The sequence below is a fragment of the Schistocerca nitens genome, chromosome 2, assembly GCF_023898315.1.
Source record: "Schistocerca nitens isolate TAMUIC-IGC-003100 chromosome 2, iqSchNite1.1, whole genome shotgun sequence".
NCBI lineage: Eukaryota > Metazoa > Arthropoda > Insecta > Orthoptera > Acrididae > Schistocerca > Schistocerca nitens.
The window spans coordinates 234,111,225-234,183,313 of record NC_064615.1 but is presented as its reverse complement, the minus strand read 5'-3'; the positions used below and the strand labels follow the sequence as shown (position 1 = coordinate 234,183,313).

At 43.3% G+C, this 72,089-nt stretch overlaps 1 protein-coding gene across 1 annotated transcript; it reads right to left on the bottom strand.

Annotated features, from left to right (window-relative positions):
- Positions 1–30,163: 30,163 nt before the first annotated feature.
- On the bottom strand, positions 30,164–57,808 carry LOC126234945 (RNA-binding protein MEX3D; the record flags this gene model as incomplete). The annotated part of the gene is made up of 2 exons (XM_049943683.1): positions 30,164–31,099; positions 57,592–57,808. Coding segments are annotated over 2 exons (669 nt in total), but the record flags the coding sequence as incomplete, so codon positions are not given.
- Positions 57,809–72,089: the final 14,281 nt, after the last annotated feature.

The following is a 72,089-nucleotide window of genomic DNA, read 5'->3' as shown; positions in this document are numbered from 1 at the left end:
CTTTTAATCTTTTCAGCCAAAAAGTTGCTAATTCCCTATAAGAACTGAAGGCAAATACACAAAATGAGATTTCTACTAAGGCAACATAAAAACCTGTGGTAAAAACTACTAGTTTCCAAAAACGTTTTGAGGTTAATTCTGATAGTTGTTATCAAACCCAAAAACAGGGCTAAATTACAATAAATGCAGATAATATATAGGGCTACTCCTCTTTAAGGGAAAACTAGATGGAATAGGAGATGCTACTTAGAAAATCTGATACAGTAACTAAATCACAAACACTGATATGCTACAAACTGCTCACATAATACCCAAAGGACAGTGGCAGCTTCAGAAAGTTCTCAAAAATGCAGTTTATTTGCATAGATATGCAATGAAGCTCATGGCTGATGTATTCTTTGGCAGTACAGTGAACCACAAATGCTGATTTGCTATGAAATAAATTAGATATCCAAACACTCATACCACTGCCTCTTACAGATTACAGAAATAGAAATTCTTCTTCAGAAAAGAAGGACCTTTCAAGGAGAAACTGTTTCAGTTTCTTTCCAAATTTAGCTTTTCTGTCTGTCAGAGATTTTATATCACTTGGTAAGTCATCAAAATTTTGATTGCAGCATTTTGCACCTCTTTATCTTCTAAAAACAATCTTAATGTGGAGAGATGAATGTCATTTTTCCTTCTAGTATTATAATTATGTCCACCCTTGTTCATTTAGAACTGCAATGGATTATTTACAACACACTTCATGAGGGAATAAATATTCTGTAAAGCAGTAATCAAATTGCCAAGCTACTTAAACAAATGTCTACAAGATCATTGAGAGTGAGCACCACTTATTATCCTCACAGCATGTTTTTGAACAATGAAGACTTTTTTCCTTAAGGATGAGTTAGTCAAGAACATTATTAACTGAAAATAAGCAAAATGTGTCAATGTACAGATTTGCAATGATTCAGAGTGCAAATGTGGCTGAAATAAGTTATTTTAGGAGTTCCAAAATGAGTTTTTTCTAGTTGAAATTGTCATCAACATGGATAATTAAGTTTTTTTGGCTTTCCACTCTAGTTCTTTCCACAGCATATGTTACACTTACCATTGGTATGATAGATGTGTAAAACTGAATATGTTGTGTGTTTTGTAAATTGAGACAGAGACAGTCACAGAAAACCACTCATTAATACAGTGGAGACTAATTGGACTAACTGTTGTTGTAAGTCATTCAGATAATCAAAAATCCAGGTAAATGAATTTGTGAAGAAAAGCAATTTTTGTATTATTGTCACTAGAAAGGAAACCTATGTCACCTGTGTATGTTATCTTTCTAGGCTAAATACATAATGTTAGGTGTTTCTTCAAAACATGAAAAACAAATGAAACTTATTAAAACCAACAAAAAAGAGTGTTTCTTAAGTTATTAGAGATGCTCTCTCAAAGACATACATATTTTCTTAAAATTATTAAAATATTGCAAACTTAATCATGAAACACCTAAGTATAGTTACAGCCGACAACAACTGTAGTTTCATTTTGTTTAAAATATTTCAGAATTGTCATTTGACATAAACAATTTTTTTCTTCATTGCTGCTACACCACAAATTTGTTTTAACTATAGTAAACAAATGGTACCACACTGTTTGTTTTTCGAGTCATCTGAAAGCTGTTTCCAGGGTTTGAAATGTTTCTGTGTGAAATGGTCCTGCATCATTTTCTGCATTTATGTTTTCTTCTCTTTCACCTTCTTGCGTTTCCTGCTGTTTGTTTGCCATGTGGGGCACAGTTGGGTAGGGCACAGACTAGACAGTACAGAGATATTTGCTCAAGGTTGACAATCCAGATAATTAAAAATCCATATAACTGAGGTGTGGATAATCGAGTCTCCACTGCACTTAAAAGGACAGTATTTGCCACGTCTTTTGTTGCTGCATGTAAGTTTGGATTGATTACAATTCTAATGTCATCTGCAAAAAGAACTAATATGGCTTGTATATGTGGGAAATTCTGCTCAGCTGGCTGAATGAAATTATACCGCTTTAACAATAATGTGAAAAGGATAGTTGCTACTACAGTGGAAATCCTGATTCACAGATAGGCACAATAAAAAGCCTGTCAGAAAGTGAACTTTCAGCCAACAAGGCCTTCATCAGAAATACTTTTCACAAAAGCCTTGTTGGCTCAAACCTCTCTATGTGACAGTCTTTTTGCTGTGCACATTTCCAACTCAGCATCTCCACCACATGGTGAGTAGCAATATTGTTACTTTCCATCCTGGATTCTCCATTATTTGATTACACCACTTTATTAACATAAATATGAGACGGAAAGATAAACATGTTTATTGTGGTCACATACAAATAAGAAGCTAATGTAACAAATAGATTGACAACAAAGATAAAAAAGCACACTATCATCTAAAATGCACAATTGTTCTTTTGTAGGTTGCTCTCTACAGAGAACGCACCCCCCACCCCCCTCCTTGTCACCACCAGGTACATGTAGGTCAGTTGGTATACCATAATCCTATGTGCAGATGTAATCCTATGTGCAGATGCAGGCAGCCAATCACTGCACAACTGGACTTCTTCTGCATTGCCCTTTGGTGGTGGTAGTCTTATTTGTGTAGGTACTCAGTCAGGTATGGTGGTGCAGGACATGGCCATAGCCACAGCAGGGGGTACGGCCCACACTGTTCCAAAGTGATGAAGGCTGCTTTGTCCAATCTCTATGCAAGAAGAACTGCATTGAAACCCACTGGGTAGAGTGTCTGTTGAGAGGAAACCATTTTGTGGAATTGCAAGTCCTTCATCTAGGTCTGGATCCTGAAGCACCCCAGCCAGTTTCAATGCGAATGGACACCGTGGAGGGCTTGACATCCAGTAATATTTTGAATACTTGTTTAATGTGCTGTAAAAATCTGTGTGGTGCAGAGTAAGGTGGTTGTAGGTCTGCACAGATAGTCTTTCAATAAAGCATGACATGCCCACAATCCTTCAATGCCTTGTGTATGAACACTTGTGCACACCATGAGTGTGAGGAGAAAGTGTATAAATACAAGCTATATCTTGTTTTTACCATCTTACCAATGCTAGTATCCCACTGTTGGCTCAAGGTGTAGATGGATTCATGAAATCTGCATGGGGAACAAGGCATTAACCATACAAATGTATGCCAAGCAACACCCATAGCATCACTTCCAGCCACTTCATGAAATGGGACACGAGAGTAGCTTTAAGAGTTTGGTGCCAACATTTGATAAGGCACTTACTTTGGGAGTGGAATTCCATATTTTGAATCCATTGAATGTCACACAACTTGCATAGCTTGGCAAACAGGTGTGACTCAAACAGTCAATCTTGACCTGTGGTTATTAAAGTAAAACAGTCAATATAGGTGATCCACACCCTTAAGAAAGCTAGACCAGTAATTTAGGCTTCTAGAGCAGTAGTTTTGGCTGTCATATCCATGGAACTGCTTCTACCTAGCAGGTTACTCTAACTGTGACAGATAATATGTAATCGAAACCATTTGATTTTGGCAGTGTTCCCCCTAGATCCGGGAGTATGTTCCGTAGTCTTCCTTTACATATTGCATATTTGCCAAGTTGCAGGAAGGTGTGGTGGTTTTGCTGTGCTGGCAGATTATGAATGTACATGTCCACTTCCTGCAAGCTTTAATGCTGTGACACTCAAATCACTCAATGACCAGCTTGATGATCAGTCAGATGACAGAGTGCAACAAGTTATGCATTTTATCAAAAACGATTCTGGGGAAGTTTTGTAGGGCCAGTAGACATAGCTTGTGTTGTGAAATACTGAACTAGAAGTACATGTCCTTGATAGGAATCAATAGTCACTTCACAGTCAACCAGTGGTGCTGTCCTTTGAGAGTGTTGCTTCAGCAGTGCTATTATCTGTTGCTCAGTCATTAGTGCTCTGCCACTGCAGCAAAGTCAATGAAAGAAAGTGAGCAACTACATTGTCAGCACTGTTAACAAGGCAAACATTCATGGCAATTATTCAAATAGTCTAGATACAGAAACTGCAAGGAGTGCAGTCCTTACAGGACTTGCATATTGCATGTACCAGTGTCTGCTGGCCAGGGAAGATTGTTAGTGGGCAAATGTATGAAACACAATTTCAGTGAAAAATCTTTTATGCAGTGCACAAAAAATGAGCTGGGTCTGTGCCTTGGTTGCTAAAATTGCATGTAGGTGTACTGAAAAGTAATTCCTCCAAATTTTTTACATGAAATATCTTACTGGCTTTTAAATAAAATAGACTTTATTAACATTCTACATATTTACTTCTTAACACAGTAACCCTGTCAATGAACACAATTTTCCCAATGGGAGACCAGTTTGTTGATACCATCACTATAGAATGTCTGTCATTGTTGACAGAGCCACAGCTTCACCTCTGATTGCACCACTTCAGCACTATTAAAGTGAAGTCCATGAAGATGTTCTTCAGGTTCTGGAAACAGATCAAAGTTGGAGGGGATCAAGTCAGGACTGTATGAAGGATGACTGATGATGGTGAACCCAAGGTGTCAGATTGTTGCAGATGTTGCAGCGCTTGTGTGTGGTCTGGCTTGTCATGATGAAGGAGAGAATGTGTGGATGACATCTTCGAATTTATGCTTTCAGTTTTCTCACACACTAATATGGATATGTTATACACCATCACATTACATACTACAATTCAGAGCCCTCTAGCAGCAGAGGGGTGCTATTTGCATCAGCAAAGCAAGATAGCTGAGTAATATGCATGATATGTGATGTCTCAACTAGTATTGAGAACAGAATAAAAAAATTGGAGGCATTACTTTTCAGCAAGCCCTCATAATCAGTCATAAAACATAAAATGTCCAGTTATAGCACCTAATTCATTGACAACTCTGTAATGGTGGCCATTTTTTTATTTTACAACTGACTACTATTTTATCAATCAAGGTGCAGAGCCATTCTCAATTTTTGTGCTATTACAAAAAAGGTTTCTTATTTTTTGCCTTCAATACATTTGCACGTTCATGACATATGTTTTTACTGATACAACAAATCTGTTCAATCTGCATCTCATACCAGTGTATTGTATGGCATCACTCAGTTTTGTTGATACCGATAGCACTGAATTTCTTATTCATGTTGCTTCCTACACAGATGCACGTCAGTGCATGATGACTGTTACTGATACATCCAGTTTGTATTCAACCTGCATTTAATATGTGAATGATCTGAATATTGTCATTACTTTAAAACATGACCATAATTAGCGCACTTAACTTTGTGAGTCGGATTCATCTCATGTGAGAGTGGATGTAATTCAGTCTCCTTGCTGCAGATAATAATGATGTCCATAGATTCTCCATGCCTCTGCAAGGTCTCTATGCATTTTTAAAATCAGGCTTGACACTGTAATTTTATTTGTAAGTGTTCTTGTATTTTCTGAAACTGTTTTACAACTACATACAAGAGAGAGCATGATTCTGCTTCAACAGACATCAAACTCTCATTGTCTACACTGCACTCTTCCCACCAGCACAGCCGGCATGGTATAACTATCCACTAACAATTAACATGTTTCATAACACTGTTAGATACTGGTTTTTTGACTTATTACAATTATACTTTTATTAATTTAAAATTTTAGAAAGCATTTTTTCAATGGAGAGCTAATAGTGTTCAGTATAAATTACTTAAAAAATTTTAGTAAAACAGTATTGATCATAACAGACATTTTTCTTTATTTATGTATTTTTATTTATATACATATTTTTTTTTAATTGGCAACCAAAACCGGTTGCCAACCAAAATAAACATATGCTGTGATCAAGACTAAAATAATTTTAAAAATTTGTTAATTTAATTAATTTAGTAGTGGAATAAACAATGACGTGACTCAAGATAATAATTTTATGAATCCATTAACTTTATGATTCTGCTGCTTGAAAGTCTCTTTGGCATGCAGTCAGACTGATTGATCATTGCAGAAGGAATTTTCGATGGCATAATTGCCATTGCCATGAGATTACTCCTGCTGACTGACAACCTGGACCAATGGGTGCAATATATATACCGGTCATCTCCCCCCTCCACTGACCCCATATATGGACTACACAGTGTGCTGGCTGCAGTGGTAGGGGTAGCACACACTCAGGAATCGAGTGGTGATTAGATTAGATTTACTTTCATTCCAATTGATCCATAGTGAGGAGGGCCTCCAGGATGTAGAGCATGTCAGAAAAACAACAATACATGACAAATATTTACAACTCAAACAAATAAGCTAATGTACCATTCCACAGGTCCCAAGTGGAATGATCGTCATTTTTTAATGAACACTATATGAAAGAATCATTTTACAAATACTAATGCACTGCTTCTCCCTCCACTGTGGTTAGTGTTCTGTTTCTGCTGCATTTAGAGACTTTTCAGTGCTGGAGTCCACACTTGACTAAGTTGAAATCCATAGACATTGTTGATGTCATTCTCATGTAGCCAGATTCTGATAGAGTCCTTGTATACACAGTCGAATTAGCGGGATGTGTTTCGCAGAAATTTTGTGTTTGTATTTCATTTTGTCATTGTTTCACAGCAGTGTTCGGTAACTCTTGATTCTGTAGGTTGCTGGGGCTTGGTCCTAGATAACATGGCTTAGAAGAAACATAATTTGATTGAACTTCTCCAAAACACTTTAACAGAAGAGACAATGAAGAAACTTTGACCACATGCTGCAGCACCACCTAGGCTCTACAGGTTTCCAAAGGTACACAAAGTGTTACACCTATGGACCAATAACGAGTACAAGAGGAGTGCCAAAGTACCAGATTGTGGAACACTTGGCATTAATTTTGTGTCCACTGATTGACAAATGTGAACACCACATTGAGAACTTGGCTCAGTTTGTGAATAATCTATGGAAACTAAGGTTGGTCAGCTCAGACCTCATGGTCAGTTTTGATACTGTGTCACTTTTCACCAGAGTTTCATTCAAGGAGCTGCTGGAACTTATTGAAAAGAAATTGGTGCCCTCAGTCACTAAATTTTTAAATTTTGTGCTCATATCCACATATTTTCTTTTCAATTGACATTACTATGAACTGACTGATGATATGCCTATGGGTAGTCCAGAGGTGGCCAATATATGCATGGAAGACTTTGAAGACAAGATACTAGACTCAGCACTGTTAAAACTGACAGTCGTTTACATATATGTTGATGATACATTCATCATTTGGCCTCAGGGGAAAGATGAGATTCAAATTTTCTTGCAACACCTTAACTCTATCTGCAACCAAATTCAGTTCACCATGGAGGTGGAATAAAATTGTCAGCTGCCATTCTTGGATGTTCTGGTATGGAAAAAACCACATAGAAACTGGGACTTGGCATCTATCAGAAAACCCACATGGACCAATACGTTCTCACCTCTAGCTGTCACCAACTGTCGCAAAGGGAAGGAGTGATAAACAAGCTGATCCACAGAGCTCATGTGATCTCTAACATATAAAGCCTAAAACTGAAACTGGATCACCTCAGGAACAGGTTCCTGAACAGTGGCTATAGCAGCTGTCAAATTCAATATGCCTTCAAGTCAAAGACCATACCACATGAAACACCTGATGAAGATCTCCCAAAAAAGATAGCCTACATTCCATGTGCAGGCAACGAATCTGGAAAAATCAGTAGAATTTTATGACAACAACATATCAAATTTGTGTACTGCTTGCTGGTAAAGACCAAATACCTTTTATCGACAGTAAAAGACAGCCTGGGGTTCTAGATATCTGGAGTGTATTACATACCATGTGAGTGCAGGAATGCATAAGTTGGACAAAGAATTAGTACAACTGAAGAAAGGTGCATGGAACACAAACAGCACACATGACATCCAGCAGTCCACAAAATCAGCAATTCATGAACACTACCTTGAGACCAGCAACGAAACAAAATACAAAAATTCAACAAAACTCATCATAGTATTGGGACCATATATATATAATGAGAGTATTGAAATCCAGCTACATCAGAACCTAATCAGCAAGGACAACAACTCAATTATGGCCTCTGCTACTGAAAATTCTCCAAATACAGTGGAAATGGAACACCGAGCATGGCAAAGGCAGTATGTGGATTGCGGACTGCCACTCGATTCACGAGAGTGAGTTATCCCCACCTTGCGGCCAGCACATCACATGGTCTTTAGATGTGGGGGAAGATGAATGGTATATATATCACACTCACTGGTCCAGGAGATCAGTCAGCAGGAATAACTTGATGATGAAGACATGGTATGTCATTGAAAATCCATTCTACAATTACCAGTCAGTCCGGCTGCATGCCTGAGAGACTTTCAAGTGGCATATTCAGTTTTATATGCATGTGCAATTATATAAATTTAATTATAACAATGACACCCATAAAAATATGAAATACAGTGACATCTCCCATAAATTAAGGATTGCTAACATGTTTTCAGCAATTTTATATCAAGTACTATTTACTGAGCTAATAGTTTTTACTTAGAAAGGTGACTGAAATCTATGTTGTGGAGATTGTTTATGTTCTGACAATGATGAAATATTTTGGAATTGGTTTCTTTGTGAATATTTTAGTAGTTTAACCACAAAATAGTTAAACTACAACTTCTCAAGGGTACAAGTGTTTTACTGTATCGCATACATTTGAATACAATGCCAAATGTTGCTCACTGTGAATGAATGCAATAGGTGATGTGGGTACTGTAAACCATGATTGAAAGAGGTATTGATAGATTTGTTTTGTCCATCCCTATTCTTATGCATTTCAGCTTACAACTGAAACCAGCTATTCATCTTATTTTAATTGTCTTATGTAAAATCAGGCATTATAAGATTTTTATAAAAAGATGCTTTAAACTTTAATGAATTTCATAAAGCTCACCTTCTCCATTCCTGATAAGTCAGGCATTACTGAAAATCATGATGTCATACAAATATGGATGGATAAAGGTTGTTTACTGAGGACTCTATCAATAAAATGCTACACAGTTTGGGTTGCTTTGTTTAACCCAAATAGCATGTGCAGAAATTCACATAGTCCAAAAGGTGGCAGTTTTGTGTATGGTGCCCTCAGAATCTGTAAGGAAGTCTTTACAGAATCAAAAACACTCAATACTGAAGTGCCAGATAATGACTGGTCAAAGTCTGGAATACACGGAATCAAATATCTTTAAGGTATCATTCGAGAGTTCAGTGCACAGTAATCCTGGAATATTCTGAATATGCCTTTTTAGTTACCAGTTGGCTGGGGGAATCTCAAATACTGTTTGATGCTTACACAATACCTGAACTTAACAAATCCTTAATTGGTGCTTAAATGATGTGTTACATGGAAGGTACCGCATGTCAAGCTCTATGAAAGACAGGAGATCCTGGGGCAGTACTGATTCCATGGACAGTATTGTACCTAATGCCACATGTTACAGGAGAGCACAAGACAGGGCACTGATGGTACTTGGTACTGGAAGGGGGGGGGGGTGATTCACTAACATTGCCATGATTGCCCTGTATTTGGTCCATAGTTACCTCTCAAAGCCCTTGAGACCTTGGTTGGGATGAGAAGGGAGACCACAAGGATTACTTTTCTCAGGGACTGCTGCTGAAGATTCCAACTGGTCACTACGTTTGTGAATGTTTCAAACTGCACCCCTGCGGATCTGTTTCACATCCTCAATGTCCCCAATGCTCATAGCACCCAAGCCCAGCACTGTATCAGTTAATCTCTCAGTCAGGTAAATAAATTCTTTATCCTCCACGGAAGAGTTACAAAAATCGCTCATTGTATTCTGTAGATTGTTCCATATCCTGCAAAAGTGCCACAACTGTGACAGCTTCCAAATCACTGCACTTGTCTATAAAGTTTTGTGTAGTACAGGTTTTCATCCGCTAAATTTCAATGTTCCATCTTCACATCAGCATACATTTGTTCCATCATAACCAGCTATGTCTTTAGAGAATAGCAAGTGTGCAACAGCTCTTTGGTTGATGGAGTGTAGGGATCCGTTTGTGATGAAGCAAGCTGCGATATTTTTACTTCCCTTTTGTTTTGCTATCTGCCTCCTTAAAATTCATTCTTTTTTTCATTTTTGACTAATTACTGTTAACATACATGAGTATAACCTGCATTTTCATAAAAGAGAAAGGTTGACCCAGTTTTAAAGAATATAACACCAGATCTAATTTTGTGCTTAGGTTTATGTATATAATTGATTTTCTATTTTATTTTGACTAGTCCTAGTTATTATCTCTTGTTTTAGGGTGAAATCAGCAATTTCTTTGTAACTTGAATTCTATTGTTGACTTATAAACAAATATAAATTCTGTACTAATTATAAATATTTGGAAGACAAAACACTGGCATTCTTTCAGTATTTATTTGGCTCTATTCGAAAACATGTTGGCAAAGCCAGCCATTAATTAATTCCAGAGTAATTAGCAGTTTTGTCAAAAGTATCGTTTGCATACCTGTATCTGTTAATTTCATGATTTAAACAAATAATTCAGCCTAACCCATGCAGTAGAAGAAACTGTTAAACGGAAGGCAGTTTTCAATGTATTCAGTTAATTTAATGAGTTAGGTTTTAATTGTAGTTTATGTAAATCAAACATTGAATAATGTTTAGTTTCAGTGCCTATTATTGTGATGATATATAAGGGCCCGATATTTGGTCCCGAGACAGTCAGTCCACGGCCGAGTTTCAGACCAGAAAGCCGTGCTGGTTAGGTCAGCAACAATGCATCAACTTAAATGTGAAATAAGAGTAAGACAAATAGGCCATGTGTTATAACAATGGCAGTGTCTGTTCAACTCCTCATAGAAAGTTTGAAGTGGGACACACTTGCAGATTTTTTTAAGAACATACAATCTACTACTGTTCTCAGAAAATCCAGTCAAACCAGTTTGGCATAAATACTTAAAATGTGGTTTTTTTGCATCTTGCTACAACTCTTGACACCTACTGGAGGTCGTGACCAGCATTAGGGTACAAGAAAGATGTAGAACATTTGTAAGCATTTTATCTAAAATGAGAATGGCACCAACACCAGTATACCTTCTGTCGACTGTAGTTGGAAACATGAGTCCAAGGGGGTCAGCATACAGTACCCCAATGATCATACCTGGTACAGGAGAAAAACAAGGATGATACTCAAATAATCCTGCCAGCTGGTTCCATATAGGGGAAAGAAACAAGCTTGTCTGCTTAGAGCCCAGTGCGATGGTGAGGGTACCTCATGCTCATGATTCTAGTGGTGATCCTCAATCTGAACATCACCTGTGCCATGCTTGGTGATCCATTTCTGCTGCATCTGGAGAATTTCAGTGCCAGAGCTCATGCTTGACTAAACTGAAATCCATTGTCCTTGTTGATGAGGTTCTGATTTAGCTAGGTTTCAATTGGCTCATTGTACACAGTCCAAAAATGATATGAGTTTTGTGGGATTTTTGTGTTCTTGAATTGCACTGGTTGGTTTCAAGGCTGTGTTCATCAATTGCTGATTTTGCGGGTTGCTGGAGGTCAGTGTGCCTGTTTGTGTTCTGTGCAACTTTCTTCAGTATTACTAATCGTTTGTCCAGCTTACGCATATGGAATGCATATGGAGCATTGTCTTGGTGGTGAAAATTGACATGAAAATCTGAAGTGGGCAAGTAGCTTGATCAGTTTCACAAGTGAAATCAGCAAGATCAAACAGCTGTGCCACACAAAACTGGTGGAACTGTTCCAAGTGGTTGTACACCCTTACAAGAGGAGAACCACAATCACTCTCACTTTTCACATCACACATTATCTGCATTCTATCATTCATCACATATTGTAATTCACTAAAAACATCACTTTATTGAGCTAGAGGACACGGTAACCTTTGTTTGAATGATCTGTTGTTTGGCGAGAGCGCTGCATTGCTCGTTACTTATACACTGTTAAATCACCAGTGTGGGAAACTCTGTGTAAAAGGGTATCCACAACAATGTTCACAGGTGTCTGAATGAAATTATACCACTTTATTAGCATAAATATGAGGGACAAAGAGAAACATGATAATCACAGACTAACTGGATACATAGCTTGACAACAAATATAAAAAACACATGCACTGTTAGTTTCTCTCTGATCTAAAATGCTCAATTGTACAATATATCTTTTGTTGGTCATTGTTCCCACACATATTAGATGGAAGGTTCTTTACATATATGAGAAACAATAGCAGATCTGAGACAGAGTCTTGTGGAGCCCCTTAAATGACTTTCACCCAGTTGAATTACGAAGTACAACTTCCTGCATTCTTTTGGTTCCACATGACACCCATTGGTTGTATATACTGTCAGATCCATAAAATCTCATATTATCTAGGAAACCATTGTGATTCACACAATCAAATGTTTTTATAGGTCACATGAAATACCAACCAGTGTTATTTTGTTATTTACTGCTTGTAAAATTTGGTGACCAGACATGTAAATGGCGTTCTCAGTTGAGTAGCTCTTCTGAAATTAAAACTGTGATTTACTGAGAATATCACTGTTGCTCAGATGGCATACTATTCTAGAATACATTACTTTCTCAAAAATTTTGGAAAACGATTTCAGTAGTGACACAGGTCAGTAGGCATTGATAACTGTTCTATCATACTCCTTATGGAGGGGTTTAACATTGGCATATTTCAAATTATTCATGAAAATGCCCTGAGTTTCCATCATCTTGTGCACGAGACGCCTGTCGATATTGGAAAGGATCTCTTGGCACGAATTCTGGCTGTATGTGACTCTGTATAAACGAGTCCTTGAATATTAGAGTGGACATGACAATACTTTGTGCAACAACGACGCCATGTCATTGTAGACGCTGAGAAAACCGCTATAATATAGCAACTTGTGAAACTTGAATAGGTAAATGGAATCCATTATCACTGTACCGTAAACTCAGGATATTCGGTCTCTCTGACATCAAATTACGTGTGCTGTCACTAATCCAACATCAGAGGAACGTACGCTGAGGTAACAAAAGTCGTGGGATAGCGATATGCAGATTTACAGATGGCGGTAGAATCGCGTACACAAGTTATAAAAGGGCAGTGCATTGGCGAAGCTGTCATTTGTACTCAGGTTATTCATGAGAAAAGGTCTATGGTCACACGATTGGAACTAAGAGCTTTTGAACTCAGAATGGCAGATGAAGCTAAACGCATGGGACATTTAGTTTCGGAAATCGAAAGGAAATTCAGTACTCTAAGATCCACGGTGTCAAGAGTGTACCAAGAATACTGTATTTCAGTCATTACCGCTCACTTAACGACCGCGAGCTGGATGTTTGTGTAGAGTCGTCAGTTCTAAGAGACAAGCAACACCGTGTGATATCAATGTGGGTCGTACGACGAATATATCCGTTAGGAAAGTGCGGCGAAATGTGACGTTGATGCTATAGTAGCAGACAACAGATGCGAGTGCCTATGCTAAGAGCACTTCGCCTACAGCGCCTCTTCTGCGCTCGTAACCATATCGGTTGGTCCATAGGTTACTGGTCAGATGAGCCCCCATTTCGGCTGGTAAAAGCGGAAGTCCCGACGAAGCCATGGACCGAAGTTTCCAACAAGGCGCTGTGCAAACTGATGGGGGCTCCATAATGGTGTCGGCTGTGTTTACATGAATGGACTGGGTCCAACTGAACCGATCATTGACTGGAAATGTTTGTGTCAGGATACTTGGGGAGGCCATCTGCAGCCATTCATGGACTTCATGTTCTGAAACTACGATGGAATTTTAATGGATGACTATGCGCTATGTCAAAACATTCTAGACAGTTCTAGCGAATTATTTGGGCATCCAGATAGCCTAATACAAATGCCATCGAACATTTGTGGGACTTAATCGACAGGTCAGTTAGTGTACAAAATCCAACACCGGCAACACTTTCGCAATTATGGGCTGCTCTAGAGGCAGCATGACTGAATATTTCTGCAGGGGACTTCCATGCCACATCGAGTTTCTGCCATACTTCAGCAAAAGGAGATCCGACACGATATTAGGTGATATCCCATGATATTGTCGCCTCAGTGTGTATGACGGCATAGGAGACTGTTCAGTGGGAATTATGTACATCATGATCAGGTTTAGTTTGCTTGCTGCGCGAGGCAAAGGCGGAACTTGTGCAGATTTTCGCCAATACTTTTTGACACTGTCATTCCTGGACTATGGGCCACCAGCACGAATACAGTTACCCTCCTCTGTCATCATCACGGAATCATCCTGTGTAAGTATGTACTATAGTCGTGCGAAAGACGGGCAAAATTGCTGACCTGTTGGGGGTGTGCTTGTCTTGTAAGAGAGCAAACTGCAAAATAAATCGGCGATGATGAGAAAAAAAAGGGTTCAGTGGGAGCGTAAGGGTTTTGGAGGATAAGTATGCATGCAGTTCAGTTTCTTTCAAAGGGGAGATGCGAGAGGTGATCGACGTAGTTGAGAGGACCGCCACTGAGCGCCTTGGTGATGGCTGAGAGCTTTCATCTCCCCGCCTGCGGGCAACAGCCGACCTATTGGCCAGAACGTTTTGTCAGGCTGCCTCATCAAGTGCGACCTCAAACGCTGCGCCATAGTTTCACAACTGACCTGTCTTAACCGCTACCGGTTACAAAGGCAAAACCCTGCCGATTTTCCAATAAAAAATAATACAATCAATAAAGTGCCATAGCCCTCTCCCTCCTCACCCCGAGCATCCAACTGTAGGACAATTTTTGTAACGCTCTTGTACAGGGATGATAGAGCAGGAAGAGAGTTCAAGTGACAAACATATCACATTTACAAATTTAGACTATAAATAGCACATAACGCAGTTCAACACCATCTGTCATTTTTGTTTACACTAAGCTAAAAAACAAATCACAGTCATTCCTTGGACAAGTCAAATTTCAAACCTTTACTGGCTTTTTAATTTCATACAAGAAAAGAGACTTCCCGTATTCTGAGAAAACTAAATCAATAAACAGGGAAACTTTGTGTTACTTGAAAAGATTGCTTCTTCGTTCTGTTACATAAAAAGCTTACTCAGCTCATGTCTGTGAGATCCATACAAAATGACTGAAAAAATTCTGTTCGTCTTCTCTGCAAATATGGTGAACTGATGCAGTAATATGTCTCAGTTCCACTTCAGTAATGCTTCAAACTGTACTAGAATAATTATGATAACCATTTTGTGTGTGTCAGACAATGGTAGAAATTGGTTCAAATGGCTCTGAGCACTATGGGACTTAACATCTGAGGTCATCAGTCCCCTAGAACTTAGAACTACTTAAACCTAAGGACATCACACACATCCATGCCCGACGCAGGATTCGAACCTGCGACCGTAGCAGTCGCGCGGTTCCGGACTGAAGCGCCTAGAACCAGTCGGCCACCGCGACCGACTCAGACAATGGTAGAGTGAGCAACAGTACTTCTGGCTAACACTCAGCCGATGGAATTATGACAGCTGAAAAAACCGAGACAATCAACTTTATTAATGTGTGTGCGTTTGTGTTTTATACCATTTTCTCTGTAAAACAAGGGTGATATGTAACAGCTTCAGCTGTGGATCTACAAAGTACAATATGTACGTCAGGGGATGTGTATTTATTTTAGTTTTTGACTTGATTGCCTCCGCCGGCCGGAGTGGCAGTGCGGTTCTAGGCACTACAGTCTGAAACTGAGCGACCGCTACGGTCGCAGGTTCGAATCCTGCCTCGGGCATAGATGTGTGTGATGTCTTTAGGTTAGTTAGGTTTAATTAGTTCTAAGTTCTAGGCGACTGATGACCTCAGAAGTTAAGTCGCATAGTGCTCAGAGCCATTTGAACCATTTATTGCCTCCAAGTGAAACGTATTCTGCACAACCGGGCTAGAAAGAAAGTGGTAGTTGAATTGCTTGGAACTAATTACTAACTATTTCAGAGTTAAAAACCGTTCAACAGCCGAGATCGTATGAAACATTCTTTTTATTTAAGACTAACGGTTTCAACAGACTATGCTGTCATCTTCAGGTCTTAAAATCTTTTATTGTAAAACATGCTCATTTTACGCTTACCTCATACACAACAAGATGTCAAGTGGATGAAAATGATACATTATAAAAGGTCTTTCATCGCTAAAATGTTTAAAAACATAAAGCGCCTTGTGTAACAGGCTATGTCCATATACATATTGCTCACAGTTGCTTGTTGCATTATACAAACACGGTACACAATAACACAACAGTTTACATATGCTGGACATATTCTAAACAATGCGAATGCACTTTAAATGGCGTATAAGGTACAACTATACACTATTTAAAGTGGATTCGCGCTGTTTAGAATATGTCCAGCATTTGTAAACAGCTGTGCTATTGCGTACCGTATTTGTATGATGCAACAAGTAACTGTGAGCAATATGTATATGGACATAGACTGTTGCACAGCCTGTTGTGCTTTATGTCTTTAAATACTTAAGCTATTTTGATCCACTTCACATCTTTTGCGTGAGGTTAGTGTAGAATGAACATGTTTTACAACAGAAGATTTTAAGACCTGAAGATGACAACATAGTCTGTTGAAACCTTTTGTCTTAAATAAAAAGAATGTTTCATGCGATCTTGGCTTCTGAATGGTTTTTGACAGATCGCCCTTCAGTTCACGCAAAATGAGAAAAATCAACTATTTCAGACTTCAGTAAACATGAAGAATGTCACTCTGCTGTTTGCCATGAATTAACTTTTTAACAAATTTGATCTAAATGACACTGCAACATGTTACATGATGGCTATGGCCCGTTTATCGTAGGACGCTGATAAAAGAACCCCCATAAATGCTGGCGGTTGGTCCTGGTGTCTCTGGATCACTATTTCAGTATTCGTAATCAGATGTGATGAAACTGACTTACAATAGTGACCTAAATGTTTGTTACTTTACAAAATGTAACACAACAGCACAGAATTATTTTATGGAAGGTACGTGTGTATACTTACTTGCTACAGCCAGCTACCTACCCTAGCCGTGAAAACATTCGCATACATCTATGTACATGTACTACTTGTCCAATACTTCTAGATCGCTGAATTTCTAAGTTCCGTAATGGTAGAAGTCGTAATACCGTTAACGTTTTCTTTGTAGACATTATCAGCCTTAGTAGTCCAACGATATTGCCTGCAGTAGCACTGTAGTTCTCTTCGCCCAGTACGAACTCACAGTCGAGCCGGCGGATGATGGGAGCCATAGTGCCAGTAGTGTCAGTGTCGTCGTAACTGCCGCCTGCTTCACGTCTGCTGTGCAGCGAGCTACGTTAATTTAAGTATTAACTGTATTTTTCTTACTTGTCACTTCTTCTTCCGTGTGTTTTCGCTTTTAGGAAGCTTTAATTGTCGACTGCTAGTAATATTGTCCCATATACACTCCTGGAAATGGAAAAAAGAACACATTGACACCGGTGTGTCAGACCCACCATACTTGCTCCGGACACTGCGAGAGGGCTGTACAAGCAATGATCACACGCACGGCACAGCGGACACACCAGGAACCGCGGTGTTGGCCGTCGAATGGCGCTAGCTGCGCAGCATTTGTGCACCGCCGCCGTCAGTGTCAGCCAGTTTGCCGTGGCATACGGAGCTCCATCGCAGTCTTTAACACTGGTAGCATGCCGCGACAGCGTGGACGTGAACCGTATGTGCAGTTGACGGACTTTGAGCGAGGGCGTATAGTGGGCATGCGGGAGGCCGGGTGGACGTACCGCCGAATTGCTCAACACGTGGGGCGTGAGGTCTCCACAGTACATCGATGTTGTCGCCAGTGGTCGGTGGAAGGTGCACGTGCCCGTCGACCTGGGACCGGACCGCAGCGACGCACGGATGGATCCTACGCAGTGCCGTAGGGGACCGCACCGCCACATCCCAGCAAATTAGGGACACTGTTGCTCCTGGGGTATCGGCGAGGACCATTCGCAACCGTCTCCATGAAGCTGGGCTACGGTCCCGCACACCGTTAGGCCGTCTTCCGCTCACGCCCCAACATCGTGCAGCCCGCCTCCAGTGGTGTCGCGACAGGCGTGAATGGAGGGACGAATGGAGACGTGTCGTCTTCAGCGATGAGAGTCGCTTCTGCCTTGGTGACAATGATGGTCGTATGCGTGTTTGGCGCCGTGCAGGTGAGCGCCACAATCAGGACTGCATACGACCGAGGCACACAGGGCCAACACCCGGCATCATGGTGTGGGGAGCGATCTCCTACACTGGCCGTACACCACTGGTGATCGTCGAGGGGACACTGAATAGTGCACAGTACATCCAAACCGTCATCGAACCCATCGTTCTACCATTCCTAGACCGGCAAGGGAACTTGCTGTTCCAACAGGGCAATGCACGTCCGCATGTATCCCGTGCCACCCAAGGTGCTCTAGAAGGTGTAAGTCAACTACCCTGGCCAGCAAGATCTCCGGATCTGTCCCCCATTGAGCATGTTTGGGACTGGATGAAGCGTCGTCTCACGCGGTCTGCACGTCCAGCACGAACGCTGGTCCAACTGAGGCGCCAGGTGGAAATGGCACGGCAAGCCGTTCCACAGGACTACATCCAGCATCTCTACGATCGTCTCCATGGGAGAATAGCAGCCTGCATTGCTGCGAAAGGTGGATATACACTGTACTAGTGCCGACATTGTGCATGCTCTGTTGCCTGTGTCTATGTGCCTGTGGTTCTGTCAGTGTGATCATGTGATGTATCTGACCCCAGGAATGTGTCAATAAAGTTTCCCCTTCCTGGGACAATGAATTCACGGTGTTCTTATTTCAATTTCCAGGAGTGTATTTCGTGTTTTTTTTGTTAATACAGTCAGAGAGAGTCCCTTTAGTCAGCCACAGTGCCAGTAGTGCTAGTGTTTGTTTTCAATACAGTCCAGAGACAGGTAGTGCTATTTTCATTGTTTTCTACAAGAAGTGTCTAGTAACCAAAGTTTAGTCAGCTATCAGCCGCCTTTAGTGAATTAGCAGTCTAGTTAAAAGTTGATTAACTCTCTACAGTAAATTGATTCCTTAGGATGGATAGGATGTGTGACTGCTGTGTACGGACGCAGGAGAAGCTGGCCACTCTTCGCGAACAGCTGAGCGTGTTGATGGCCGCGGTCAGCTGTCTTCAGGCTGCTGCCTCGGAGTGTGGCGGCAGTGGGGAGTCTGGTGCGTCGATGGTACACCGCAGGTGTTACATGCTTCACCCACTGTCCCTGCTGTCGAGACATCTTCGCGGGTACCTGGCGCGGTTGGGCCACCCTCTCCCCAAGGGGAGTGGCGGGTTCAGCGGCGTTCGCGGCGCGCGAGGCGGAGGGTAAATGTGGAGGCTGGCCGTGTGACATCGCCCGCTCTGCCTGTGAGTGGACATGTGGCTGCTCTTTCAGCAAGGTCCGAGCAGGCACACGGGGGGAGGGGTTTATTAGTTATTGGGAGCTCCAACGTTAGGCGGGTGATGGAGCCCCTTAGGGAAATAGCGGAAAGGTCGGGGAAGAAGGCCAGTGTTTACTCTGTCTGCTTGCCGGGGGGTCTCATTCGAGATGTGGAGGAGGCCCTGCCGGTGGCGATAGAGAGCACTGGGTGCACCCGACTGCAAATTGTTGCTCATGTCGGCACCAATGACTCCTGCCGTCTGGGTTCAGAGGTCATTCACAGTTCGCACAGGCGGTTGGCGGAATTGGTGAAGGCGGAAAGCCTCGCTCGCGGGGTGGAATCAGAGCTAACTATTTGTAGTGTCGTTCCCAGAACCGATCGCGGTCCTCTGGTTTGGAGCCGAGTGGAAGGCTTAAACCAGAGGCTCAGACGATTCTGCGGAGATCTGGTGTGCAAATTTCTCGACCTCCGCTATCGGGTGGAGAGATGTAGGGTCCCCCTGAATAGGTCAGGCGTGCACTACACGTCGGAAGCGGCTACAAGGGTAGCGGAGTACGTGTGGAGTGCACATGGGGGTTTTTTAGGTTAGAGAATTCCCTCCCTAGGCCCGACAAGACGCCTCCTGGGACGCGGCAAGGTAGGAGTAGGCAAAATGCAACATGGAATAACAATATTAATGTGCTAATGGTAAACTGCAGGAGCGTCTATAGAAAGGTCCCAGAACTGCTCTCATTAATAAACGGTCACGACGCCCATGTAGTACTAGGGACAGAAAGTTGGCTGAAACCAGACGTAAACAGTAATGAATTCCTAAACTCAGATTGGAATGTATACCTCACAGACAGGCTGGACAGTGAAGGGGGAGACGTGTTTATAGCGAGAAGAAGTGCAATAGTATCGAAGGAAATTGACGGAGATCCGAAATGTGAAATGATTTGGGTGAAGGTCACGGTTAAAGCAGGCTCAGACATGGTATCTGGATGTCTCTATAGGCCCCCTGGCTCAGCAGCTGTTGTGGCTGAGCACCTGAAGGATAATTTGGAAAATATTTCGAGTAGATTTCCCCACCATGTTATAGTTCTGGGTGGAGATTTTAATTTGCCGGATATAGACTAGGAGACTCAAACGTTCATAACGGGTGGCAGGGACAAAGAATCCAATGAAATTGTTTTAAGTGCTTTATCTGAAAACTACCTTGAGCAGTTAAACAGAGAACCGACTCGTGGAGATAACATATTAAACCTTCTGGTGACAAACAGAGCCGAACTATTTGAAACAGTTAACGCAGAACAGGAAATCAGCGATCATAAAGCGGTTACGGCATCGATGATTTCAGCCGTAAATAGAAATATTAAAAAAGGTAGGAAGATTTTTCTGTTTAGCAAAAGTGACAAAAAGCAGATTACAAAGTACCTGACAGCTCAACACAAAAGTTTTGTCTCAAGTACAGATGGTGTTGAGGATCAATGGACAAAGTTCAAAACCATCGTACAATATGCGTTAGATGAGTATGTGCCAAGCAAGATCGTAAGAGATGGAAAAGAGCCACCGTGGTACAACAACCGAGTTAGAAAACTGCTGCGGAAGCAAAGGGAACTTCACAGCAAACATAAACATAGCCAAAGTCTTGCAAACAAACAAAAATTACGCGAAGCGAAATGTAGTGTGAGGAGGGCTATGCGAGAGACGTTCAATGAATTCGAAAGTAAAGTTCTATGTACTGACTTGGCAGAAAATCCTAAGAAATTTTGGTCTTATGTCAAAACAGTAGGTGGATCAAAACAAAATGTCCACTCTGAGACCAAAATGGTGCAGAAATAGAGGATTACAGACTAAAGGCCGAAATACTAAATGTCTTTTTCCAAAGCTGTTTCACAGAGGAAGACTGCACTGTAGTTCCTTCTCTAGATTGTCGTACAGATGACAAAGTGGTAGATATCGAAATAGACGACAGAGGGATAGAGAAACAATTCAAATCGCTCAAAAGAGGAAAGGCCGCTGGACCTGATGGGATACCAGTTCGATTTTACGCAGAGTACGCGAAGGAACTTGCCCCCCTTCTTGCAGCGGTGTACCGTAGGTCTCTAGAAGAGCGTAGCGTTCCAAAGAATTGGAAAACGGCACAGGTCATCCCCATTTTCAAGAAGGGACGTCGAACAGATGTGCAGAGCTATAGACCTATATCTCTAACGTCGATCAGTTGTAGAATTTTGGAACACGTATTATGTTCGAGTATAATGACTTTTCTGGAGACTAGAAATCTACTCTGTAGGAATCAGCATGGTTTTCGAAAAAGACGGTCGTGTGAAACCCAGCTCGCGCTATTCGTCCACGAGACTCAGAGGGCCATAGACACGGGTTCATAGGTAGATGCCGTGTTTCTTGACTTCCGCAAGGCGTTCGATACAGTTCTCCACAGTCGTTTAATGAACAAAGTAAGAGCATATGGACTATCAGACCAATTGTGTGATTGGATTGAGGAGTTCCTAGATAACAGAACGCAGCATGTCATTCTCAATGGAGAGAAGTCTTCCGAAGTAAGAGTGATTTCAGGTGTGCCGCAGAGGAGTGTCATAGGACCGTTGCTATTCACAATGTACATAAATGACCTGGTGGATGACATCGGAAGTTCACTGAGGCTTTTTGCAGATGATGCTGTGGTGTATCGAGAGGTTGTAACAATGGAAAATTGTACTGAAATGCAGGAGGATCTGCAGCGAATTGACGCATGGTGCAGGGAATGGCAATTGAATCTCAATGTAGACAAGTGTAATGTGCTGCGAATACATAGAAAGATAGATCCCTTATAATTTAGCTACAAAAGAGAAGGTCAGCAACTGGAAGCAATTAATTCCATAAATTATCTGGGAGTACGCATTAGGAGTAATTTAAAATGGAATGATCATATAAAGTTGATCGTCGGTAAAGCACATGCCAGACTGAGATTCATTGGAAGAATCCTAAGGAAATGCAATCCGAAAACAAAGGAAGTAGGTTACAGTACGCTTGTTCGCCCACTGCTTGAATACTGCTCAGCAGTGTGGGATCCGTACCAGATAGGGTTGATAGAAGAGATAGAGAAGATCAAACGGAGAGCAGCGCGCTTCGTTACAAGATCATTTAGTAATCGCGAAAGCGCTACGGAGATGATAGATAAACTCCAGTGGAAGGCTCTGCATGAGAGACGCTCAGTAGCTCGGTACGGGCTTTTGTTAAAGTATCGAGAATATACCTTCACCGAAGAGTCAAGCAGTATATTGCTCCCTCCTACGTATATCTCGCGAAGAGACCATGAGGATAAAATCAGAGAGATTAGAGCCCACACAGAAGCATACCGACAATCCTTCTTTCCACGAACAATACGAGACTGGAATAGAAGGGAGAATCGATAGAGGTACTCAGGGTACCCTCCGCCACACACCGTCAGGTGGCTTGCGGAGTATGGATGTAGATGTAGATGTAGATGTAGACCGTAGTAGATGGTCTGCTAGTGTATTCGCTTTGCAGTGAGTAGTACCGCTATTCCTGTTCCGCTGCTAGCTGTAGAAGCAGAAGAAGGAAAGCTACCCGTCACAATCCCCTCACATTTAGTGGTAAGATGGCTCAGTAGACAGCCCGTCAAAAACTGAACACAGATCAAGCACGAAAACAGGATGAAGGTGTACTGAACTGTGAAAAAAAGCAAAATAGAAACAGTGAACGGTTCAAGCCGAACAAGTGCAATATCGAGAGAAATTGAACAGCCCCGGTCTCTTGGTTTAGTGGGCATGATGTTGGATTGTAAACCGGCCGAGCCGTGTTCAAAACTCCGTCATACCATTTATTTATTTATTTCACGGCATTATGAATTGTCCGTCCGATCATTGGAATATTTCTCTCTCTTCAGTCTTGGCAGCTGTCATACTATACATTGGTTATATTTTATGAGTGGTAAGAATACGTAACCGTCGCAAGTAAATGTGATGAATAGTGAGAGCAGGCGAGATTCCACATAGACGTCTCACAGAAATGGGAAGAACAAATAAACGGGCGTGAACTATGTTACAACAAAGGAACTGAAGCGTCGAAACTTCAAAAACGTTAAAAACATACGTTCTGAGAGAGCACAGAGAAACTGCGATTGCACAACTGTTGCGTTCATTTGTTGCCACTTACGTGATTAACTATTATGTTTTCATCATTTCCTTGGGAGTGATCACATTCACATTCGTACGATCACCTAAATCGGGCACGGAGGCGTATCTCAGGCACTTAAAAAAAAATAAATAAAAAATAAAAAAAAACGCGTACAAATTAGGTGCATCGATAAGAGATTCCTATCATGTGATAGACGTGTTGTCACTAATGCTGGTATGACACGTCAGACGTGTTTTTCGGTGGAGGTTTCGGTGGACTTGTCGCCTTGTCATCAAATAACTTTTCTTATGTCTTGACCGCACTCATATTTTTCCAGCAACCTTACCCTTTTTGACTTCCCGTCATTTTCAAAGGCTACAAAATACAGCCATTGTAAATGACGGAAAGTCAAAACGCGTAAGGTTGTTGGAAAAATAAGAGTGGTCAAAACATAAGAAAATTTATTAAAAGTGCATCCAAATGGCTGCGTCGTCTCACAGCATTTTCATTCAAATTGCAACTCGTCGTCAAACGTTTGCGGTCCCGTTCGAAAGCCACTTCCTTTCGTCTGCTGATAGAGTAATTGTGCAGGTTCAACTGTCATTTTAGGCCCCTACCTCACAACTGCTGCTGCAAACAGACGTTACACCACGACACAGCCACAAACTAGAATACAGCGAACAGCCAAAAGATAAATAAATAATAAATTTGGCACGAGGGAAGTTTGAACACAGCTCGTCCGCTTGGCTCTCCAACACCGTGACCACTTAACCACTACCTACTTGCTCATGCAATTCATATTCTTGGACCGATCACTGTTTCTATTTTGCTTTTTCTTCGCAATTCATTACATTTTCCTGTTTTCATCGTTGATCTGCGTTCAGATTTTGACGGGGTGTCCACTGGGCCATCATACCACTAAATGTGAGGGGGGTGCGATGGGGAGTTTTCCTTGTCAGTATCAAAGGCAAAAGTCCAAAATACATTTGTGTTGCGCGCTTCGCACGAGCCGAATTCCCCCCCCCCCCCCCCCAAACTTTCTCATCTCGAACAACTTCTCAGAACTGGTAAGGGATCCACGGTCACTTTTTTTTCCTTTTTTTTCTTTTTTTTAGGTTACCAGTATTCTGACTAGTTTTATGCGGCCCGCCACGAATTCCTCCCCTGTGCTAACCTCTTCATCTCAGAGTAGTACCTGCGCCGGCCGTTGTGGCCGAGCGGTTCTAGGCGCTTCAGTCTGGAACCGCGCGACCGCTACGGTCGCAGGTTCGAATCCTGCCTCTGGCATGGATGTGTGTGATGTCCTTAGGTTAGTTAGGTTTAACTAGTTCTAAATTCTAGGGAACTGATGACTTCAGATGTTAAGTCCCATAGTGCTCAGAGCTATTTGAACCATTTGAAGTAGCACCTGCAACCTACGTCCTCTATTATTTGCTGTATGTATCCCAATCTCTGTCTTTCTCTACAGTCTCCAGAATGAGATTTTCACTCTGCAGCGGAGTGTGCGCTGATACGAAACTTCCCGGCAGATTAAAACTGTGTGCCGGGCCGAGACTCGCACTCGGGACCTTTGCCTTTCGCGGGAAAGTGCTCTACCCCTACTCTACAGTTTTTGCCTTCTACAGCTTCCTCTGGTACCATGGAAGTCATTCCCTCATGTCTTAACAGATGTCCTATCACACTGTCCCTTCTCCTTATCAGTGTTTTCCACATAGTCCTTTCCTCTCCGATTCTGCACTGAACCTCCTGAGTCCTTACCTTATCAGTCCACGTAATTTTCAACATTCGTCTGTAGCACCACATTCCAAATGTTTCGATTCTCTTCTGTTCCGGTTTTCCCACAGTCCATGTTTCACTACCATACAATGCTGTAATCCAGACGTTCATCCTCAGAAATTAATTCCTCAAATTAAGGCCGGTATTTGATATTAGTACACTTCTCTTGGCCAGAAATGCCTTTTTTGCCATAGTGAGTCTGCTTTTGATGTCCTCCTTGCTCCGTCCGTCACTCATTATTTTACTGCCTAAGTAGCAGAATTCCTTTACCTCATCTACTTCGTGACCATCGAACTTGATATTAAGTTTCTCGCTGTCCTCATTTCTACTACTTCTCATTACCTTCGTCCTTCTTCGATTTACTCTCTATCCATACTCTGTACTCATTAGACTGTTCATTCCATTCATAAGATCATGTAATTCTTCTTCACTTTCACTCAAGATAGCAATGTCATCAGCAAATCGTATCATTGATATCCTTTCACCTTGAATTTTAATTTCACTCCTGAACCTTTCTTTTATTTCCATCGTTGCTTCCTCGATGTACAGGTTGAACAGTAGGGACGAAAGGCTACATCCTTGTTTTACACCCTTTTTAATACGAGCACTTTGATCTTGGTGATCCACTATTATTATTCCCTCTTGGCTGTTGTACATCTCTCCCTATAAAAGCACTCCGTCTTCAGGCCACAAGTGGCCCATCTGGACCCTCCGACCGCCGTGTCATCCTCAGCTGAGGATGTGGATAGGAGGGGAGTGTGGTCAGCACACCACTCTTCTGGTCGTTGGTTTTCTTTGACCGTTGGCGCTACTATTCGGTCGCGTAGCTCCTGAATTGGCATCATTGGGCTGAGTGCACCCCGAAAAATGGCAACAGCGCGTGGCGGCCCGGATGGTCACCCATCCAAGTGCCGGCCACGGCCGACAGCCCTTAACTTCGGTGATCTGACGGGAACAGGTGTATCCACTTCGGCAGTGCCATTGCCGTCTTCCCTATAGCTTACATCTATTTTTCTCAGAATTTCGAACATCTTGCACCATTTTACATTGTCGAACGCTTTTTCCAGGTAGACAGATCCTATGAACGTGTCTTGATTTTTCTTGTCTTGCTTCCATTATTAACCGCAACGTCAGAATTGCCTCTCTCGTGCCTTTACCTATCCAAAGCTAAACTGATCGTCATCTAGCACATCCTCAATTTTCTTTTCCATCCTTCTGTATGTTATTCTTGTCAGCAACTTGGATGCTTGAGCTATTAAACTGATTGTGCGATAATTCTCGCACTTGTCAGCTCATGCCGTCTTCGGAATTGTGTGGATGATGTTTTTCCGAAAGTCAGATGGTATGTCGCTAGACTCATACATTCTACGCACCAACGTGAATAGTCGTTTTGTTGCCACTTCATCCAACGATCTTAGAAATTCTGCTGGAATGTTATCTATCCCCTCTGCCTTATTTGATATTCCTACAAAGCTCTTTTAAATTCTGATTGTAATACCAGGTCCCCTATCTCTTCTAAATCGACTCCTCTTTCTTCTTCTATCACATCATCAAATCATCCCCCTCATAGAGTCTTTCGATGTATTCTTTCCACCTATCCACTTCCTTGTCTGCATTTAATAGTGGAATTTCCGTTGCACCCCTAATGTTATCACCCTTGCTTTTAACGTCACCGAAGATTGTTTTGACTTTCCCGTATGCTGAGTCAGTCCTACCGACAATCATTTCTTTTTCGATTTCTTCACATTTTTCCTGCAGCCATTTCATCTTAGCTTTCCTGCATTTCCTATTTATTTCATTCCTCAGCGTCTTGTATTTATTTATTCCTGAGTCTCCCGGAACATTTTTGTACTTCCTCCTTTCATCGATCAATTGAAGTATTTTTTCTGTTACCCATGGTTCCTTCGCAGTTACCTTCTTTGTACCTATGTTTTCCGTCGCAACTTTTGTTATCGCCCTTTTTAGGGATGTCCATTCCTCTTCAACTGTGCTGCCTCCTGAGCTATTCCTTATTGCTGTGTCGATAGCCTTAGAGAACTTCAAGAGTATCTCGTCATTTGTTAGTACTTTAGTATCCCACGGTCACTTACCCAATGGTAAATACATTTTTGCCTCACACAGGTCGATGATAGGCAAAATCGATTGTCAAGGCACTCACTGCACAAGTCAAATTTCAAAACTAGCACTAAGTGAATGAAGTGTCAGTCGAGTCAGGGAGCAGAACGAATTTGGAGTCAGTTGAGTCCGGACAGATGCGTGAACTCGTACAGTCTGAGTGAATCCCCACTGCCGTGGGTTGATCATCATCAACACATTACCGATTGCTTACTTACGATATTCTCAACAAGTGTTTTACAAAGATTTTGCAGTGTACCGTATTTTCGCGCTAGCGTCAACCGCGCTGGCCATATCTTTAATTGCAATGAAGATTGCGTGTGGTGACGATTATTACAGCGTGTGACATAATACTAAAAATTCTGACCTGTCATGAGATTAATCGTAATTACAAGTGTGAGACGAAAGCAGTGTCTGCCTCATACAGGTCAAACAATGCACAACATTTTGGCACTGGTTATTGCAAAACCCTTTATCATTGTGTAAACATTGTTGAGCAGCCGTATCCTAATCATAAATGACTTCCGAAGCAGCTACATCTGATTAACATTTATATATTAGGCCACGGTAAAATCAAAATCAAAGTTAGACTGCTATTTAGGTTAATAATAATCTACGTAGTATTAATTGGTAGTGTTTCAACCTCCATTTACTAATGATAAGCAAAATCTACAAATAAATTTACCTGCTACCTTACATAGAAAGTAATGAGACTCGCATGAAGAAACAGTTTCTGCTTTCATTAGGTATCAACACGACAGAATTATTAAGAAATGACGTATTGTCTACAGTCTTTTCTTAATTCACGAAGAACATCATAGAACTAGGCCGATGTGAACTCTGCATGTGACACATCGCATAAGGATTGTGTTGTACATGATAAATTATGTTGAATAACTGAATTCCTCAAAACCACTGAGAGATGAAGTTATAATATGAGGATCATCTACATTGACAGTGTGACGTTGGATCTCATGATAACATGACAGGTACTTCAAACCACCGACCGCTGCACAGAATGCAGCGTTTGTCACCCACTAGATATGGTTTGGGGTCTCACAGAACGTTACCAACATTTTTCAATACACTACCTTGTGACTACTCAAAGAACGGTTGTGCAAAACCCGTCTCACTCCAAATTTCGCGATTTCAAATGAGACAAGGGTGACGAATACACATTAATATTATGACTTTAGATTTCTTAAAATCGTTCTATATATTCCCGTAACGTTAATTATAACTTAAAATATTTGTTTACAGAGTAGTACAGCTGTGAGTTTCCATTACAGACTCCTCGACAGCCATTTATCCTGACGGGAGATAAAGTCAGATGCGAGACTAGCGTCAGGATATTTTTATGGGATAAGAATGGATCAAACAGGTAACTGGAACGGTTAAAACCTGCATACCATTTGCGCGTTATGCAATGTACGTTAAAAGCAGTGTAGGGTATACTATGAGAAATAGGGTCTGTTGCACCATAATAGACGTGATGACAAAATGCACTAAACACTTTTTGACGGTGGTTTCATTTCCAGTGAAATATCGGTTCTTAAGACCATCTGAGGAATCTTTCAGGGAAAGTTTTTCTGCGAAGTGAAAGGCTATTCGGAAAGTGAGGTCCGATCGCTCGTGAAATGGAAACCACAGCGAAAACAACAAATGTTTTATTTGCAACAATTTGCTACGTCCTCCAGCTACTTCTATACATAGTCGCGTCTCCGACTTAGAAATGTGTCGTAGCGTTGCTACAACTTTTTAATACCCTTGTCATAGGAAGCAGGCACCCGTGCTTCCCACCACTACTCTAAGCTGTCTGCAGTTCGTTGTCTGTGCCAAAATATTATCTTCATAGACAGCTGTTCAGGTGAGCAGGCATGAACATCAGAGGGAGCCAAGTCCGAGCTGAATGGTGGGCGATCAAACACTTCCCATCGAAAACGCTGCAGTGGTGTCCTCACTGTCCCTTCAGCGTGTGGCCGGGAATTTTCATGAAGAAGGAAATGCGTGTCTGGTACAGTATGTGGGGTTGCATGAAATCAGGCGAAACCTTGCAGTGGGGACGCATACTTGGCGGGACACACCATTGCTCTAGGCATGTGTACCCACTCACTGTGTGCTCGAAACTGAAAAGAACGATGTGACGCAATCGGCAGGCAGACTAGAGACACTGTCCGATACATTGTGTCGTTTCCATTTCGCGACCTATCGAACCTTAATTTCCGAATAGCCCTCGTATTATAGTATGAAGCAGGAATGCAAATAAACCTTTGAAGAGCGAATATTACAAAAACAAAATTTTAATTGAATTCATTCAGTTCACACATTAAACAACTATTGCAATGCAGACTTCATATTGATAAGTTACTGATATAAATATTAAATAAACTTAGGTACTAGGCTTTGATCTAACAGCTAGACACATAACTTTGAGCACTGAAGACACGTGGAAGACGGAAGTGATATTGTGCTTGATAAGACAACAAAGGAATAGCTAAACTAGCCACTGAAAGAAAATAAAATCCTGATAACACGAAGTTGACAATGACAGGAAAAAAAGTCCAGTCTTGTGAGATGTCCTGAATATTGTATGAAGGAAACAAGCAGGCGAAAATTTTTAATACGGAGAATACGGAGGCTGATTTGGAAATATATATATATATATATATATATATATATATATATATATATATATATATATGTGTGTGTGTGTGTGTGTGTGTGTGTGTGTTGTGGCTGTAAGTGGCTGTAAGGCGGCATGATGCTAGAATATAGAGAAATAAGAATTTTTCCTGGAACTGTGTTGAGATTATATTTTTTTTTTTTCAGTGACGTTGTGGGCAGTAGGTTGTGTGTTCAGGTTGCTTTTTTTCGTTTTTCCAGAGATTTTGGATGGCAGGCAACGAATCCACATTTTTGTTGATAATTCTGTTCTGCGTATGAAAAGTAGGCCTGTGCTGTTTTCTTTTCTTTTTTTAGTGAGGTTGTGTTTCTATAACTTTAAAAAGTGGGGAACAGTTTTGAGGGAGAACTGATGTCTTGTTTTCCGTGCTACTCCAATACACGTCGAGATAAGACAAGGTAAAGATGCAGTTCGATATGTTTACGAAACGATCAAGCTTGATCTTCTCATGCTCAGATTCCTCTCATTCAAGTCAAAGCTAGCACTCCACGCACACTGTCCATTCATGGAGTAGCACTACGGAACGTCTCGGCTCGAGAGCTACGGAGCCTAGGGGTAGAAGTTCTGCAGAGCGTCTGCGTACAGCACGTTGTACTGGTCGCGGAGCACGTGGACGCGCGACGGCTTGCCGTTGAAGACGTAAGGCCCTTTGTCGAGGGTGTTGACGGACGACTGCTGCAGCGCCGGCTTGGGGGTCGTGGTCGTGGAAACCGGACGACCTTGCCAGCGGTAGACGCCGGTCGGCTTGCCGTTGGAGACGAACTCGACGGGCACGTTGATGAAGGGGTTGTAGGTGGCGGCGCGTCGCGGGGGCGGCGGCGGCGGCGGGGGCGGCTGGCTGACGTAGCCGAGGCCCGGCACGAAGACGTAGGGCGCGGCGGGCATGCGGATGTAGTAGACGGGCGAGTCGGGGAACGGCTTGCGGCGTGTCGAGGCGCCGCCCACGGGCAGCCGCAGGCCGCCGGCGCGCGAGAACGCCTCCAGCCCGGAGTCGGGGTCTCCTGCGGACACAGTGCGATTGACGTCACGCGGTGCTGTCGACACCGACCTCCAATAGCGGCCACATTACTATACCACACTTCTGGCACTCACTGTGTTTGTTATCATTGCACAGATTTTAATAAGAATGAAATCATATGAAATCATAAGAGTTCATCAACAATGTTAACAAGAGGAAACAAAAATATGAAAATAAATTGTCTCGAATTTGCAGATGACTTTACTATACTTTCTGGAAATTTTACGCCAGCTGAATCTTTTAGAAGAAATAGCCAGTAGGACTGGCTTAAGAATTTCTGTAGAGAGAACCAAACTTTTAACCGACATTAGCCCATTTTATACCAATGGTAGGTTTTCCTCCCAGGTATAGCTGGTTCATGTTTATCCCTCTAGATGACAGCCGAATAAAAACAACTAGAACAGACATGCCCTCTGCGCATGTTGTCACTGAACTCAACACACAACAAGCCATTTCTGTTGTGACATTTGTCTACAATGATGTTCAAACGTAGAGTTTACATCTCTTAGCTTCATAATGTACGCCATACAGGTAAATCAAAAATAGTGTAATGTAATTACACTATTATATTTCAACATACATTTATATTTTAATATACATTTAAGTTTATAATAATTCATTTCCATTGTTATGCTTTGCTTTATTGTTGATTATGGCTGGCAGGTTTTCCAGCCAATGGTATATAACAGTCTCATTATAAGAAGGTTGGATTATAGTAACTGAGCAATATGCAGAATGAAATTTTCACTCTGCAGCGGAGTGTGCGCTGATATGGAACTTTCAGAGGCAGATTAAAACTGTGTGCCGGACCGAGACTCCCATGAAAGCTCATTCTTGAAACGTCCCCCAGGCTGTGGCTAAGCCATGTCTCCACAGAATCCTTTCTTCCAGGAATGCTCGTTCAGCAAGGCCTGCAGTAAAGCTTCTGTGAAGTTTGAAAGGTAGGAGACGAGGTACTGGCGGAATTAAAGCTGCGAGGACGGGTCGTGAGTCGTTCTTGGGTAGCTCAGATTGTGTTAAGGTGTACCTAGCACCGAAACTCACTCACGTAGCGCATGTCCTGCCTTTAACGCGCACGCGCACGCTTACGCTACCACCCGGAAAGGGTTGACTTGGCCTGGTGAACTTATATGATATGGCACGGGCGTTATTCGTCAGTATGTTTTTTAGACAGTGGCGTGGTCAGTTTCCTAGTATCTCGGGTGCGTTGGCCGATGCACTGGCGCCCACTTCAATTGTGCCCCCACTCAATGTGGGCCGTATTACACCGAAGATGTCACATTTCAAGTCTTTCTTTTGGAGCTTAGCTATGTCAGAGAAGCCTTCCCAACAACACAACTACCGACGACGCGAGATGTGTACCAAATATTACGGCGCCGGTGCCCCAGGAATATCCTGGAAAAGAAGTACGCAGACAACAACTGGCGACAGATACGGCGCATTATACGGGACGTTTACCTCCCATCGTCGGTACGCTCAACATGGTATGTGGTGGTAAACAGGAAGTTCACAACGAACCAACGGCGGCATGCTATTCATTTGGCAGACACTCCATTATGTTTAAGCTGTGCAACAGTGGACGTTGATGAACATCGTTTAGCATTTAGTGGGGCGGCTCCGGTGTGGCACTTGGCACGACAGATATTGGCGTTCCTGTTACGCACTGCCCCTCACACAGTTTCATCGGACACACTCCTTTTCCTCCAAGAATCTTATTTTCCGGTCCATAAAACAAATGCAGTGACATGGTTACGGGGAATGGTTGTGGGCTACGTCAACAATGAATCGGAAAAGGACAAAATGGATTTTTGGCATTTTCTCCTGGATGGACACGCGAAGCTGCAGCAGCGTAAGAAATATAGTCAAGACTTCGCTAATTATCTGCGGCGGATATTTACCGACCCGCCGGCCAGATGGGGTGTGACGGGTGACAGATGAGATAGACGAAGTAAGCCGAGACAGACATCGACCACACTTAACGGACCCTTAATTATCTTCGAGAAGACGACCCAGTCTTACGCAAACGTCTGGAGAACGCGTCGATAGATGGCTCTATTGCTCTATCGACCGTCGGGTGGTGATCAGGTGTCGCCCCCGACTTGAATTTCATTTCATTGCTAGAGGAGCATGTTTCTTTTGTATTTGTACTATCACCGATGTCGTCATGTCATCTTCATTTGGACATTTTGAAATTTATTCATTTCCTTACTTAATTAATTTCTAATTAACCACTATTTGTCAAAATTTGGACATTGTAGAAAAAGAAAGATGGTAGAGCACTTTTCCGCGAAAGACAAAGGTCCTGAGTTCGAGTCTCGGTCCGGCACACAGTTTTAATCTGCCATGAAAGTTTCAACTGAGCAATAGTTATTCTTTCTAGAGTCTTACCAGACAATGAAATTATTGCACGAAAATGAAACACCTACAGCCCTCCTTATGATCTTCTTTACTGTGTAGCTACCAGTTTCGGCGCTTGAATGTGCCATTTTCAGGTCATAGTTGATGCTTAAGGTGTTATACGATCCATATATACGCTGTATCAGTGGCCAACTGGATTACGCAGGCTATCTGTAACAGTGATGTCAGCACTCCAACCATCAACTGCCAACTGACATAACAGGAGTGATGACTTCACTGTTATAGACAGCCTGCGTAATCCAGTTACATTGGCCACTGATGAAGCGATCATATCAATCGTGATAACCCCTTCAGCGTCAGCTACCGCCTGAAGGTGTCACAACAAATCGTCGAAACTGGTAGCTACACAATACAGAAGATCATAAATAAGAACGGCTGTAGGCGTTTCATTTTCTTACAATAGTGAACGACCGTTGTTCCCAAGAGCTCCAGTCAAAAGGATGGACATATAAAAAAATACTGACGCATTGGACAAGTGATGGTGAGCATGGTAAAAACACTGAGGATGTTATCATCTTTCCTCCTCTGATATGCAACTGATGTTGAGTCTGATATCTCAGATCATGAAGCAGAAGGAAATCCTGAACATTTTCCAAGGAGACTACTCCAATGGTATAGTTAATTTTTAGTGATGTCTACCTCTGACAAAACTGAACTAGAAATGTCAGGTAAAGCGCCTGAAATACGTAAAACACTTAGAAAATGTACACAGCTTTCAAGTGAGTGGCGAAAATAAATCTTGCTAGCATACATGAAATGACACAGCAGCCCAATATCAGCAAAGCAAAGACTAGACAAGTAAAGGCAGTATGTCCTTCAAGAACTAGGAGTGGTGTAAGCCTAGACAAGAAAGAAAAGGAAGGTGAATTGAAAACAGACGCATGTGATAAAAAAGAAGAAAGCAGTTTCATGATTGAAAATGAAGCAAAACTGAAATATTAAACTTATGCTCTATCAAACAAGAAGAGGAAATGACGTAAAAATGAACACAGTGTTAGAAGTAAGATTCCTTGATATTTCGCTTACAGTCCAAAGTTTGCTGATATTCCTCTTCCGAGCTTTACAAGGTATTTTTGTCTCCAAGTACTTCTTAGTAACAGCATTTTCAGGTCAGTCAACGAATCTAAATTTAAGGTTCACACTACCATGAAATATGATGGCAAGGAACACTGACTGGTCAGAAGTGAGCAGCGGGGAAGCAGAACACTGATCAAACGTGAAAAATATAATATTATCCTCCAAGAGTCAAAAGCCTTATAACGTACAGTAAATAACATACTTAAAGAAACAATTCATAAAATGTTGACAAAATTCATAAGTATATAGTTTAAAGGATGTGAAGTTTGATTTTATTGCTTACTACGAATATTAAACCATTCTTTAGAAATTGCATTAGTTAGTTCTTTTTTTTCCTAAAACGTGCTTATCGCGACTCCTCATTTGCGACCCCTTCATCTACCACTGGCAGGAAAAAGTTCCAATGAAAAATGTGAGCCTCGGGCATGGGTGCGTGTGTTGTTCTTAGCATAAGTTAGTTTAAATAGCGTGTAAGTCTAGGGACCGATGACATCAGCAGTTTGGTCCCCTAGGAATTCACACACATTTGAACATTTTTGAAAAAATGTGATGTAAACAAAACTAAATTCCATTCCATGTTGCTAAAATGCTAAAATGTCTGATACTTTAATGATTATACCGTATGTATGGGAGGATTTTGTAAGCCAAAATATTTCTGGTATCAGGTGGGTTGAAACTGCGCCGAAATTTCTGTAAACAGACGTTGGCCATATAGAGAAAGTTAAAAAATTTAAATATCTTAGAGAGATAATCCGAGAAAATAATCTAGAAAAAACAGCTATAGAGGAAAGGTTTTATAAAATGGGAAGTGCGTCTGGTACTACTAAAGAACTTTGCAATAAAAAATGCCCGTCCAAAAATGCAAAAATAAGGTATTAAAGTACAGTAGTGAAGTAAGAATGTCTATCGCAAAGCGAAGTCTAGAATTAAACTATAATTAAGTGAATTAGAAAAGCGAGTCAATGAGAAAACATTAACCCTCCGAAAAACTACTAAGTCTGGAAATTACGAAGTATTGGTGAAATCTATCGAAACGTAGAAAACATATCAAAAGTGATGAGAAATAGCAGACTGCTATTTTTCGGACATGTACCGAATGTAAGATAATAGATTAATCAATACCGAGCGAGGTGGCGCAGTGGTTAGACACTGGACTCGCATTCGGGAGGAAGACGGTTCAATCCCGCGTCCGGCCATCCTGATTTAGGTTTTCCGTGATTTCCCTAAATCACTCCAGGCAAATGCCGGGATGGTTCCTCTGAAAGGGCACGGCCGACTTCCTTCCCCATCCTTCCCTAATCCGATGAGACCGATGACCACGCTGTCTGGTCTCCTTCCCCAAAACCAACCAACCAAGATTAATCAATAACACCTTCAAATAGTTACGGACAAAAAGGCAGCAAAAAGTTAGATCCACGACATAAAAATGGATTTAGAAAAAAATAACATAAAAACTGAAAAAGCAACTGACAAACAAGTGTTTAGGGAAAAAGTATTGAATATGGAAGGATTCCAAGGGAGGAGAGTGAAAAAACTGGTCTGAAGTGGTCAGAAGACAGCAAAAAATGTGCTGTTTGAGACTTTCCCGGCGCTGCATCTGCTTGATAGGTTCCCGGGCATTACGCCGGATAATATTGTAAAAACCGCACAATATTTCAGCGAGACAACTGCCCACCATCTTCAGGTGCTTCTGTCGCGTCGCTGAGAAGCTCGCCAGGGAATGCGAACACAAGATTAGTCTAAACACAGCGCGCATTTAAACTGTCATTCTTCCCGCATTTCAAGCGTGACTGGAACGTGAAAAAGCCCTAATAACTGGTACAATGGAACTTACCCCGTGCCATGCGCTTTACAATGGTTTGCAGAATATAGGTACACATTCCTTAGAAGTCAGTTCTCCATTATCGTGATCGTTGCAATCAATCCTAAAAGTTGTCGTACACACTTATAATTACAAAATTTAGCTGCTTGAAAGATTACCACATACCGAAAAACCAAATGCATTGTGTATGAGAAAGTCTGAAGGGTAATTCCATTTCAGCAACGGAATAAGTTAACATTTTAACAGTGTCAACATTGGACGAGATGGTATCCAATAACATACTTCGCGCTGGATGTGAAGAACACACTTCGTACGCCGCGATTGCAGTATAGAAACTTTTATTGTTCCAAGATGACCGATGTCAATAGTCTTATGCTGCCCTCATCTGATATGAACATGAAGATAATGAAGGGGACGGGTGGGGGGTTATTACAGTTAATTTCATCCATTATACAAAATTTCACGTACCTTATAGAACTTGTTATAAAAGTGCCACATTACGTTACATGAAGTCAAAGCCTTTTATGCTCCTTCCCCTCATTATCTTCATGTTTTCCCCTTAGTAGAGCAGGCGATGGGAACAGAAAACTGCTGAAACCGGTCATCTTGGAACAATAAAAGTTTCTATACTGCGATCGCGGCCAACGAACTGTGTTCTACATTTCCAACCATACCAGTCACTCCACAGCATAACATGTGTACCTTACGTACTTTGTAGATCCTGTAGCACTTTATGGAGGCATTAACGTAGTACGTTTCATTCTCTGCCCCTGAAATAAACTTTATACTCAATAAAGCAAGGCTCAGGTAGATTATCACAACATAATTAACTCAGGATGGATACAACGAGAGGCAGTTTCTCATGTAACTAACAATTCCACTACGAGGATTTATACCCAGTATCATCGGAGGGAGAACCTTTTCTTTGTCTAGTGACCGTAAACATGGAAGCGCCTGAACTATCACGAGTTTGTGAGAAATTACAGTCGCATTTGTGGAGATGACGGAACTGTTACAAAACCTAAGTAATTCGAGTAACATTTTCTCGTTTAGATATTTCAACTGAAAAACCTGTGACGAAAATTTGAAGATTTTTGTGGAAATTTTAATATGTAAGCTAACTTATTCTAGAGGACAGATCATTAGAGTCTCCACGAGCCTTGAAGAAAGCAGAACGGAACGCTGTCGCGTCTTATGCAGGAAATGAGAAATCTGCCACACACTGTAAAGAAGGCAGCCACATTTTGACACGCACCATCAAACGAATGAAACAGCAGAAAATGAAGAGAAAGGAACAACAGGCAGAAAACAGGAAATTAAACTGGAATTGGCATAAAAATTGCTGGGAATAAGTACAAATTAGATAATTTTATCGTCCACGCACAAAAATTCCAAAACGCTTTCGCACTTAAGCTTCGAGATAGTCATCTGGCTGTTAAGAGAGTATTAAGCTCCCTTCTTAGGAAGGAAATGTAAAAATATAAGTTCAAATTGTGATGTAAACTTCGTCACGGTTTGGATCTTGAATATTGCAGGTTATCAGGCCGAGACATTTACGTTTGTTAGAGCTGGCCAGAATGCTAATCGTTACTCTCAGTTTTAAACTGTTCAATTTACACTGGTCCAATAAGACTGTGATGTATAAGTATATTTTTGAATGCTTGGAGAGACAGTGCTAGCCATTTCAACTGATGTTTGCCATACCTTTTCCAGAAACATAAATGAAACAATTTGTGCGGTTCTAGGCGCTACAGTCTGGAACCGCGTGACCGCTGCGGTCGCAGGTTCGAATCCTGCCTCGGGCATGGATGTGTGTGCTGTCCTTAGGTTAGTTAGGTTTAAGTAGTTCTAAGTTCTAGGGGACTGATGACCACAGCAGTTAAGTCCCATAGTGCTCAGAACCATTTGAACCAATTTGCCTTGTATCGCTGTTTATGGAACTCTTCTGAGTAACAGAGAAACGGCTGTTTTGCTTCTATCAAGAGTAGTAGTTTGAAGACGAAGCTCATTGTTGTACTACAATGAGGTGACAAAAGTGTCCGATCTCCTTTTCCTCAGCGTAGTGCACAAAGAACACACTTTGTACGCCGCGATCGCAGTATAGAAACTTTTATTGTTCCAAGATGACCGATGTCAATAGCCTTATGCTGCCATCATCTGATATGAACATGAAGATAATGAATGGGAGGGCTGGGGGGTTATTACAGTTAATTTCATCCATTATACAAAATTTCACGTACCTTATAGAACTTGTTATAAAAGTGCCACATTACGTTACATGAAGTCAAAGCATGCGACAAAGAAGATGAAGTGAAAGTCCAAGTTCATGTAGGCAATGAACTGCTTGAACAAGTTGATAAATTTACTTATCTGGGCAGTAACATTACCAGGGATGGAAGGAGCAAGGCAGAAGTGAGAAGTAGAATAGCTCAAGCAAAGGCTGCTTTTAACAAGAAGAAAAACATATTAACATCTAAGAGCATCAGCCTTGAAATCAGGAAAAGATTTTTGAAATTATATGTGTGGAGTGTGGCATGCTATGGGTGTGAAACATGGACTCTCGGGACAGAGGAAGACCAGAAGCTAAATTCTTTTGAAATGTGGTGCTATAGACGCATGCTCAAAATAAAATGTATCGACAAGGTCACAAACGAAGTGGTTCTGGAAAGAGCAGGTGAGAAGAGAAGCTTCTGGAGTTTCATTGTTAAAAGAAGAGTGCAATTTACAGGCCATCTATTAAGACATAAAGGACTCCTGAACACAATCATAGAGGGATATGTCGAGGGAAAAAGACCAAGGGGAAGACCACGACTGAGGTACATGGATCAAATCGTGAAAGATGTGGGATGTAACACCTATAAAGAAATGAAGAGAAAAGCTGAAAGACGCACAGAATGGAGACAAGCTGCCATTGTAGCTGTTGCAAAGCAATCCTTGGATTGACCACTACAGAAGATGAAGTGCACAAACTCGACGTGGCATGGACTCAACAAGTCGTTAGAAGTCCCCTGCAGAAATACTGAGCCATTCTGCCTCTACAGCCGTCCATAATTGGGAAAGTGTTGCCGGTGCAGGAGTTGGTGCACGAACTGACCTCTCGATTATGTCCCATAAATGTTCGATGGGATTCATGTCGGACGATCTGGGTGGCCAAGTCATTCGCTCGAATTGTCCAAAAAGTTCTTCAAACCAGTCGCGAACAGTTTTGGCCCGGTGACATGGGGCATTATCATCCATAAAAATTCCATCGCTGAATGGCTTCAAATGGTCTCCAAGTAGTCGAAAATAACCGTTTTCAGTCAGTGATCGGTCCAGTTGGACTAGAGGACCCAGTCCATTCCATGTAAACACAGCCCACACCGTTACGGAGTACCTACCGGCTTGCACAGTGCCTTGTTGACAACTTGGGTCCATGGAATCGTAGGATCTACGCCACATTCGAACCCTACCATTACGTCTAAAGAACTGGCCAGGCCAAGGTTTTCCAGTCTCTAGGGTCCAACCGAAGTAGAGCCCAGGAGAGGCGCTTCAGGCGATGTCGTGCTGTTAGCAAAGGCACACGCGCCCGCCGTCTGCTGCTATATATAGCCCCTTAACGCCAAATTTGGCCACACTGTTCTAACGGGTACGTTGGTCGTACGTCCCACACTGATTTTTGCGGTTAGTTCACGCAGTGTTGCGTGTCTGTTAGCACTGACGAATCCACGGAAACGCCGCTGCTGTCGGTCGTTAAGTGAAGGCGTCCGCCACTGTGTTGTCCGTGGTGAGAGGCAACGCCTAAAATTTGGTATTCAGCACACACTCTTGACACTGTGAATCTTGGAATATTGAATTCCCTAACGATTTCCGAAATGATATGTCCCATGCTTTTAGTTCCAACTACAAGTCCGCTTTCAAAGCCTGATAATTCCCGTCGTGTGGCCATAATCACATAGTAAACCATTTCACATGAATCACCTGTGTACACATGGTAGCCCGCCAATGACTGCCCTTTGATATCTTGTGTACGCGATACTACCGCTGTCTATGCGTGTGCATATCGCTATTGGATGGCTTCTGTCACCTCAGTGTAAATATGGCACTATGTAGATAGCTTCCAGAAAAGAAATTTAATGTCGTGAAATCTGAAAATAAAATTGTGAAACGGAACTGAGGCACGCCTCGCGACGCTCCTACACGACTTCAACAAGGAGCTTGAAACTATCAGGAAGTTTCGCAACAGCTCATTCACAATCCTCCTCACTCCTTCTTGCTCCCCATCCTGTCCAGAGTGCAGGATTCATTATGGTGGAAACGAGTCCTAGGTTGTAGATAAGCCATTCCATTGAGATATGCATCGTCTGAAAGGTATACAGGAGGGGCTCTGTGAAGAGTGGACAGTGGAGGGAGGTACCAGCAGTGCTGAAATTTTCCTGTTCCAATCACAACTGCTTAGCGGGAGGAACGATTGTTGTTAAACTTTTGTGTGAGCACAAATCTCAATAATTTTACCTCCAGGGTCTTTTGCGAGATGTACGTAGGAGGAAGTAATATACAGGGTGTTTCAAAAATGACCGGTATATTTGAAACGGCAATAAAAACTAAACGAGCAGCGATAGAAATACACCGTTTGTTGCAATATGCTTGGGACAACAGTACATTTTCAGGCGGACAAACTTTCGAAATTACAGTAGTTACAATTTTCAACAACAGATGGCGCTGCAAGTGATGTGAAAGATATAGAAGACAACGCAGTCTGTGGGTGCGCCATTCTGTACGTCGTCTTTCTGCTGTAAGCGTGTGCTGTTCACAACGTGCACGTGTGCTGTAGACAACATGGTTTATTCCTTAGAACAGAGGATTTTTCTGGTGTTGGAATTCCACCGCCTAGAACACAGTGTTGTTGCAACAAGACGAAGTTTTCAACGGAGGTTTAATGTAACCAAAGGACCGAAAAGCGATACAATAAAGGATCTGTTTGAAAAATTTCAACGGACTGGGAACGTGACGGATGAACGTGCTGGAAAGGTAGGGCGACCGCGTACGGCAACCACAGAGGGCAACGCGCAGCTAGTGCAGCAGGTGATCCAACAGCGGCCTCGGGTTTCCGTTCGCCGTGTTGCAGCTGCGGTCCAAATGACGCCAACGTCCACGTATCGTCTCATGCGCCAGAGTTTACACCTCTATCCATACAAAATTCAAACGCGGCAACCCCTCAGCGCTGCTACCATTGCTGCACGAGAGACATTCGCTAACGATATAGTGCACAGGATTGATGACGGCGATGTGCATGTGGGCAGCATTTGGTTTACTGACGAAGCATATTTTTACCTGGACGGCTTCGTCAATAAACAGAACTGGCGCATATGGGGAACCGAAAAGCCCCATGTTGCAGTCCCATCGTCCCTGCATACTGGTCTGGGCCGCCATTTCTTCCAAAGGAATCATTGGCCCATTTTTCAGATCCGAAACGATTACTGCATCACGCTATCTGGACATTCTTCGTGAATTTGTGGCGGTACAAACTGCCTTAGACGACACTGCGAACACCTCGTGGTTTATGCAAGATGGTGCCCGGCCACATCGCACGGCCGACGTCTTTAATTTCCTGAATGAATATTTCGATGATCGTGTGATTGCTTTGGGCTATCCGAAACATACAGGAGGCGGCGTGGATTGGCCTCCCTATTCGCCAGACATGAACCCCTGTGACTTCTTTCTGTGGGGACACTTGAAAGACCAGGTGTACCGCCAGAATCCAGAAACAATTGAACAGCTGAAGCAGTACATCTCATCTGCATGTGAAGCCATTCCGCCAGACACGTTGTCAAAGGTTTCCGGTAATTTCATTCAGAGACTACGCCATATTATTGCTACGCATGGTGGATATGTGGAAAATATCGTACTATAGAGTTTCCCAGACCGCAGCGCCATCTGTTGTTGACAATTGTAACTACTGTAATTTCGAAAGTTTGTCCGCCTGAAAATGTACTGTTGTCCCAAGCATATTGCAACAAACGGTGTATTTCTATCGCTGCTCGTTTAGTTTGTATTGCCGTTTCAAATATACCGGTCATTTTTGAAACACCCTGTATATTGGTTGACTCTTCTGTGAACGTATGCTCTCGGAACTTTAACAGCAAATCACACTGTAATGCACAACGCCTCTCTTGCACATGATTCACAATGTGTCTTTCTAAATGTACTGTACCTGTAACTGAAATGCTGCTTGGTATTATGATGTCAAGATGATTGGTGACAGACGAAGCCAATAAATCTCACTGCAAACTATCATATAATTTTTCTGGACAATAAACCATTTTATGGAGAGTTTTATCAATTACAAATGTCTCCACCGCGACGAAAAAGGCCTTATTTCCATTAAGAGTTGAAACAGGAATGGTGATTACGGTATAACGTCTCTTCGAGGCAGAAGTCACTTAAGACTTTGCACAAGCTTGTGTTGGACGAGGGAGGGAATCGGCATCGTTCTTTTCAAAGGATGTCCACGAATTCGTTTCAAGTAGTATTGAGAAAGTGCAAGAAACTTAAATATGGATGGCCATATGGGGGTTTGAATCTCACTTCTGACTGAGGATCCCGTGTTCCAACCACTGTGCCTCAGGTGCCAACGTTTTGGAGAATAGCACACGGTCAGGAGGCCAATTTTGACCTGATAGGAAGTTTATCCACAGCGCACACATTGATGCAGAGTGAAATTTCACAGTCCACCTTATTGTTATTACTGTAATAATAACTGGGATCTTTCTGAGAGCGGACTTCCGTTTTCAATATTTGTTTTATAATACATGGAAAACTCTAAAACACGTCTCAGACAACAATGTTGTGGCTTTTCTCTGAACCCATATTACTTTCATTCTCTCAGAATGGACTTTTCTACGCTCATCAGTCCAATTTTTCCGATATTTTTGTATTTTTCTTACAGACCAGTCACCGGTCTTCTGACTGGTTTGATGTGGTCCGCCACGAATTCCTCTCGTGTGCAAACCTTTCCGCCTCAGAGTAGCTCTAGCACTTGCAACCTAGGTCCTCCCAATTATTTGCTAGATGTATTCCAATCTCTGTCTTCCTCGGCAGCTTTTACCTTCCACAGCTCCCTCTAGTACCATGGATGTTATTCCCGATGTCTTAACAGATATCCTATCATCCTGTCCCTCCTTCTTGTCAATGTTTTCCATATATACCTTTCCTTGCCGGTTCTACGGAGAACCTCCTCATTCCTTACCTTACCAGTCCACCTAATTTTCAATATTCTTCTGTAGCACCACATCACAAATACTTCGATTCTCTTTTGTTCCGGTTTTCCCACAGTCCGTGTTTCACCTCCATCCCATGCTGTGCTCCAAACGTTTACCCTCAGAAATGTCTTTTTCAATTTGTTACTAATTAAGATACAAGCTTTCGGGTGTAAACTGCGAATCATAACACTGGTTTTTGTGTTTCGCTGTTAGTACCGTACCGACCAAGCCATCTCTTGAGGCATTACAACACGAACTACTTCTCACATATTTTTTAGCGTGACGCTCCCCAAGAGCAATAATGAGCAGAGCTTGAGACGTTCCACTGTCAGAAGCACTTTCTTGGAAAGTTTATTACTCTCTTAGACAACGATATTTTCGTTACAAATCATAATTTTAATCGTTACTCTCCCTTAGGTATAGACCGTTCGTTACGATTATTGGAGTACAGGCTGCAGTACGAAAATGTCATTAGTATTCATGACTACTTCGAAGAGAGTGTACGAGATATTGTATGCCAGAAGTCAGAACGAGACGTTATTCCTGCTAAACATTTTTCGGTCTGTGATTACTTTCCTTTTACGGTTACGTTTTTACATCAGAATATTACGCGTTTAGACCTCATTGAATAAACATGGGGGAGTTAAGCCCAGCCATTCATTTCTTGTCCCCGAGGGACAAAGTGGTAATTATATTGCAACGTTGAGAGGGTCTAGTCGTAAGAGAGGCGATTCCAACAAGTATTTCTGTTTTTTTTTTCCCTCATTAAATCGGCATCAATATGTACGCTTCGAGAATTCAGAAAGTCATATATTTTGTTTATGAATTTTTCTGATTTGATGCTGGTACTCTAACCGTTGGTTGAAATGACTAGTTCTGCTCACGCGCCACTTTGGTACAGAAAGCCATTCGTATGTACAAAGCACAAAGTGAAAACGATTAACGAAATGAAATATGTGTTACCTGTTACCTATTAGTCAAAGAAAATATTGCCAGGACGTTGCAATAAAAATATTGTTTTGCTTTATATGTGAAATCTTGTCAGCATTCAAGAGGTGGGCCAAACTAAATTCCAACGCAACGTACGTTCTCACGTTCACTGACTTCCAATATAAATGTCATAAGAAAATGGCTCATTTAGTAGTCGCTCAAAACGCAATAAGGCGCGCTTGCCACAAATTTCACAGTGTTATAATTTGCGTTACAACACTCTGGAGTCATTTTCATTTACTCTCGATTCGCATCAGCATGAAATTTGGTGCCTAAATGTTTACTTTGCTATACACACATTCGGGTTACTTGTCCAGTTAAAATGACTGTACACGTGGTATTAGACACGAGGATGAACTAATATGTACACAGTCCATGCTTACGATTTATATTTGTGGCTCATTACACCGAAATGTTAAAAAAATCGAAACAACGAATACATTCCTAATTTTCTGTTACTCGGCAAAGTCCTCTGTGACTCTCCACTAACAGACGTGGTTTTGCTACTCTGCGATTAACTGAAGGCGTCCGTGTGCTAGCGAGAGGCAAGTGATCCCATTTTCCTATCATGTAACTAAGTGCCGCCATCTGCGTTCAAAACTTCCTGTCCTCCTAGACTATCTTGCATTTTTTTTATCTGAGAACAAATCACACTGTTTCGTTCTTCTACAATTAACTGTCGCTTTTTGTATCCCTGGTGACTTTAGTTGTATAGGCATTAGGCCATGATTTAAGACACGTTTTCGTCGCTAACGTTTCGTCTCCCCATGCTGCAGACACCACCAGTGGCTATAAAGACTTCGTTATTTGACTTTCTCTGCATCGTAGCTAAAAAGTAAGCAAAATAAGTAAACAGAAGAAGACAAAGATTGGAATAAAATTGCACGGCGGATGAAAAAAGGAAGATGTAAGTTCCACACTAGCACAAGTAACTGAGGACGGATAACACACGAAAGCGTGCTGACAAGTAGTTCTTCTGAATTTTTTACTCTATTCTCAATATCGGGTGGTGTGTTACATGTCGTTCATATTACTCGGCTGACTTTCCTGTTCCGCTGACGCAAGTTACAAACCTCTGCCTCTAGAGTGTTCTGAACTGTAGCGTGTAACATGGCGGTGTGTACCGCACCTATGTCGGTGCGTTAGGAACAGCGTGGTGTAATCGAGTTTCTAACCGCAGAAAACTTAGTCCACACACGGAGTCCCCCCCTCCCCCCCCCTCCTTCAGCATGGCAATACCAAACACACATGAGCGCTGGGACATCTCCACGCATTAGCGACTTGGCACCATCCGATTTTCGTCTGTTTCCAAAACTTACAGCCGGACGCTGTAGCCGAGCAGTTCTAGGCGCTTCAGTCGGGAACCGCGCGACCGCTACGGTCGCAGGTTCGAATCCTGCCTCGGCCATGGATGTGTGTGATGTTCTTAGGTTAGTTCGGTTTAAGTAGTTCTAAGTTCTATGGGACTGATGACCTCAGATGTTAAATCCCATAGTGCTCAGAGCCATTTGATCCATTTGAACTAAAACTTACATAACAACTTCGAGGACTTCACTTTGTTAGTGATGAAACGGTGCAAGCAGATGTGAGGTTGTGGTTCCGTCAACAGGGTCAAACCTTGTACAATGGCGGTATCAACCAACAAGTCATTTCTTGGGACAATTTTTCCGATAAAAAAATTCGGAAGCATTACTTTCCAGCACGTCCTCGTACAATATGCGCAAGAACTACGAGGGAAAACGGGAGTGAAAGACCAATAAGAAAGTGCGCGGGTTGTGACTGGTAGGACTCAGGCTCATAGTCCTCAATTATTTATTTATTTTGTTTCCAAGGCAACAGAATTTCCTCACGTCGTCTATTAGCTGGCACTCAGCTTTGATGTTAAGTTCATTGGTAGCCTCATTTCTTAGTTAAGCACAGTCAATATCCTGTGACGATTACACTATTCATTTCGTTCAACAGGTCTTGTAATTCTTTTTGCTTTCACTGAAGACAACAAAATCATCAGCGAATCTTTACGTCTATACCCTTTCACCTTGAATTTTAATCCCACTCCTGAACCATACTTACATTTCCGTCACTTCTTCTTTGCTGGTTCAAATGGCTCTGAGCACTACGGGACTTAACATCGCAGGTCATCAGTCCCCTAGAACGTAGAACTACTTAAACCTAACTAACCGAAGGACATCACACACATCCATTCCCGAGGCAGGATTCGAACCTGGGACCGTAGCAGTCGCGCGGTTCCGGACTGAAGCGCCTAGAACCGCTCGGACACCGCGGCCGGGGCTTCTTTTCTGTACAGCAATTTGAACGGTATGTGTATGTGGGTGTGTAGGGGGGGGGGGGGGAGACACCATATCTGCTAGTGTCCTCTTTAAACCGAGCACAACTTCCGTTGGTCTTCCATTCCTATAGACCCCCCTGGGTTATTGTGCATATTGTATATTACTCGTTTTTCGCTATAGCTTATATCTTCTTTGTTTGAATGTTTCAGACACCTTTCACCATTTTACGTTGCGGAACGCTTTTCTGGATCCACAAATCCTATAAGATTGTCTAGATTCTCTTGAGTCTTGCCTCTTTTATAAAGCGCAACACTGGACTGCCTCTCTGATGCCGTTACCTTTTCTAAATCCAAAGCGACAGACATCCAAGATATCTTAAATTTTCCATTCTGTTCTTATCTATATTATTCTTGTCAGCAGCTCGGATGCATAAGCTGTTAACCTGACTATGAGGTGGTTCTCGCACTCAGCTACCCTTGCTGTCTTCGGAAACATGAACTTTTGCATCTCCCTTTTCAGATTTTCTAGCTTCAGCTCCACAGTCAGACTTCTGACGTCCAGTATCCGACTCGTAGACTGTTACCCTCGCAGCTGACAGTCCTCTCTCGGAGATCTCAGAGGGTACCTAATACATAATATTTTGCCAAAGTCACTTTTTCAAGTACAAGTCACATGGCCTGTGGATACACATCACGTTTTCTATCGATCTTAGGTCTTTCCGCATCAGTATCACGTCAGACATCTCTTGATTACTTAAAAACTGTCCCGAAAAATTATTTCGTGCACCGTAAGATCTGAACTAACTGGCTCTACTAACCAGGTGAACTGCATCTGCATATGACCTACCCCAGTAAATTCCTAGAGTGGATTTCAACAAGAAAGCATTGAGAATTAGTGTTTATAAACGGAGAAAGATATTTTAGTAACAAATCAAGAACTTTAATTTTGCGTGATTTACCACCTTTCACTCGAAGTAGATGATTGAATAATAAGTAATAGACATTGCATACGCACCCCCACAGAACGCCTATGCCCTGCCGCCACTCAGTGGCGTAATCGATAGTAAAAGAGACCTAGCATCGCGGGGAAGTGTTAGCGAACATTTTGTCTCTAACAAATGTTGTTCCTTAACATGCTCTATCACCTCCTAGGCTTTTGATGTAATGACTCTGAAGCACGGTGTACAAACGTGGATGTTTCAACTGATTCACTAAAAAAATAATGTCTCTACAGCAACAGTTGCCAGCCTGCTGTCCTTAGGGGGGAGTGGGGGGGAGATGAAAATCCCATGAAAGAAAAACTTCAGGAAGCGTACAAAATGGCATGGACGTACTACAATAAAAGAAATACACTCCTGGAAATTGAAATAAGAACACCGTGAATTCATTGTCCCAGGAAGGGGAAACTTTATTGACACATTCCTGGGGTCAGATACATCACATGATCACACTGACAGAACCACAGGCACATAGACACAGGCAACAGAGCATGCACAATGTCGGCACTAGTACAGTGTATATCCACCTTTCGCAGCAATGCAGGCTGCTATTCTCCCATGGAGACGATCGTAGAGATGCTGGATGTAGTCCTGTGGAACGGCTTGCCATGCCATTTCCACCTGGCGCCTCAGTTGGACCAGCGTTCGTGCTGGACGTGCAGACCGCGTGAGACGACGCTTCATCCAGTCCCAAACATGCTCAATGGGGGACAGATCCGGAGATCTTGCTGGCCAGGGTAGTTGACTTACACCTTCTAGAGCACGTTGGGTGGCACGGGATACATGCGGACGTGCATTGTCCTGTTGGAACAGCAAGTTCCCTTGCCGGTCTAGGAATGGTAGAACGATGGGTTCGATGACGGTTTGGGTGTACCGTGCACTATTCAGTGTCCCCTCGACGATCACCAGTGGTGTACGGCCAGTGTAGGAGATCGCTCCCCACACCATGATGCCGGGTGTTGGCCCTGTGTGCCTCGGTCGAATGCAGTCCTGATTGTGGCGCTCACCTGCACGGCGCTAAACACGCATACGACCATCATTGGCACCAAGGCAGAAGCGACTCTCATCGCTGAAGACGACACGTCTCCATTCGTCCCTCCATTCACGCCTGTCGCGACACCACTGGAGGCGGGCTGCACGATGTTGGGGCGTGAGCGGAAGACGGCCTAACGGTGTGCGGGACCGTAGCCCAGCTTCATGGAGACGGTTGCGAATGGTCCTCGCCGATACCCCAGGAGCAACAGTGTCCCTAATTTGCTGGGAAGTGGCGGTGCGGTCCCCTACGGCACTGCGTAGGATCCTACGGTCTTGGCGTGCATCCGTGCGTCGCTGCGGTCCGGTCCCAGGTCGACGGGCACGTGCACCTTCCGCCGACCACTGGCGACAACTTCGATGTACTGTGGGGACCTCACGCCCCACGTGTTGAGCAATTCGGCGGTACGTCCACCCGGCCTCCCGCATGCCCACTATACGCCCTCGCTCAAAGTCCGTCAACTGCACATACGGTTCACGTCCACGCTGTCGCGGCATGCTACCAGTGTTAAAGACTGCGATGGAGCTCCGTATGCCACGGCAAACTGGCTGACACTGACGGCGGCGGTGCACAAATGCTGCGCAGCTAGCGCCATTCGACGGCCAACACCGCGGTTCCTGGTGTGTCCGCTGTGCCGTGCGTGTGATCATTGCTTGTACAGCCCTCTCGCAGTGTCCGGAGCAAGTATGGTGGGTCTGACACACCGGTGTCAATGTGTTCTTTTTTCCATTTCCAGGAGTGTATTTCAAGACAGGACGAACTCAGGCACTATAGTACAGTTGTACTAGCAGAAGGACACAACGCAACAGAAACGGCCACAATCGGAGCATCAGGCATCACAGAGTCAGAAAAAAAATAGAACCTAAAATACGCAGAAAAATTTTTGGAGCAGTACACACAGATGGTATATGGATGAACAGACCAAGAAAAGAATTATATGAACGCATGTACAGGCTCACAGTCATGATCAAAAAACGGCCACTAACATTCTATGGACACATACATAGAATCAACAACAACGAACTCACAAAGAGGATTTTTGTTGTGGTAACAGTTCAACAAAAAAAATGGTTTCAAGAAATACAAGAAGACGTAAATACAAACAGAGATCAGTATTGAAATTATAAATGAAAGAGACAAATTTAGAAACAATATCATGAACACGAAATTTAAAGTAAAAGAAAGGAAGAAAACAAGTAAAATATGGACAGAGGAAAGGAAACAGGAATACAGCCAAAGAATGAAGAGGTTCCGGGAGGAGAAAAAGAAGAAGAAAACCAGACAAAATGAATAATTATGTAACATTCGAGTTAACCCCTATCCTGGAGGCAAAAATGTGTAATAATAATAATAATGCAGAAGAAAACCAGAAAGAAATGAATAATTATGTAACCTTCGAGTTAACCACTATCCTGTAGGCAAAAATGTGTAGTAATAATAATAATAAATGCACAAGCTTTTGTGTTTGTATGTTTGTTACTTCTCCACGCTGAATGGCTGGACGGATTTGAAAGAAATTTGGAACAGAATTATTTTATACCCAGAATTAACACATAGGCTGGTTTTTGGAAGTGTGAAGTACAAGAAATTTACTGGTTTGAAGAATATAACGCGAAATGTGGAACAATAATTACTCTTAGAAAAAGCTATTTGCCCGCATCTCGTGGTCGTGCGGTAGCGTTCTCGCTTCCCACGCCCGGGTTCCCGGGTTCGATTCCCGGCGGGGTCAGGGATTTTCTCTGCCTCGTGATGGCTGGGTGTTGTGTGATGTCCTTAGGTTAGTTAGGTTTAAGTAGTTCTAAGTTCTAGGGGACTGATGACCATAGATGTTATGTCCCATAGTGCTCAGAGCCATTTGAACCATTTTTGAAAAAGCTATTTGCTCATTCATTTTTGAACTTTATCGTATTTGTGAATATGGTTTTATTGTTTAATGTGTCCTACATAATACGATTCAACGTAATGAATACAGTGATTATGTAGTCCTCAAAAAGTTTAACTTTTTTGCTATACAAGCAAGTTGAATTTTAGCCGCTGAGCGTCAGGCGTATCTTATAGCTTCTGAGGCTCTTGAAGACTTGCTACGACGGTGTTATTTAAGCCTCAGAGTCTCGTAAGTGAACTTCTGTATCATTTAATTATGTAACTACAAGACAGCAATTAATTTACGGACAAACGGCAATGAGTCGCTGTTTACTGATTTCTTTTTTACGTATTACAAGAAATTTGCCATAACTGTTTATTCACAACCAAGTGCTGTTCATAACGCTGCCATAATTTCAAATTGTAGCATGTCGTTGTTAGTGCTCCAAATTTTGGAAGTGAATTGTATTTATTACGACGCCTCATATCCATCAGTACTGTCAAACACAGCAGGTACTGCATTCCTGCCGAAAATGTGAGCGATGAGACTGAAAGTCCACAATATAAATCAAGTAAACATCTACACGTAGATATGAAAGATAATACAGGTTCATTTCCAGAATTCATTCTTGCGATTAAAAGTTGTACAACTGTTCACTATTTTTATTCACGTATAGTACAATGTACAGGCAGTACATTTACGACGAACAAATACTGTACGTATGTATGCACCGACAAATATATAACGATCGATCTGTGTCCTTACAATCACAATACAATTCAGCTTCCTATGTCCTAACCACTACAATGGTATTCAGCCGAAAGCTTAAAATAACCTGCGCCAGCAGCGCCATCAGTGAGTCTAGTTAATTTTACGAGGTCTTTCACTTTTAGCGAGGCTGGATTTGGTTAAGATATGCGAGCGTATCCGCTGGTATCAGGCACACATAAATAAACAAATATTATAAAATTATCACTGCGCTGAACTAGAAATTACTTTTCTTCTTTCTTCGTGAAGTTAGTATGTTTGTTACTGCTTCACGGTGAAACGGCTGGACGGATTTGGATGAACTCTGGAATGGAGATAGCCTATACCCTGAGTTTTATTTTAGAAAAAAGCACTGTTCCCATGGGATGGTCAACGAGACTATTGTTCCCATGGGATGGGAAACGTGACTAAAATGTCATAAGTGGAAGTTAACTATCAAATGAATGCCTTATGTTGAACGTAGAGATTAGTTTTTACTTGTTTTGACAAATGAAATAAGTACATACATAAATCTAAAACAGCACAAATATTTGTGTAGTATAAAATCGTCACTAAACTCTATAATAACGTAACATATGCATACGATAATATTTTGCAACATGTAGAATGTTTTGGAAGTGAATTAGATTGTGATATTATCGGGATAACTACAAATAACTGTCAAGGAGAAACGCTAAAAGTGAGAAATACCTGGGCACGCAATGTTTTCCACAGGGACAACTCCAAGTTGGTAGCCCACGTGTATCGAGAACCAGAAATATCTACATATATGTAGAGAACAAGAAGTCTGTTGAATCGCAGCCGCATTTAAGATTTTGAAATCTCAGAACGTTGTTTACAGAACCTTATTACAGCAGATTTCTGGCCCTCCATACACACCAAGACAATTATAAACTTTTCCGTTCAAGGCATGTCGCAAACAGTGGTGAAACTACACTCCTGGAAATTGAAATAAGAACACCGTGAATTCATTGTCCCAGGAAGGGGAAACTTTATTGACACATTCCTGGGGTCAGATACATCACATGATCACACTGACAGAACCTCAGGCACATAGACACAGGCAACAGAGCATGCACAATGTCGGCACTAGTACAGTGTATATCCACCTTTCGCAGCAATGCAGGCTGCTATTCTCCCATGGAGACGATCGTAGAGATGCTGGACGTAGTCCTGTGAACGGCTTGCCGTGCCATTTCCACCTGGCGCCTCAGTTGGACCAGCGTTCGTGCTGGACGTGCAGACCGCGTGAGACGACGCTTCATCCAGTCCCAAACATGCTCAATGGGGGACAGATCCGGAGATCTTGCTGGCCAGGGTAGTTGACTTACACCTTCTAGAGCACGTTGGGTGGCACGGGATACATGCGGACGTGCATTGTCCTGTTGGAACAGCAAGTTCCCTTGCCGGTCTAGGAATGGTAGAACGATGGGTTCGATGACGGTTTGGATGTACCGTGCACTATTCAGTGTCCCCTCGACGATCACCAGTGGTGTACGGCCAGTGTAGGAGATTGCTCCCCACACCATGATGCCGGGTGTTGGCCGTGTGTGCCTCGGTCGTATGCAGTCCTAATTGTGGCGCTCACCTGCACGGCGCCAAACACGCATACGACCATCATTGGCACCAAGGCAGAAGCGACTCTCATCGCTGAAGACGACACGTCTCCATTCGTCCCTCCATTCACGCCTGTCGCGACACCACTGGAGGCGGGCTGCACGATGTTGGGGCGTGAGCGGAAGACGGCCTAACGGTGTGCGGGACCGTAGCCCAGCTTCATGGAGACGGTTGCGAATGGTCCTCGCCGATACCCCAGGAGCAGCAGTGTCCCTAATTTGCTGGGAAGTGGCGGTGCGGTCCCCTACGGCACTGCGTAGGATCCTACGGTCTTGGCGTGCATCCGTGCGTCGCTGCGGTCCGGTCCCAGGTCGACGGGCACGTGCACCTTCCGCCGACCACTGGCGACAACATCGATGTACTGTGGAGACCTCACGCCCCACGTGTTGAGCAATTCGGCGGTACGTCCACCCGGCCTCCCGCATGCCCACTATACGCCCTCGCTCAAAGTCCGTCAACTGCACATACGGTTCACGTCCACGCTGTCGCGGCATGCTACCAGTGTTAAAGACTGCGATGGAGCTCCGTATGCCACGGCAAACTGGCTGACACTGACGGCGGCGGTGCACAAATGCTGCGCAGCTAGCGCCATTCGACGGCCAACACCGCGGTTCCTGGTGTGTCCGCTGTGCCGTGCGTGTGATCATTGCTTGTACAGCCCTCTCGCAGTGTCCGGAGCAAGTATGGTGGGTCTGACACACCGGTGTCAATGTGTTCTTTTTTCCATTTCCAGGAGTGTATTTGCTCTCTTTCCTGCCACATTTTGTAAATCGCTACTCGGTCGTGTAAAAATGTCTTTCCTAAGTAAAAGAGGGAGTTGTGAGCGACACGTATTCTGTCAGCTTCTCCCATCGTCTCAAAATCTGGTGTCTTTTTTTCTTTTTGATGTTGCGCGGTTTGCTGGCTGGCAAGTGACTCGCGCCCGCTACCTCCAAGGGATAACTTTTGTGATGGAGCACGCGCGTGGGTAGTCAGTTTCGGCATTAATATTTCATAAATAACTGTTTAACCGCGATTAATACCGCGGTGCGTAGCTGTTTAATAAATAAGCAAATATTTGACCTGAGCCTCCAGTGATAGACAAGTAACGTGAGATATTCCAGAGGCCCTGCTGCAGTCGGTTATGCTGTGCCACCCGAACAAGACACAGCCAGGGCAAAAGCACCACAGGTGCAAAGATGCGAGCTGATGCCAGTGCCACAGAAATTCGCCACTTGTGCGAGTTCCACCAGCGCCACGGGCGGCGCTGAGGATGAAGATATCGACTTCGCCTCGGACAATTGCCGGCCGAGTACAATCCGCCAATGACCGGACCACAACGGTCAGAAGCCTACTCGGAAGACATAAGGGCAGATCTCGCCCACTTGATTACAGATCATCGTCCAGGGCTGACTCAGACAGGGAACGTCGTTTAGTGAACTCTCAGAAGTGAACACACAATTGTTGTAAACTGCATTTGCTGTGTACTGTGAAGTTTATCTACGATTATTTCCACTTAGCCACTGAGGGACTTTTTGTGTTATATTACATGAAGTGTTGCAGACTTTATAATTCGACAAGCCACAATGATAAGTAAACCTTTTTAACTGATTTGTGTGGCTGTGTTACTAATTTTTTGGACTGTTGTAGACCCTTCGTTCTCCTAACCTGCTACGTGACACTGGGGCATAGCTGTCTAATAGTGGCAGAGAGAAATTGGATACTTAACTGTAGAAAGGTGTTAAGTACCAAATTGACGAAAAATGTGCTAATTGGTTTGAAATTTGGAAATTTGTGGTAAGGTCTTATGGGACCAAACTGGTGAGGTCATCGGTCCCTAAGCCTCCAGACTACGTAATCTAACTTACACTAACTTACGCTATGGACAACACATACACCCATGCCCCAGGGAGGACTCGAACCTCCGACGGGGGCAGCCGCACGGACCGTGACAAGGCGCCTTAGATCTCGCGGCTACCCAGTGCGGCGATAAGTGGTTTGAAAGGTGCAGGACATCGAAGAGGATTACATGTGAAAAGTGCTATGTCCACCGAGAAATGCAAGAGGGTACATTTGCCATCATTAATTGGCAATGGTGCTAAGTTGCCTGCTGACTTCATAAGAATGGTGCAATGTGCCATTCAGTTGTGTGTGCACATCGATTCATATGCAGCAGTTTATGTTTGTGCCCACACTAACGCACTCCTTGATGTCTTGTTACAACGTGGTAGTGTCTGTAAGTGACACCCTTCAGTCTTATCTGTGCATGTGGGATGAGAGTATCGCTGGTAGGGGTGAAAATGAAATAGCGTCTTGCATTCTGAAAGTGTTAAACACTGGGACAACAATGAAGAAAAACCCTATTGTTTGGAGTGACAGCTATGCTGCACAAAACAAGAATTGAATGACGATATTTCTTTTTCTGGTGGCAAATGGGTTGTTCACACTAACAGAACAATGGTTTGTTGTTAGTGGGCACAGCTTCCTCCCCTGCGACTCTGAAACAATGGTTCAAATGGCTCTGAGCATTATGTGACTTAACTTCTGAGGTCATCAGTCCCCTAGAACTTAGAACTACTTAAACCCAACTAGCCTAAGGACATCACACACATCCATGCCCGAGGCAGGATTCGAACCTGCGACCGTAGCGGTCGCGCGGTTCCAGAACGTAGCGCCTAGAACCGTTCGGCCATCCCGGCCGGCTGCGACTCTGAGTTTGCCTTGATAGAGAGAAGGACGTCGGTGATGAAGGCATTTGTACCCAGCGACCTACGCAAAATGGTCGAGGAAGCAAGGTTGTTACACATTTCACAGTAATGTCTGTGAATATTTCCGATTTTTTTAATATTCAAGATGTAGCAGACGAGAAACTCTCCACAAAAAAGCTGAACATTTCAAAGGCTGTCAGCATCATATATGATTCAACAGACGTAGCAATATGAGCAATAGGAGAATGTTACACTGACGTGGAAAGGATCCGTCAGGTGAATGTGCTCAAAAAAGGGAAACAAGCATGAAACATTCAATCTGCTAACTTCGAAACTATTTCCTCAATGCATTCAATTAGAGATGAAAAGAAGAAAGATTTAAAGGCTATGATACCTTACCTGGAAAAGAATGAGCATAAAGAATACTATATACGGATCTGTGGAGAGTGACTGAGAAAAAAGCACCTAGACTAATTCGTTGGCACTTTGCACCTTTCATATACGTTTCTATTTGAATTGCTTTCAGCACCAAACGATTCCAACTGTGTCATGAAACCACCACTAATATACGATAAGATACTCTCATTTGTAACATGGAAAAGTTTGAGGAATAAATAATAAAACATAGCGCTACAGACAGTTTGTTTATAATAACTTCAGTTCATAAATTGGTACTTTGCACCTTTCTACAATTATTATCCAATTGCCTTAGCGATGTACTTGACCTAGTAGATAGTGTCGGAAGTTCCATGCGGTTCCAGAGAAGTTGCAGCATTAGAAAATTGCAGCGAAATGCAGGAAGATCTGCAGCGGATAGGCACTTGGCGCAGGGAGTGGCAACTGACCCTTAACATAGACAAATGTAATGTATTGCGAATACATAGAAAGAAGTTTCCTTTATTGTATGATTATATGATAGCGGAACAACCACTGGTAGCAGTTACTTCTGTAAAATATCTGGGAGTGTGAGTGCGGAACGATTTGAAGTGGAATGATCATATAAAATTAATTGTTGGTAAGGCGGGGTACCAGATTGAGATTCATTGGGAGAGTCCTTAGAAAATGTAGTCCATCAACAAAGGAGGTGGCTTACAAAACACTCGTTCGACCTATACTTGAGTATTGCTCATCAGTGTGGGATCCGTACCAGGTCGGGTTGACAGAGGAGATAGAGAAGATCCAAAGAAGAGCGGCGCGTTTCGTCACAGGGTTATTTGGTAAGCGTGATAGCGTGTTTAGCAAACTCAAGTGGCAGACTCTGCAAGAGAGGCGCTCTGCATCGCGGTGTAGCTTGCTGTCCAGTTTTCGAGAGGGTGCGTTTCTGGATAAGGTATCGAATATATTGCTTCCCCCTACTTATACCTCCCGAGGAGATCACGAATGTAAAATTAGAGAGATTCGAGCGCGCACGGAGGCTTTCCGGCAATCGTTCTTCCCGCGAACCATACGCAACTGGAACAGGAAAGGGAGGTAATGACAGTGGCACGTAAAGTGCCCTCCGCCATCCACCGTTGGGTGGCTTGCGGAGTATAAATGTAGATGTAGATGTACGTCCCCAGAAGCCGTTTCACGAACTCACAAACTTGGCCTACCGTAGTAACAGTGGCAACTCGACCTCCACAGCCGTAGCGACGAGGCGTTTACAAAGTTGGCGACGAGGGTTTGCAAAAGCCTACCTTCTATTTCGTCCCCGCTGTAGCCCAGGTAGGGCTGGAAGAGCTGGAAGTAGGCGAGCGCCTTGTCGTTGCGTCTCTGGGGGTCTTCGCCGTCGCCGTCGGCCAACCACTGCGCGCTGCCCTCGTCGGCGGGGGCCTGGCCCGGGGGCGGCCACTGGCCCACCACCTCGGCCCCCGGCGGCAGCGGCACGCCCACTGGCCACGGCACGACGCGCCACCGCTGCTGGTCCGCCGCCCCCGCCGCCCCCGCCGCCCCCGGCCACTCGGCCGCCACCTGCGCCAGGCCCGCCAGCTGCGCGAGGCGGTCCGCCCACGGCGACGCCTCCTCCTCCACCGACTGCCGCGTCTCCGCAGCCGCCTCCACAGCCGCCTCCGGCTGTTGCAACGCCACTGGCGCAGCCCTCGCTGCCGTCGAAAGTAGAATCAGCAGCAGCGCCCTTGCAGCGTAGAGCGACGAGTAACTCGTGGAGGACCTGGACAATAGTAAGAAAGGTGCGGTTAATATGGTGATGGATAGCGTGATTTTGGCACGCTACAGAAATGCTCCTAACGTCCGCACGAAATTACACTGCTGGTCATGCAAAACGCAACACCAAGAAGGACAGGAGGTATCACAGCCAGATTGGTTTGGGAGGTAACACGTTGTACAAAGGTCACGTGATCGAAATTACTGCCCCATGTGAAGTGAGGGAGATGATGAATTCAGTATCGAGAGTTGCCGCCATTGCTGGCAATAACCACAGCTACACGCCTCGGCATTGAACCAAAGAGGCTCTGGATCTGCTATTGGGGTTGAAAAGGAACTAAAAAATGTTGTAATTCAGTCTCAAAGATACAAGAAGAAAATTTGTTCGACTGTCATACCAGAGGAATACTCTGAAAAACTGTTTTATTCTTGATAGACAAAGGACTAATTTCGAGATTCTTTTAATTCGAGAAGGCGAATTTTAGATGGAGGCGACGATCTTTACGATGGCTCTGCTCAACAATAGAGGTACGTGATTGTGCTCACTACTTTCCTTTGGTGGCCGCTAAGATTAATTCCGATGTGTTTTTGCCGAGACATTCAGAACCTGCAATCTTCCTTTTCGTATAAAAATAGGAGTCCGATAGAAAAAGAAATATTCTTAAATTTGAATAACTGCAATTCTTTTACCCAGGCCAGGGGAATGATAGAACGTACGTGCCTCTACCCTGATTGTACGTTCGCAATCTCAGAGTGTGTTACGAAGTAATTATTTTACCAAAAAAAATTAAGATAGATCTTTCTTATCAGATCGCAACCACTCGCACGCGAACGTACGTACCCTCTGAATGTGTCTAGTCAGTCGTGCGCATTGTTCTAAAGCTTTTCTGTTAATAAATATTCAGTGGATTGCATCTCTGCAATTAATTTTTGTTTATGCCGCAAATCGCACTTCACGCGAAGTATTTATTACGCAAGTTTCAGGCTCCATTTAATGTCAAAAATTCCGAAGTACGGCTGACTAAGCAAACCGCTACAATAATTTCATATCTCTACAGCTACAATAACACCAAACAACAATAACATAACAGAGAGGGTACGTTACAGGGCACAGCACTTCGTTGGAGCACAGCAGCTCACGCTGCATTCACATACTGCCGAAAATGGATCTGGTGTAGCAGCGGGTTTGGTATTCCGGGCCATTCGTCCCACTGTCATCGCCCAGTTTTGGATAGGCGAGAGATCGGGAGAAAAGGGAGGCCAAGGCAGCTACGCAATCAGATGGGCGAAGAAGAAGTCTCGAACATTGCGTGCCACTTGTGGTCGCGCATTATCCTGTTGTAATGTGGCCATCGGGAGAACAACAGGCTCCATTACTTCAGAGATGTAACGCTGTCTGGTTAGTGTACGGGCAATGCGTACTAGTGGTGGTGAGGTGCGGGGGAGGGGGGGGGGGGGGGGGGGGTGCGAGAGTGGAATCTAATACCTCCTCAAACCATAATGCCGAGTGGAGGACCAGCATGGCGACGAATAATCCGTCAGTTCAAAAGCCTTTTTGAACCACGGTCTTACCGAATACGAATACAATCTGCTAATCACTAAACCTCCTCGTTTGGTCGTAGAACATGATCTGCGCAACTATCGCCATCGTCTTAAAACATTTATTTCAGTTTATTGTTAATGCCCATTCAGTAAGTTATCTCTCAGGGGAAAGACATTGGGAGAGACATTTTTTCACAGAAAATGTTTTGTTATGCTTGGCACGGCACATGGTTCGTGCTCGCATGGTGTGCAGAAGCTTTGGACACTGGTATACTTTTACCACCAAAATATATTTGCATCCAGATTGCTGCGAGCTATGTTAGAGCATGTCATGAAGTTGTAAAGTGTGCTTTAGAACACCGTGTGCTTATGTTTTCAGTTTTTATGTTCTGTTAAATTCTTTTTAATGCTCGCGTATTTCTTTTGGTGCCTAAGTTTACTTTCAGTGTGCTTGAAAATGACAAAATGTCGAAACTGAAATAGCAATAAATATTTTTAACAGCCTTATGTGGAGTGACTACATTCGTTAAACATGGTGCTTCATACAAATCTTCAGAGGTACGGCGGAATATCGAAGTACAGTAGGCGAGTGGGTAGTATTTAGGGCTGGCCAGACTGCTAGAGGGGTGTTAAGCAGAGAGGAATGTCCTAACACAAGACGAAGATTTCTGCAAATGCTTCCTTTAATTGAGGTACTGGGCTGTAATAAGCACGTGGAGACAAGGAGATCGGCACGCAGTATGCTGAAAAATTGAGAATTTCATCGAACCAGTGGAAAAAATTGACGGCGTAAAAGAAAAAGTTTGCGATCGAGCAAAGAGCGCCTGCCCTTTCAGTGCAATTATGGCAGCAATCACGCGAAGCATGGAAAACACGGCAAATTTCGCTAAGAACTGGTTCTTTGGAATAATTTGGAGCTAGATTGGTACTTAACGACCATTTCGACAGAGTTTACGTAATTAACAGACATCGTTGGCATTACGAACAGTGTCGGTCGACCAGTTATTTGGTAGACAACTGGAGACAGATTTCCATAAATAGGTGCCATACTGAAAAACTACACCACAGTTAGGATCAAGTGAAACAGGAAAGATAACATTGTTTCCACAGCGCTTTAATGCAGAATTAGCATTTCTGTAACTAAGGAAAAGCATATTATGTACTGTGAACTCATATTCTGAATTTTTTAAATTGTAGGGTGTGCTCGTTATGTAATAAAAGTTTCAGCTCTTTTAACGTCTTTCTACTGGTTTTATACCGTCCATATACTTCTTGTATTTGATGCCAATCATTTCATCCCCGCATATTTTCTATATCTAACTGCTTTAATGGTCAGTATGAAATTTTCTACTCGTTTTTCTGCCCTGCAGTCCATTCATCCTAGTTCTCATACCAATGAAAACTATAAGCTTATAAAAGAATCACAACTTGGAAATGGATCTCAGTGCACTTCGCAGGCTTATGTAGCACCTGGTCTCTCGCATGCAAGTTCTCATTCAGATTAGCGCGTGCAAAGAGAACTTCTGTCGGCAGAAAGATTCTACTGTAAACTTACATGGGCATTAATATGAGGAAGAAATTTGTGAGACTGTATGTCTGGAGCAGTGTATTGAATGACTGTGGCGAAACCACAGAAGTAGAGAATCGAAGTGCTAACTTAAAATCAAGTGATCCACACAGGAGAGAAAGTCGGGAGGGAGTGCATTAGACCAATCAGAACAGTGATGATACTCCCCTCCCCCCTTCCCCCCAACCCTCCAAAATAAGATCAGAGTACATCATCACTGTGCTTGATAATCCTCGTACCTAGATAGTGATTTAAATGCCAGGTATCAAGACTTGGTGCTATGCAGAAGTTGATTCTCTTTTCTATTTTTTTTTGAGTCGTCAGTCTTCTAACTGGTTTGCAACGGCCCGCCACAAACTCCACTCCTGTACCAACCTCTTCAGCTACCTACGTGCAATGCTTTCATTTATTTGTTGGATATATTCTAATCTCTGTCTTCCTCTACAGTTTTACCCTATACAGCTCTCTCAAATACGCAGGTAGTTATCCCTTGATATCTTAACATGTTCTGTCATCCCATCCCTTCATGTCAGTGTTTTCCACATGTTCTTTTCCTTGCCGGTTCTGCAGAAAATCTCCTGATTTCTTATAAGACGATCTAATTTTTGATATAGTTCTGTAGAAATACTTCACAAACGCTTCGATTCTCTTCATTTCTGGTTTTCTCACAGTTTATGATTCACTTCCGTACAGTGCTGTGTTTAAGATGTACAACCTATCTTCCTCTGTTTGTCTTCCTCAAATCAATGCCTATGCTAGTGGCTTCAAGGTTTCTTGGGCGGAGGGGAAGGGGGGAGTAGAAGGATTCCTGCACTTCCTTTACTATATTGCGCCATTTAATGATGATCACAAAATGTCGCTAATCTCATTTCTGGTGCCCTCTATACTTGCTTCTTTCTTTGGTTTACTCTCAATCCAGAGAACTATTGATTCCACTCAGCTCAGTCACACTCACTCCGTTGGCTTCTTTGGGATGTGACGATCCCACACCGCTATATCTGTCTCCAGTTCTTCCTGCCTTGCGCCGCTTCCTCTATCCAGCGATACCCATCACTGTCCAGTATCACTTAATATTGCCACACCAAGGTGACGCAGTGGTTAGTACACTGGACTCTCATTCGGGACGGAAACGGTTCAAATCTCTTAACGGTTATCCGGACTTACGTATTCCGTGATTGCCCTAAATCGCTCCAGGCAAATGGAGGGATGGATCCTTTAAAAATGACATAGTCGATTTCCTTCTCTGCCCGAGATTGTGTCCGTCACTAATGAACCCACGGTCGACGGGACCATGCCTCTGATCTTCGTTAACTTTTCATCTTCCCAACTACTTCTTCGCCTTCCATAGTGTGTTGAGCTTTAAATCTTCCTGTCAAATACCTGACGGACTATTCTGACTGGGACACTTTCTCAAAACATAGCCTGCCCATTGCAGACACCTCGCTTTACTGATTTCCAATATCGAGGGTTGCGCGACTAGCCAAACTAATTCTTCACTGGATCTATAGACCCAGTTTTGTGTTGCTTGGACAACTCTGGTCCACAAATTTTCCTGTACACTTTTTTTTGAAGAATGCTGGTTGGTGCTCTTCTTTTTTTGTCACGCTTCATGTTTCCGCTACGTGCACTAGTACTGGACTGGTGATGATGCTGCAGAGTTTCAGCTTGGTTTTCCTGGTCAGATGTTTGTATAATAGAAGATTTTGGAGGTAAAAGTAAACTTTGTCTAATTTGGTATTCGTCTTCTGTTCTGTTACAGTCATTAACATTTACACCGATGTATCTGAAGTTGGGAGTGTTCCTTGCTGTAAGAGGTAATCAAGTGAAAATGAGACATATTGAAGAAAGTAAGTAAAGTGTTCATTATTTCAAAAGCAATCACCACAGCTGTTAATACATTTATCCCACTCTGAGACAAGACAGTCAATGCCTCCATGGAAAATTTTTGCGAATACTTACACAACGGTGGAACGGTGGTTGTACCCAGGCGTGAACGTCTTCGTCTGAAGCAAATCGACAGCCACGAATGTCTTTATTCAGGGCTCCAAAAATTTGGAAATTGCATGGGTAGAGATAGAGACTGTATGGAGGATGTGTAAGGGCTTCCCAGCAAAACTTTCGCAGCGTAGTCGGAACAATCTTGCCAAATGTGAGCGGTCCCTGAAGAAAGACATTCGTGATCGTCGATTTGATTTAGAGGAATAGGTGCATGCCCATCCATATCCGCATACAGTGACGACTATGGGATGAGGACGACACGGCGGCCGGTCGGTACCGTTGGGCCTTCATGGCCTGTTCGGGAGGAGTTTAGTTTAGAATAGGTGCATACATGGTCGACGCATCATTGTTCCGTAGACTACAACTAACATTTTTCCATGAAGGCATTGACCATTTGGTCCCTACCGTAGGATAAATGTACTAATAGCTATGTTAATTACTTCTGAAATAATAAAGAGTTTACTTACTTTCAATGAAATTTTCCTGGGTTTGTGACCGCATTGTCAATATATATATATATATATATATATATATATATATATATATATATATATATATATATATATATAACTACCGAAGTTTCGGTCCCTGTTGCAAGCGACCTTCTTCAGGGTGTTTTATGTACACCCTGAAGAAGGTCGCTTGCAACAGGACCGAAACGTCGTTATTTTTGTATATAGATTGATAATGCGGTCACAAATCCAGAAAATTTTTATTGAATGTGACAATGGCCGCGGAAGCCTACTTTTAAAGGTTACTTACTTTTTTCCTTCTGCTTCATTTTTCAATTGAGTGCTCCTTATGCATGGTGTAACCGGGATATACGAGGGCTATTCCGAAAGTAAGGTCCGATCGGTCACGAAATGGAAACGACTATGAAAATCCGATAAAGCTTTGCACAGATGTGTTGGGTAGTGTCTCTAGTATAACCCCAGTTAGCATCACGTCGCTCTTCTCATTTCTGAGCTCGCAGTGAGTGCGTAAAGATGTCTAGAAAATAGTGTCTTCCGCCAAGTACGGGGGCCTGGTGAGACATTTCCCCTGAAGCTATGCAGCTAACATTACATAACTGTCGTGCTGTTTCGTCTTCAAGACAATTCTCAGCCGCATTCTGCAGGGGCAATGAAGATGCTCCTGCATCGTTTTCAAATGGAAATGTGAGATTACCCACAATACAGCCCGTAATTGTCTCCCTCTGAGTTTCAGCTCAGGTCACATGAACCGCTGGTTATGAAGACAACATTTCGGCACAAGACAACGAGCCGTAGGCCAGCGTAGAGAATTGGCGGAGAGCACTGGCGGCTGCCTTCTATAGCGAGGGTATGGGAAAGTTGGTACAACGCTACGATACACGTCTAAGTCGGGTCGGCGACTATGGAGATAAGTAGCTGCAAGGTGTATCTAACTGTTGCAAATAAAACATTTTTGATTTTTACCGTGGTTTCCATTTCGCGACCTATCGGACCTTACTTTCGGAATAGCCCTCGTACATTCAGATATTTAGGTATATATGGTTCCCTAGTATGCACACACATCAGTCTGTTTGTTGTTTTTTGTCTATGTCTAACAGTCTTCTCGCAGGCACTTCACATATTTTCTTCACGATATTTTCTGTACGGTGGTAACTACACCGCTAAGTTGACTATAGCTGTCGGTATAGATTAACCGTTTTGCGTCCACGTGTCGCACCTCAGCGCCTGACCTGCTGTCCAGAGGAATTAATTGCCTGCTGTTGCCGCATGTACTGGGAGATACTAACCAACCTAAACGTATAAAACTTGCAGTCATTATATTATAGTTATTAGTCTGCAAATGATGTAAATACTGATGTAATGTTGTTCAGTACACCTTCCTCACTCACCAATAGAAATATCTGCGCTTATACCCGTTAAACTGTGTGGGTGGTGGTCAAAACATTGTTCTACAGTCATAATTTCGCTTTGTATGACGATGTACTCCGTCTTTCGTTCATTAATTTTTAAACCTATTTCTAAGGCGATTTCATTTAGTTTCAGTTTCACCACTGTTATTTACTATTAAAACTACATTTGTGTAGGCCAGTAGACCTGGTTGGTCATCTGTGATGTTTCAATTTGTCGCTTGTTTAGTTTTTCTTACTACTTTGTCCAGGACGAGGTTGAAGATATATGAAGATAGCGCCTCACCTTGCTCCAGTCCAGATTGTCTCAACAGTGAGCCGCAGTATGTCTCCAGACACGTTTTGACCAGGATGATGATTCTGTGTTCTGCCATAATTTCTCATACCGTGATTCATTCAACAGGTCCTGCAACTCCTTCTCGCTTCCAAACAGATTAGCAATGTTGCATAATTGAGCGTATCATTGCTCTTTCCGAGTCTTTTAGATTTTGCTAGCTATTCCAGAATTCTGTGCGTTCAACATCGGAGCGTTCAGGCTGCAGGTGTGCCGCGTCCAGTAGCTCCACTGCTCCCGGAGCTCCGTGCTGCGTGGTCTTCCGAGTATCGCCCAGCGGACGTTCCGGGAGGGCAGCGGGGCGTGCCGTGGGCTGCAGGCCTTGCAAGGCCGCTGTCTCTCTCTCTCTCTCTTCCTCTCCCTCTCTCCCTCCCTCTCCCCGAACGGCCTTGCCGTCGGACAGGTCGCCGTGTCGGCACGTTTATCCGCACCTCTCATCAAGGTGAAGGGCACCGCGGTCGTTTCTCCGGCCCGTCTACCGTTGCGCTTTCATACTGCGCGAGCCAAGTGCAGTCGCTTTGATGTCCGCAACACAATCTCTCGCCTCGCGTTATCGGCTTCTGTCTGCGCTGTGGAACGTGCGAATGCTTCACAGACGCTAATAAGATAACGAAGCCAACTCCGAGCACGTATTCGTGGTTTTTCCTTTGTGCTGAAACCGCCTCGTTGATCGGGAGAGATACGCGGCCGTTACCAAGTCTCGATACATCCAATGACAGGGTGGCTAGTAGCGTATCACTTGTTCCTGCTTGTGGACAGAAATTTGGTGCGGAAGGGCTTTTGAGGATACGGTACCATCACATGGCAAGATGTTTGACATCAACTATTAATTTAAATGGTAAAGTTGCCGATCCGCCACGTCATACGGGGTGTATTACAGCTCTTTCTTGTTTTAGAAGTACAAAATAATACCTGACCGCAGACAATACTTTTCACGTGACGGTACCTGTTGTTGCAAAACACGGGTACGAGTGTAGTAGTTGGTGCGGAGCAGTCTGGGAGTTGAGTTGAGGTAGTGAATTAGCCGGCACTGTTAGGCTGTTTTGCTAATGAGATCTTAAAATGGTTATTCGCTGTGCAGTCGGTTACCGTGTAAGTTTTAGTATGAACGAGATCGGTAACATGTGGCGGCATGAGGAACGTAGCTTAGCTGTGTGTAATTTAAACTGTTCATAATTCTTGAGTATCCGTAATAAAACATACAGTTCGTCATCTCTTAACAATCATTGTTCTCAACCGAGTAAGTCATCATCCGTTTCCCTAAATGATCAGCAGTTTCAATCAATTAATTGTTAAAGTCATGGAGAAAGGTGAACAAGCACTCATCGTAATATATTAGCCCATAGATATTGCAATTTGGTTACAGTCACGTTGATGCTGTGTTACTTGACTTCCGGAAGGCATTCGATACATTTCCACACTGTCGTTTTAGCGAACAAAATACGGGCTTACAGCATATCTGATCATATTCAGGACTTCCTAGCACATAGATCTCGACGCGGAGTTCTTAATGGGACGAAATGGACAGATGTATATTTTCGGAGTACTCTGAAAGAGGGTTGCAAAGCTGTTATTATTTTCGGTAAGAAGGGATCGGTTGGTAGGACATGTTCTGAGACATCGAGGGATCACCAATTTAGTATTGGAGGGCAGCGTGGAGGGTAAAAATCGTAGAGGGAGACCAAGAGATGAATACACTAAGGAGATTCAGAAGGATGTAGTCTGCAGTAGGTACTGGGAGATGAAGAAGCTTGCACAGGATAGAGTAGCATGGAGAGCTGCGTCAAACCAGTCTCAGGACTGAAGACCACAACAACAACAACAACAACAACAACATACAGGGAGTCCCAGGAAGAATGATCAGTATTCGGGGATATGACAGGTACGATCCTTTGAAGCAAAAAACTTATGGACATATGCCATATTCCGATAAAACACTGTTAATGTACATCGTCATTTATTTATTGTGTTATTCAGTTCATTGTCAGGTTTACATGTATACACATGTCTCGCTGAGGAGTTCTTAAAACACTTTTTCATTGTAAATGCGTTTCACAAAAATTTCAACTTAGAAAATCGTAATTCTAACACATTCACCTCTATCCAATGCCGTAAAAGTAGCATTACATTTCAACAATGTCTTGCTGTTCCTGCGCAAGTTGTTGAACTATATATTCAGAAGAAAAATGGAACTTGGAAGGATACCTGTTTCCCCCTATGTGCTGATAACTCTGGTTATTCTTAGACAGCAGCAAGAGCACTACCACAGGCGTAAACATAAGCCATATATGCATGTTCTTCATCAGTGTAAAAGTGCGTCGCTTTAGCTAGCGCACGGAGAAACTGTTAATCGATTCTTCTCTTTGATATGCTCACAATGCCTCCACTGCTTCACTCACAGCACACCGTGCATAACTGCGCATTCAACGGGCTAGTTTAATGGCAGAAAGATATCCCGAGCAAAGTTGAAAGCAGCGTGGTGGGTTGGGCTAGAATGAAACGTCAAAGAAGTTGGGTGGGTAAGACACACAAGTGCGCGACATTAACCCAAAAACAAATGTACATTAAACGTGTTCTAACACGCATGCCAGGGGCAAAGGTCCAAAAGACTTTTCTTGATTCAAATGAGCGTCCCTGTCATATCCGTGAATACTGATCATTCCTCCTGGACACCCTGCATTCATGGTGGGCAATGTAAAACTAGTCCGGAAAATATTTCCTGCGCCTTAAACTAGACAACCAAAGTTACATCATTCATCCCACATGTGCATGGCTGTGAAGTAGGGTTGTTATCTTAAGGTGCCAGAAATATTTTCCGGACTACATGCGGTGTTGTGGAGCGATTGGTATGGTTGAAAATGAACACACTTCGTACGCCGCGATCGCAGAATAGAGACATTATTGTTCCAAGACGACCGGTTCCAACAGTCTTATGCTACCATCATCTGATCTTCTGGAACCTGTCATAAAACTGCAGTGTTACGTTACATGAAGTTCAAATGGCTCTGAACACTATGGGACTTAACATCTGAGGTTTACCTGAAGTGAAAGCATAAAACGCACTCTCCACGTGTACGTGTCTTGATAGAAATCTAGTTGATAAAAAATACCACACGATCGACAAAAAGACCACAGATGATAAAATGCAAACATTTGATAAAATCCAGGTGTCACCCACGCATGTTGGTGGGAACATGATTCGACAAGGCCACTCTATAGCACCATGCTGCGAGCGAAGTGTTAACATAGTGGCGGCAGACCCGCTACGAAGATGGCTACGGGATGCGTTTGTAGTACATGCTAAACGATCAGACGCTGTGGGATTACAAAATTTGTAATAAATCCCAAACTTATCCGTAAAGCTTCACGGAATGTCGATATGTGACCTTTTTCCGACTGACGATGTTAAAATAGTCGGCTCCCTTTGTGCCCATTTGAGCGGGGTCCAGTATTTGCTGGCGCCTGATGTGGGTTCTACGTTGAACCATCAACAACAGGAATACCACACACTTCTCCACATGCTCTGACTTGCATGTACACTAAAATGAAACACTTCTGAGACAATGTAATTCTGCAGGCTTTCGTGGCCGTTGTCACTATAGTTAAAATCTTCTGGGTTATTAGGCCGCGTCATATTTCTACTAAAATGATCGACGTTTCGACCTCTCTGCTGGGATCTTCTTCAGGATCTTCTGGTGTCTACTACTGCTAGAACACTGTCAGAGACGAGTGTCTCGTCCTCTTATAAAGGGGAGTTTTCTCGCGTTCGTGCTGGAGAAGTGACAGTATTGGTTGAAATTCATATGGCTACCATTGGTGGGTCACAGTCATAGGCTAATATTCCCGCTCTGACGTAGGAGAAGGGGCGTTGTTGGCTAATCTCCTGAGACAACATTTTTGCGTGTCAGAGAAGAAGTACAAATCTTTTTCCAGTTAGACTGCTAATCGGTTCCTTGCAGTTTCTTGGAGAAAATTGTCCTTTGTTTTGTAATTTAGCGCTCAGCCATAGCTGTTGGCAGAAAAAGGAACCATAGACTTTTTTGACAACAAACTAAAAGGAACAAAGGCGGGTAGACAATAGCCTCCAACAGCGAAGGCGCAGAAGGAAAAGGACAAACAATCGAGAGGGGTCTGCTGAAGCAAATAAAATTAAAAAGTAAAGTCCATCCGAAAAGGCCTCGGAAGGCCCAAAGGTATTGAGCGACGGCAGAGTCCTCCTCAGCCGATAGGCGTCACTGAATGCGGATATAGAGAGGCATATGTTCAGCTTAGCGCTGTCCCGGCCGTTGTCGGTTTTCGTGATCCGACCCGCTACTTCTCATTCAAGTAGCCCCTCAGTTGGCCCCATAAGGACTGAGTGCACCGTGCTTGCCAGAACGACAGCGCTCGGCAGACCTGGAAGGTAGCCCATCCAAATCCGACGGGGTTTAACTTCAGCTATTTGTCGGGAATTGGTGTTACCACTGTGGCAAATCCTCCGAGATTTTCCTAATTTTCGGAAATTATAGAACTCACAAACCGCGCCATGGACGCAAGTCAGTGGAGGCAGTATTAACTTTGGGGGATATTCACTTGGGCTTCGGCGGGTCCTGCAGTAGTAATGGAAGCACCATGACGTGAACTGCGGACCATCGCAGATCCTTTCGTGCCTATTTTCCCCAACGGCGATGCCATGTTTCAGCAAGGCAACTGCCCGTGTCACAAGTCCAGAATGGTTCTACAGTGGTTTGATGAGCATAATAGTAAACTAATGCTGATGTATTGGGCACCAAATTCGCCCGATCTGTACCAGATGAAACACAACTGGTACGCTATCGGGGGCTAGCTTCGCGCCCAGAAGCCATCAGCCGATAACTTATGGGAACTACTCTGATAAGCCAAAACATTATCACCACGTGCCTAATAATTTGTTTGTCCGTCTTTTGAACGAAATACATCACTGATTTTGCGTATCAGAAATCCGACAGTCTGTTGGTCATTTTGAGGAGGGACGTGCACAGGTCATGTAATTCGCGTAAATAACTGGCTGCTGATTTGCGTACGCGGTGATGGTGCCCGATAGTGACCCAGATAGGTTGCATAGGATTTACAACAGGTGAATTTGATCGCAGAGATATCAACGTGGCTTCACTATAATACTCCTCAAACCACTGTAGCACGGTTCTGTCTCCGAGACACGCACAATTAATAAACATAAGCATGGTCCATAGTGGGCTGTAACGTGATTTTTATTTAATCGTGCGATTAGCTAATTTCGACTACTTGTCATTGTGGAGCGCTTGACAATGGCAAACTAATCCCACGATTAAATAAAAATCACGTTACAGCGTACTACGGACCATGGTTACGTTTGTTAAGAATCTGGAGGCAATGGATCCCCACAAACACAAAATTTTACACGCACAATTATACTGTCTGAAGACGACATTGTCGTCGGGGAAGACATCAGAGCATGAGGGGATGTGTGGTTCAAATGGCTCTGAGCACTATGGGGCTTAACATCTGAGGTCATCAGTCCCCTAGAACTTAGAACTACTTAAACCTAACTAACCTAAGGACATCACACACATCCATGCCCGAGGCAGGATTCGAACCTGCGACCGTAGCTGTCGCGCGGTTCCAGACTGAAGCGCCTAGAACCGTTCGGTCACTCCAGCCGGCGAAGGGATGTAGGCGGTTCGCAGCTGTCAGAGTGTCTTCGAAGAGTCGACACGTTTCCACTGATGACGGTCGAATCCCGATGGTCCCGTGCCCACTGCAGTCGTAAGTGTCGATGTCGTTGAGTCAACAAGTGTTTTGAACACTTAGGGGTGAGTGCTGCGGAGCTCCACGTTCAACAATGTACGATGAACTGTGTGCTCTGAAATACTTGTGCCTACACCAGCACTGTGTTGTTTCGGCAGAGATGCCACAGATCACCATCTACCCTGCTTTACAGAGCAGACAAGCCTCCGAACCCCACGTTCTGTGAAGAGTTGCGGACATGAAGCCGTTTAGCGGCTAGTGGTAATTTCACAATCCTTCCGTAGATGCTCACGACAGTAGCACGTGAACATTCGACCATCTTCGACGTTTTCGGGAGACTATGTCACTGCCACTGCGTAGTAATAATTTGCCCTTTGACAAAGTCACTTAACTCGATGGGTCACCACATTTGCACCCCATACCTTCGCTAGGATGATTCCCCGTCCGCGTCTACTTCGCTTACATACTTTTATTACGGCGTCAAGTGCCAGCAACGCTACCAGAGGGATCCAATGTCGCGGTGGGTAGTAGTCCTAAAGTTTTGGCTTATCAGTGTACGTCGTCTGTGCTCAGACATCTGGGGCCATTTACCTTCGGAAACCTACCGAGAACTTTTCGAATCCATGTCACGCAGAATCGCCTCTGTGTTGCTTCCCAAAGGTGGACCAACATGCTCTTAAGCTGGTGTCAAATGGTTCAAATGGCTCTGAGCACTATGGGACTTAACATCTTAGGTCATCAGTCCCCTAGAACTTAGAACTAGTTAAACCTAACTAACCTAAGGACATCACACACATCCATGCCCGAGGCAGGATTCGAACCTGCGACCGTAGCAGTCGCGCGACTCCGGACTGCGCGCCTAGAACCGCGAGACCACCGCGGCCGGCTAAGCAGGGTGTCCATAATGTTTTTTGCACCATCAGCGTATGGTGACGTAAAATTTTCTTCAGTGAGTCGGAGCCAGTGA